This window comes from Lampetra planeri, chromosome 74, assembly GCF_965212315.1.
Source record: "Lampetra planeri chromosome 74, kcLamPlan1.2.h2, whole genome shotgun sequence".
In the NCBI taxonomy this organism is placed as follows: domain Eukaryota; kingdom Metazoa; phylum Chordata; class Hyperoartia; order Petromyzontiformes; family Petromyzontidae; genus Lampetra; species Lampetra planeri.
The window spans coordinates 2,803,327-2,875,415 of NC_136179.1; the positions used below are offsets into that span (position 1 = coordinate 2,803,327).

Below are 72,089 nucleotides of genomic sequence, written 5' to 3' on the forward strand. Positions count from 1 at the left end.
TTCTTCACCTGAGGACGGCTGCTTGCGTTGTGGCTGAATTTTAATTATGTTTTATGTTTATTATTTTATTACTTCCCTTCTACGTGACTTTACCGAAAGAACCAAGAAGATAAATCCCTGCAGTCACGAAAGCTTTGAATCGAAATTTAATACGATTCTTGCCCTGTACCCCCCACAGTTCACATATCCGACCCCTGGTTCGATTTAACAGATAATTTACATACATATGTATAGAGTGCGATTTAATACTTCTAATGAGATTAAAATATCGTACCTCCGTTTATGGTGGTATAAATTATTAAACCAGTTGATAGTTTATAGACGTTTAATGTTCAGTGTTATTGTTTATAGTGTTATCAGTTTACGTGTTTTTAAGTACAGGTGATCCCCGGTATACTTCGGTATTCTGGACCTGAACGTTGCAAAACAATTCCTAACGAAGACATTTCCCCACCAGAGCGCAAGCAGCTAATGAAAAGAACACCGGCGGGAGCACGTGTTTCCATGGTTGGTTAGGGAGAGGGCATTGTTGTATTGCCCACAGGTGCCATCGGATATGTCCGCCCATGGCCGGTTCCGGTCGAGGTCATCGAGGTGGGTGATGTAAAGACAGTGCGTCAACTAAGCGACAAGTGGTGACAACAGGATTGAGAGATTTCGAGAAGGGAAGGCGGGACCAAGTGTGGACGGAGGTTCATGCTGAGAATAAGAGAGGGGGAAAAACGAGGTTCGGGGCTGTGTTGGCCGGGATTCGGGTCGAGGCTGGTTGCCGTCTCGTCGTCATCGTTGCTATATTTTGACGCCTGGGTCCTAAGCCGCGTTAAAGGCTAAATAAAAGAACCCTCTGTAGTCTGAGTCTGGAGTCATTACAATTTTAAGGATTCATAATTGCACTGGCTTATATTGGGTTTGTTCGATTATTTATATATTCATACTGAATATTGCTATTTGATGCCATTGAGATGGAACATTTATCCAGCAGTGGACAGCTTAATCCTAATACCACCAAAGTGTTATTCAAATAATTGTAATCCCATCCTGATCCTGCACCTTCATGTTTCACATTTCCCACATCCTTGCGGCCGATAGCGTACTTTTGACTCAATTACACCGCTACTGTTACTACGCTCACATGGAGCAGAGGCGCTCCCCACAGCCCCACGCATACGGAGGAAAGAAGCCATTCAATTGCTCTGTGTGTGGGAAGTCTTTTTCATGGCCATCACATCTTCAGAGACACCAGAGAACACACGGGCGAGAAGACGTTCATGTGCTCTGTGTGTGGGAAGACATTTGCACACTCGTCACATCTTCAGAGTCACCAGAGAACACACACGGGCGAGAAGCTATTCCTGTGTTCTGTGTGTGGGAAGACATTTGCACGGTCATCAACTCTTCAAGATCATAAGAAAACACACACGCGTGAGAAGCCATTCCTGTGCCCTGTGTGTGGGAAGACATTTTCTAAGTCATCACATCTTCAGAGTCAACAGAGAACACACACGGGCGAGAAGCTATTCCTGTGTTCTGTGTGTGGGAAGACATTTGCACACTTGTCAACTCTTCAAAACCATCAGAGAACACACACGGGTGAGAAGCCATTCCTGTGCTCTGTGTGTGGGAAGACATTTGCAAAGTCATCACATCTTCAGAGACACCAGAAAATACACACGGGCCAGAAGCCATTCCTGTGCCCTGTGTGTGGGAAGACATTTGCACAGTCATCACATCTTCAGAGACACCAAAGAACACACACGGGCGAGAAGCCATTCCTGTGCACTGTGTGTGGAAAGTCATTTGCACGGTCATCAAAACGGAAGAGGCATCAGAAGGTCCACGATGATAGGAAGCTGAAATCAAAAGGTGAAATTCAAGGTGCTGCAATGATTCCTGAAGATAATTCCGCCTTCGATCCCATGAAGTTGGATCCCGAAAGATGGCTGGATGTCATGGAGTGGCTCGAGGATCAAACCGAGAGCTCGCGGTGAATGAAATATAATGTTGCATGAGGTTATACCTATTAAGCTGTCTTGAGTACTTTTGTGTGTAATTCTGACCCTTTATTTTACAGTTCGTTTGAGAGTTTCTTGACGTGCAGGTGGTGATTTTTGATGTTGTCGGATTACTTTGTGAAGTGGTGTGATGAGCAGTGGTTGTGAGATGGTTCAATTCCGGACAATATTGTAGTGTTTAAGTCTTCCTGTTGAGCTAAAGTTGGAATGCATCTGTAGTTAGATCTTTACTCAACATTTTAAACGGGGTTTTTTTCAAGTATAAAGCTTTTTTTGGATGGTAATAATCTACTTTAGGATGTACATTGATGACGCGTTCGTTGGATATATGGCCTTGACTTCAACATAGACGAGCAGTGAACAAACGTGGTGAACTAATTAGAGCATCATGGGTAATGATACTTTAACACTTTGGTATTCCTGGAACGGATATGGTTTGCATTGTACTGTAACTGTTTGAACATAGAACATAATACATATTCGGTTGGAGTTTTAACGTATAAATTATTTCAGATTAATAAAAACGTATTTTTAACAAATGTTTGTCCGTTTATTTATTTTACAATGTTCATTTTGATTTATTTCTTCCTACGTGACTTTGCCGAAAGCACCAAAGAGTATAGATATTCTAATTCTGTCCCTCCGTTTACGGTGTTATAAATTATATAAAAAAAAACTAGTTTATAGTCGTTTCATATTTAATGTTATCTTTAAGGTGTTACAGTTTACGTGTGTTAGAGAACACGGGTGCCCGCTCCGTCTGTCGCCGTGGAGACTTGTGCGGTGTGAGGGCTCACACCCACCGTAAACACCGGTTCCGCGGTCCCTTTAAACGAACGTTATCACCCGCTCGCGGCGGTCGCGCGTGTGCGAGCAAAGTCATTCGCCCTCCGACCCCTGACCCCCGTTCAGAGCGTGTGATCGCTGCGCGGGGCTGTGTGAGGGGAGGCGTCGCATTGGATTGGCGGAGAGGCAACGATGTGTTTACAGGCGTACGGAAGCCGGCGACGAGCCATGCCCCTCTCGCGAACTCGCGGAGGTGCGAACCAGGGAGGTGAACCGTCGGGCGACAGTCCTTACCCCGCGAGCGATGAGCCCAGCGGCGGCAGCATCTGTTCGCAGACCAGCGAGGGGTCGGGGAAGGGCGGGACCCCTGCAGTCGGCGCCCAGCAGGGAGAGACCTCGGGGGCCAGCGGCAAAGACAGGACCACGGTGTGAAGCTAAGAATTCGAACAAGATTCGAATATCACACTTCAATGTACGGTGTTCTAATCTGTAACACTAGTTTATGATGTTATTTTATAGCGTTATAATGTATCGCTCATAGCTTATATTGCTAGAGTTCACAATATTATAGTTTACTATAACACTAGTTTGTAGTGTTATTTTTGAACGGTAAGGCGCTGTGACTGGAGTTAGGCGATGTGACTGGGTGATCACACGGATTCCGAAACACAGCGGAGACGATACATTCCACCGATCTCCGTCCCCACATGGACAACCACATTCTCAGTTTTAAAAAATGAATAGAAATGTTTATATTTCTATTCATGTATTGTATGTATGTATTGTATGTATGTTATAATGTGTGATTGTTATACTCTTTAAATGTGTGTATATACTGTAAATAGCTATTAAATTCCATTACCACACATTCATCTAACAGTGGAGAGTGTGATTCTAATACGACTATAGTGGGATTCGAATAATTGTAATTCGATTAGAACAACCTACATTGAAGTGTGATATTCGAATCGCATTCAAATTATTCGAATCACTCCGTGGTCCTCTTCGAATCACACTCCGGTCGTAAGTATGTAACATGCATGCATGTAACATGTCTGTATGTAGTAAGTATATGTGCATTTTATATTCTTTGTTTCTTTCGGTTAAGTCACGTCTAAAGATAAAATAATAAATTAAAATAATAGCGACGTTTCGATTGCAACACAAGCAATCATCATCAGGCATAAAAGAAATAGCAACAAAAAACTAACTAGAAAACTATAGACAGACATACAAGCAGACAGATATCACAACGACACACAGAGAGAGGACACACATCGGCACAAAGAGAGGGGCCGCCCCTGTGACGGTCCCTTAAACATAGAGAGGGGGGGCGGGGACGGAGAGAGGGAGGGGGCAGAGAAAACCAGCACATCAATGAGTGTACGGCAACGCACCGCTGCTGCAAGCAAGATGACGACGCGGCACGGGCACGCAAGCCTGAAAACTAGGAGAAAGGCACACGAAAATTAAATAACCTAGCAAAATATCGAAATGTGATGTAATACAACACAGAGAGTCGGTTAACACACAATTAACGCATAGCCTGGTTGATTACGTATCCCAAAGATTGCTAAGTTAGAATTGTAAGTGTGAAAATTCCAAAGAGAGGACACAGGCAGAGAGAACACATAGCCAGAGAGAGAAAAGGATAAGCTTAAAACTTCCCCGTAGAAGTGGTTCAATCTTAATTTTGGAGCTTTCGTGACTGCAGGAATTATTCTTTGTTTCTATCGGTTAAGTCACGTCTGATGATGATTGCTTGTGTTGCAATCGAAACGTCGCTATTATTTTAATTTATTATTTTATCTTTAGACGTGACTTAACCGAAAGAAACAAAGAATAATTCCTGCAGTCACGAAAGCTCCAAAATTAAGATTGCATTTTATATGTCTGTTTGTAGTAAGTATATGTGCATGTAACATGTCTGTACGTAGTAATTATGCATGTAGTATGTATGCATGTAGTATGTATGCATGTAACATGTATGCATGTAACATGTATGCATGTAACATGTATGCATGTAACATGTATGCATGTAACATGTATGCATGTAATATGGACGTGCGAACCAAGGGTGGGATATGTGAAACGGAAGGTGCAGGATCAGGATGGGATTAAAATTATTTGAATAACACTTTGGTGGTATTAATATCAAGCTGTCCACTAATGGATGAATGTTCCATCTAAATGGAATCAAATAACAATATTCAGTATGAATATGTAAAATAATCGCACAAACCCAATATTAGCCCGTGAAATAATGAATCATTACAATTGCAATGACTCCGGACTCACACAGCAGAGGGTTATTTTATTTAGCCTTTAACGCGGTTTCAGACCCCAGGCGTCACGATATAGCAACGACGACGACGAGACAGCAACCAGCCAACACAGCCCGAAACCTCGTTCCTCCCCCTCTCTCATTCTCGGCGTGAACCTCCGCCTACACTTGGTCTCGCCTTCCCTTCTCGAACTCTCTCTATCTTGTTGTCACCACTTGTCCCTTAGTTGATGCACTGTCTTTACATCACCCACCTCTATGACCTCGGTATTTAAATATCATTAGAAGTATTACAATCGCACTCTACAGATATGTATGTAAATTATCTGTTCAATCGAACCGGGGGTCGGATATGTGAACTGTGGGGGGGGGGGGGGGGGTACAGGGCAAGAATCGCATTCAATTTTTAGAATAACAATATGGTCGTATTAGCATTTTAATGGACTTTAATATATGTTACGTGCAAATGCAAATCGTTAGTCGTAAATGCGAGGGAGGGGTTAAGAGGTGCACGTTTAATGCAGTGTTAACATTTATTTTAGCATCATATTTAAGGACACTGTTGTTGATAAGAATTCGTCTGGACATGGCACATGCCTTGTTCTACTCGATCAACCAAAATTAGTACAATGTGGGTCATACAGGAGTGTGATTTCATTCATGAGTAGTATTCACAGAGCCCCGATGACACTAACCTACCTAAAGTTATGGTTAAACAAAGTAATCTTGAGTTACTTAATTCTCAGCTCAGACATGATCATCGCAATAATTTCCAAAGACGTGTGTGGTCCTGCGAGAGCAGGTCCTGACTCCAAACAGCTGGGCAGCATAATCGGAAGTAGCTGCGTCGCCCTCGAAATGTGAGGTTGCTGCTGTTGTTGTCGCTGCTGTTGTTGCTGCTGTAGTTGCTTCTGTTGCTGTAATAAACGCAGGGATGTGGTGTTCCGTGATGGGATGACGCCTTTGATTAAAGCCTCTGATCAAACTCACCCGATTGACGCCCTTGATCGTCGCATTTGATCAACTCTGATATTGTATACTCTCACATGTTAAGCTCTATCATAGTGAAACATAATATTATAACCTATGAACTACAACCTATCCATTGTAACGCTGTAAAAGAATATTACCCATTGGGTTTCACTCCCTCGTCGAGAAGGCCGTTCTCTTCCTTTTCTAAAGTTACATGCTAATTTCTCTGCATTCACTTTAAATCGAGGACAAAGATTTTCCATTTATTCAAAATAAGCGCACAATTACACACTGAGATGCACTTACATATTCATGCATGAAGCACAATGGGCACATTACTCTTCGGTATGTTAATAGACATGCGGATTGTACCTTCCAAAATTAACAATCGAATGCAAATACCCTGAAAGACAAAGGATTGGATCCTAGGTGGGGAGTTATAAGGCGGCTCAGAAGCAGAGCTCAATGCAATTTCTAGAGGGAACTTGATGAGGTTGGACGCTCGACTCGTCGCTCTGCTGATCGCCCTTCAACCGCGAGACAACGCAGCCTGGCGAGCACAATTGCTGTGTCGACAGTTAGTCGACTTTGCGTCCGGAGAGTTCGTGGCGACATCTTCAGTCGGGATCCAGACATCGATATACCGTGAATCTCTAAGTAAGTGTCTATTTACGCGGATAAACTATTAAACGTGTTCATCGTCTAATTTACGGGATTTTTTTGCGTCTCGGTTAGACGCGAGAGTCGTTCTTGCTTTAGCAGTTAACAACATCCAAAACTCAACGCTAAACATCCTTTCGGCCGAAAGCGTACTTTTGACTCAATAACACCGCTGCTGTTACTACGTTCACATGGAGCAGAGACGCTCTCTACAGCCCCACGCACACGGAGGCAATAAGCCATTCAATTGCTCTGTGTGTGGGAAGACATTTGCACACTCATCACATTTACAGAGTCACCAGAGAACACACACGGGCGAGAAGCCATTCCTGTGCCCTGTGTGTGGGAAGACATTTGCACAATCATCACATTTACAGAGTCACCAGAGAACACACACGGGCGAGAAGCCATTCCTGTGCTCTGTGTGTGGGGAGGCATTTGCACGGGCATCAACTCGTCAAACTCACCAGAGAACACACACGGGCGAGAAGCCATTCCTGTGCCCTGTGTGTGGGAAGACATTTGCAGACTCATCAACTCTTCAAACTCATCAGAGAACACACACGGGCGAGAAGCCATTCCTGTGCCCTGTGTGTGGGAAGGCATTTGCACAGTCATCACATCTTCAGAGACACCAGAGAACACACACGGGCGAGAAGCCGTTCCTGTGCTCTGTGTGTGGGAAGGCATTTGCACGGGCATCAACTCGTCAAACTCACCAGAGAACACACACGGGCGAGAAGCCATTCCGGTGCCCTGTGTGTGGGAAGACATTTGCAGACTCATCAACTCTTCAAACTCATCAGAGAACACACACGGGCGAGAAGCCATTCCTGTGCCCTGTGTGTGGGAAGGCATTTGCACAGTCATCACATCTTCAGAGACACCAGAGAACACACACGGGCGAGAAGCCGTTCCTGTGCTCTGTGTGTGGGAAGGCATTTGCACGGACATCAACTCTTCAAACTCATCAGAGAACACACACGGGCGAGAAGCCATTCCGGTGCCCTGTGTGTGGGAAGACATTTGCAGACTCATCAACTCTTCAAACTCATCAGAGAACACACACGGGCGAGAAGCCATTCCGGTGCCCTGTGTGTGGGAAGACATTTGCAGACTCATCAACTCTTCAAACTCATCAGAGAACACACACGGGCGAGAAGCCATTCCGGTGCCCTGTGTGTGGGAAGACATTTGCAAAGTCATCACATCTTCAGAGACACCAGAGAACACACACGGGCGAGAAGCCGTTCCTGTGCTCTGTGTGTGGCAAGGCATTTGCACGGACATCAACCATGAACAGGCATCAGAAGGTCCACAATGATAGGAAACTGAAATCAAAAGCTGAAATTCAAGGTGCTGCAATGAGTCCTGAAGAAGTTTCCACCTTCGATCCCATGCAGTTGGATCCCGAGAGATGGCTGGATGTAATGGAGTGGCTCGACGATCAAACCGAGAGTCAGGGATGACTGAACAAATATTACGTCAGGTAATATTTGTTAGTTTTACAGTTTTTGTGAGAGTTTAATGACGTGCACAATGGTGGTTTGTAATGTTATCGGATTACTTGCCGAAGTGGCGTGATGAGCAGTGGTTGTGATATGATTCAATTCCGGACAATATTGTAGTGTTTAAGTCTTCCTGTTGAGCTAAAGTTGGAATGCATCTTTAGTTAGATCTTTTCTCAACATTTTAAACGGGTTTTTTCAAGCATATAGCTTTTTTTGGTTGGTATTATTCGACTTTAGATAACCGATTTAAGGATGTACATTGATGACGCGTTCGTTGGATATATGGCCTTGACTTCAACATAGACGCACAGTGAACAAATGTGGTGAACTAATAAGGAAATAATGGGGAATGATACTTTAACGCGATGGTATTCCTGGAACGGATATGGTTTGCATTGTATTGTAACTGTTTGAACATAGGACATAATACATTCGGTTCGAGTTTTGACTTAAAAATGATTGCAGATGAATAAAAACGTTTTTTTTAACAAATGTGTGTCCGTTTATTTATTCATATCAACAACGTGTTTTAAGCGAGTTTCAGGTTGAGGATCTTCGTCACACATCTGCCCTTAACCGGCAGCATCTTGGCTGTCTCCCCATTAACATGTGTTCCTGGAGGGGAAAGGGCCCCATTATAAATCGATTCACAACGTTACGGTCCCTAATCATCAAGTATACAGGGAATCCTGTACGCTATGACACGTGAACTGTAACACTATAAACGATAACACAAAACATGAAACTACTATAAACTAGTTTAATCATTTATAACAGCAAAAACAGAGGTACGGTATTATAATCTCATTGCAAGTATTAGAATTACAACGTGATCGTATTAGAATCACACTCTGCGCATATGTATGTATAATAGTTACGGTATGAGAATGTCATTAGAAGCATTTTAATCGCTCATATGTATGTAAAGTATACGTTCAATCGAATCGGGGGACGGATATGCGAACTGTGGGGGTTTGCAGGGTTAGAATCGCATTAAAATTATTCTAGTAACAATATGTTCGTATGCGCATTTTACTGTGCTTGAATATATGTTATGTGCAAATGCGAATCGTTAGTCATAAATGCTAGGCAGGGTTAAAAATGTGCATGTTTAATCCAGTGTTAACGTTAATCCAGTGTTAGCATTATATTTAAGGACAATATTGTTAATATCAATTCGTCTGGACATGGCACGTGCCTTGTTCGTCTCGATCAACCAAAATTAGTACAATGTCGGTCATAAAGGTGTGCGAGTTCATTCACAAGCAGTGTTCGCTGATCCCCGATGACACAGACCTACACACAAACAAAGTACTCTTTTTTCTTCTTGGTTCTTTCGGTAAAGTCACGTAGAAGGGAAGTAATAAAATAATAAAAATAAAACATAATAATTATTTTATTATGTTTTAACATAATAATTATTTTATTATGTTTTAACATAATAATTATTTTATTATGTTTTATTTTTTATTATTTTATTACTTCCCTTCTACGTGTCTTTAACGAAAGAACCAAGAAGATGAATCCCTGCAGTCACGAAAGCTTTAAATCGAAAAGTACTTTTTATTAAATTAATTATCACTATGGTCATATTAGAATCAGGATTGTGACTGCTAGATGAATGTTCCATCTCAATGACATCCAATAGCAATATACAATATCTGCATATGTTTCAATAAGCGCACAAACTCAATATAAGCCCGTGATCATTGCAATTGAAATGACTACGGACTCAGACTGCAGAGGGTTATTTTATTTAGCATTTAACGCGGCGTAGGACCCAGGCGTCACGATATAGCAATGACGACGACGAAACAGCAACCAGCCAACACAGCCCCGAACCTCGTTCCTCCCCCTCTCTCATTCTCGGCGTGAACCTCCGCCCACACTTGGTCTCGCCTTCCCTTCTCAAACTCTCTCTATCCTGTTGTCACCACTTGTCCCTTAGTTGACGCACTGTCTTTACATCTCCCACCTCTATGACCTCTACCTGACCCCGCCATGGGCGGAGCAACTTGGGGGATTATCCCGGTGGCACCTGCGGGCAATACAACCATGCCCTGTCCCCCACTGCCCATGGAAGCACGTGTTCCCGACGGCCCTTGTTCTTTTCATTAGCGGATTGCGCTCTGGTGGGGAAAGGTCCTCGTTATGAATCGTTTCGCAACATTCAGGTCCATAATAACGAACTTAAAAACATGTAAATTGATAACACTATAAACAATAACACTAAACATTAAACGACAAAAAATATATCAACTGGTTTTATAATTTATAGCGCCATTAACGGAGGTTCGGTATTTAAATATCATTAGAAGTATTACAATCGCACTCTACAGATATGTATGTAAATTATCTGTTCAATCGAACCGGGGGTCGGATATGTGAACTGTGAGGGGTACAGGACAAGAATATCATTCAAATTTTAGAATAACAATATGGTCGTAATAGCATTTTAATGGGCTTGAATGTATGTTATGTGCAAATGCAAATCGTTAGTCGTAGATGCGAGGGAGGGGTTAAGAGGTGCACGTTTAATGCAGTGTTAACATTTATTTTAGCATCATATTTAAGGACACTGTTGTTGATAAGAATTCTTCTGGACATGGCACGTGCCTTGTTCTACTCGATCAACCAAAATTAGTACAATGTCGGTCATACAGGAGTGTGATTTCATTCATGAGTAGTATTCACAGAGCCCCGATGACACTAACCTGCCTTAACAAAGTAATCTTGAGTGACTTAATTCTCAGCTCAGACATGATCATCGCAATCATTTCCAAAGACGTGTGGGGTCCTGCGAGAGCAGGTCCCGACTACTAACAGCTCGGCAGCAGAATCGGAAGTAGCTGCGTCGCCCTCGAAATGTGATGTTGCTGCTGTTGTTGTCGCTGCTGTTGTTGCTGCTGTAGTTGATTCTGTTGCTGTGATATACGCAGGGAGATGGTGTTCCGTGATGGGATGACGCTTTTGATTAAAGCCTCTGATCAAACTCACCCGATTGACGCCCTTGATCACATGTTAAGCTCTATCATAGTGAAACATAATATTATAACCTATGAACTACAACCTATCCATTGTAACGCTGTAAAATTAACCCGTAAAAACAAAGTTTTTCACTATAAATCCTTTATATGCGTGGCGGCTAGAGTCCTCTCTTCCTCTGGCTTAAGATGGCTGTCACCTATGGGTCAGATGATTGCCTGCCACCATTAAGCAATTGGTAATTAAATTTAATTTATTTTTCCTAAAAAGTGTACAATTTTGGAAAAAAAAATTAACGAAAATAAATTGTCACGCACAACGAGTCTGTGTGCAAAATGTCAGCTCGATTGGATCACGGGAAGTGGGTTAAAGATCGACTGAAAGATTTGCACGGTCGTAAGCGTGCAAGCAAGCAAGCAAGTGAACTTAATATAAAGGATTTAAAAAATTAACCCGTAAAAACAAAGTTTTTCACTATAAATCCTTTATATGCGTGGCGGCTAGAGTCCTCTCGTCCTCTGGCTTGAGATGGCTGTCACCTATGGGTCAGATGATTGCTTGCCACCATTAAGCAATTGGTAATGACATACAATTTTTTTTTCATAAAAAGTGTAACATTTTGGCACGGTCGTAAGCGCGCAAGCAAGCGCGCAAGCAAGCAAGTGAACTTAATATAAAGGATTTAAAAAGAATATTACCTATTGGGTTTCACTCCCTCGTCGAGAAGGCCGCTCTCTTCCTTTTCTAAAGTTACATGCTAATTTCTCTGCATTCACGTTAAATCGAGGACAAAGTTTTTATTCAAAATAAGCGCACAATTACACACTGAGATGCACTTACATATTCATGCATGAAGCACAATGGGCACATTACTCTTCGGTATGTTAATAGACATGCGGATTGTACCTTCCAAAATTGACAATCGAATGCAAATATCCTGAAAGACAAAGGATTGGATCCTAGGGGGGGAGTTATAAGGCGGCTCAGAAGCAGAGCTCAATGCCATTTCGAGAAGGAACTTGATGAGGTTGGACGTTCGACTCGTCGCTCTGCTGATCGCCCTTCAACCGCGAGACAACGAAGCCTGGCGAGCACAATTGCTGTGTCGACACATCTTCAGACGGGTTCCAGACATCGATTTACCGTGAATCTCCAAGTAAGTGTCTATTTTCGCGGATAAATTCTTAAACGTGTTCGTCGTCAAATTAGCGGGATTTGTTTTGCCTCTCGTTTAGACACGAGCGTCGTTCTTGTTTTAGCAGTTAACAAAATCCAAAACTCAACGCTAAACATCCTTGCGGCCGATAGCGTACTTTTGACTCGATAACACCGCTGCTGTTACTACGCTCACATGGAGCAGAGAGGCTCTCCACAGCCCCACGCACACGGAGGCAAGAAGCCATTCAATTGCTCTGTGTGTGGGAAGGCATTTTCAAGGCCATCACATCTTCAGAGACACCAGAGAACACACGGGCGAGAAGCCGTTCCTGTGCTCTGTGTGTGGGGAGGCATTTTCACGGGCATCAACTCGTCAAACTCACCAGAGAACACACACGGGCGAGAAGCCATTCCTGTGCTCTGTGTGTGGGGAGGCATTTGCACGGGCATCAACTCTTCAAACTCATCAGAGAACACACACGGGCGAGAAGCCATTCCTGTGCCCTGTGTGTGGGAAGACATTTGCAAAGTCATCACATCTTCAGAGTCATCAGAGAACACACACGGGTGAGAAGCCATTCCTGTGCCCTGTGTGTGGGAAGGCATTTGCACACTCGTCAACTCTTCAAGACCATCAGAGAACACACACGGGAGAGAAGCCATTCCTGTGCCCTGTGTGTGGGAAGGCATTTGCACAGTCATCACATCTTCAGAGTCATCAGAGAACACACACGGGCGAGAAGCCATGCCTATGCTCTGTGTGTGGGGAGGCATTTGCACGGGCATCAACTCTTCAAACTCATCAGAGAACACACACGGGTGAGAAGCCATTCCTGTGCCCTGTGTGTGGGGAGACATTTTCACACTCGTCATCTCTTAACAGGCATCAGAAGGTCCACAATGATAGGAAACTGAAATCAAAAGCTGAAATTCAAGGTGCTGCAATGAGTCCTGAAAAAGTTTCCACCTTCGATCCCATGCAGTTGGATCCCGAGAGATGGCTGGATGTAATGGAGTGGCTCGAGAGTCAACCAGAGAGCTCGGGGTGACTGAAAAAATATGATGTCATGTGGTTATACCTATTAAGCCGTATCGAGTACTTTTGTGTGTAATTTTGACCATTTTAGTTTTACAGTTTCGTGACGTGCACAGTGGTAGTTTGTAATGTTATCGGATTACTTGACGAAGTGGTGTGATGTGCACTGGTTGTGAGAGGGTTGAATTTTAGTCGTTAGGTGTTCCTGTTGAGCTAAAGTTGGAATGCGTCTGTAGGTACATCTTTACTCAACATTTTAAACGTTTTTTTCAGGTATATAGCTTTTTTTGATTGGTATTAATCGACTTTAGATATCTGATTCCAGGATGTACATTGACTCGTTCGTTGAATATATGGCCTTGACTTCAACATAGACGCACAGTGAACAAACGTGGTGAACTAATCAGGAAATCATGGGGAATGATACTTTAACGCTTTGGTATTCCTGGAACGGGTATGGTTTGCACTGTACTGACATAATAAACATTCGGTTCGAGTTTTGACGTAAAAATGATTGCAAGATGAATAAAAACGTATTTTTAACAAATGTTTGTCCCTTATTTATTTTACGATGTTCATAGCAAAAACATGTTAACAGAATTTCAGGTGGAAGATCTCCGTCACACAAGTGTGCCCTTAACCGGCAGCATCTTGTTACAAATGTTATCGCAGTAAACAATTCGGACCACAGCAGGACACTCAATCTCGAGCATTTGCGAAGCAACGATATGAGAGGGCTAAGACCCGCAAGTTTATTCGAGTGTTGACGTTATTTTAGCTATATAGTTAAGTACATGTATGTGATAAGAATTCGTCAAAATGGTAGGTTTCTTGTTCTCCTTAAATCAACCAAAATTATGACAAATGCCATAAAATGAGTGTGCGCTAATTCTTCAGTAGTATTCGCTAAACACAGATGGCACTAACCTAAGTAAACTTTAGTCTCTCAAATCTCAACTCAGATAGGATCATCTAAATTATTTCCATGAACGTGTGGGGTCCCACGAGAGCAGAGCCGGCTACAAACAGCCGGGCGGCAGTTGGAGCAGAAGCAGAAGTCGCTGCTTTGCCATCGAACGGTTTCATAGCTGCCGTAGTTGCTTCTGTTACTGTTATATACGCAGAATGTTGGTGCTTATATAAAAAAAAACTCTGATCAAACCTACCATTCAACGCTCTCGATCGACGCCTTTGATATACTCTTACATTGTTAACTCTCACACTGTGAACGTTAACAATTTGAACTCCAACAATATAATTTAAAAACATTAACATATACATTTGAAGAATATACAAATTACCGTAAACAAGTGTTAAAGTAAACTCAAAATTTGTGAAATCTAACAATATAACCTAACGCTATAAAATAACATTATTAACTAGTGTTATAGATTAGCAAACCGTACAATGAAGTGTTATATTTGAATCTCAATCGAATAATTAGAATCATTCCGTGGTCCTCTTCGAATTCTATGCTCGTAAGTATGTAACATGTATGTATGTAATATGGACGTGCCAACAAATGGTGGGATATGTGAAGCGGAAGGTGCAGGATCAGGATGGGATTAAAATTATTTGAATAACACTTTGGTGGTATTAGGATCAAGCTGCCCACTGCTGGATGAATGTTCCATCTCAATGGCATCAAATAGCAATATTCAGTATGAATGTATAAAATAATCGCACAAACCCAATATTAGACCGTGAAATAATGAATCGTTACAATTGTAATGACTCCGGACTGCAGAGGGTTCTTTTATGTAGCCTTTGACGCGGTTTCAGACCCCAGGCGTCACGATATAGCAACGACGACGACGAGACATCAACCAGCCAACACAGCCCCAAACCTCGTTCCTCCCCCTCTCTCATTCTCGGCGTGAACCTCCGCCCACACTTGGTCTCGCCTTCCCTACTCAAACTCTCTCTATCCTGTTGTCACCAATTGCCCCTTAGTTGACGCACTGTCTTTACATCACCCACCTCTATGACCTCTACATGACCCCGCAATGGGCGGAGCAACTTGGGGGGCATACCTGGTGGCACCTGTAGGCAATACAACCATGCACTGTCCCCCACTGCCCATGGAAGCACGTGTTCCCGCCGCCCCGAGTTCTTTTTATTAGCGGATTGCGCTCTGGTGGGGAAAGGTCCTCGTTATGAATCGTTTTGCAACGTTCAGGTCCAGAATACCGAAATATACCGGGAATCACCTGTACTAAAAAAACATGTAAATTGATAACACTATAAACAATAACACTAAACATTAAACGACAAAAAAAATATCAACTGGTTTTATAATTTATAGCACCATAAACGCAGGTACGGTATTTAAATCTCATTAGAAGTATTATAATGCCACTCGACACATGTATGTAAATTGTCCGTTCAATCGAACTGGCGGTCGGATATGCGAATTGTGGGGGGTACAGGGCAAGCATCGCATTCAAATTTTAGAATAACAATATGGTCGTATTAGCAAATTACTGTGCTTGAATGTATGTTATGTGCAAATGCTAATTGTTAGTCGTAAATGCGAGGGAGGGGTTAAGAGGTGCACGTTTAATCCAGTTATAACATTTACTTTAGCATACTATTTAATTACACTATTGTTGATAAGAATTCGTCAACAAAAATTAGTACAATGTGGGTCATACAGGAGTGTGATTTCATACATACGAGCAGCGTTCGCTTGCACGTTCACTCTACATAAATATGCGCAGTGTGATTCCAAAACGATCACATTGCGATTCTAATACTTCTAATTATATTCTAATATTGTATTAGAATATGTCTATTCTTTGGTTCTTTCGATTAGGTCACGTAGGTAGAAATAAAACAATAAATCACGACGTATCGGACGTAACACATCGCGGACAACGCGATTTTCATCTGAATGCGCTTGTGTTGCGTTCGAAACGTCGTGATTTATTTGGTTTTATTTCTACCTATGTGACTTTACCGAAAGAACCAAAGAGTATGGATTCCTGCAGTCACAGACATGTTACATGCATATATACTTACTTCATACAGACATGTTAAATACAGACATGATACATGCATACATACTTACTACATACAGACATGTTACGTACAGACATGTTACATGCACATATACTTACTACAAACAGACATGCTACATGCACATATACTTACTACATACAGAGATGTTACATGCATGCATGTTACGTATTTACGACCGTAGTCTGATTGGAAGAGTACCACGGAATGATTCGAATAATTTGAATGCGATTCGAATATCACACTTCAATGTAGGTTGTTCTAATCTATAACACTAGTTAATAATGCTATTGTATAGCCTTATAATGTATAGCTCATAGTCTATACTCTTAGTTCTTTCGGTAAAGTCACGTAGGTAAAAATGAAATTAAAATTAATAAAAATAAAACAATACAAATCACGACGTTTCGGAGGCAGCACAAGCTTCCGTCTTCAGGTGAAACCGTCACAGCAAAATATCTGTACCTTATATAGTGGTTAAGGGGGGAGGAGCCAGGAAGGGCAGCGGGGGAGGAGGAGTTGTGAAGTGGTCAATTACTGCTTTTGTTATACTGCTGGGTGGGTAAATGAATTAGATACGATTACGCCGCTCTTTGTTATGTTGTTTGTGCGCAAGTCACTGTGGGATGAATGGACTCGTGGTCACTGTTTATACCAGTGTTGGCTGTTAGAGTTTACTATAACACTAGTTTACAGTATTTTGTATATTCTTCAAATGTATATGTTAATGTTTAAGTTATATTGTTGGAATTCATAATCTTAACGTTCACAGTGTGAGAGTTTACAATGTAACAGTATATCAAAAGGCGTCGATCGATGGCTTCGATCTGGTAGGTTGCATCAGAGTTTTTCATCAAAGGCGTTATCCCATCACGGGACACCAACATGCTGCGTATATAACAGTAACAGAAGCAACTACAGCAGCTACAAAACCGTTCGATGGCAAAGCAGCGACTTCTGCTTCTGCTCAAACTGCCGCCCGGCTGTTTGCAGCCGACTCTGCTCTCGTGGGACTCCACACGTCTATGGAAACAATTGAGATGATCCTATCTGAGTTGAGATTTGAGCGACTAAAGTTTACTTTGTTTAAACATAACTTAGTGTAGGTTAGTGCCATCGGTGTTTAGCGAATACTACCGAAGAATTAGCTCACACTCATTTATGACATAATTTGTCATAATTTTGGTTGATTTAAGGAGATCAAGACACCTGCCATGTCTACGAATTCTTATCATATACATGTACTTAACTATATAGCTAAAATAACGTCAACACTCGAAATAGTTTACTGTGATAACATTTGGCTGTTCAAAGCAGTCTGCAACCTTGAATTGTGCAGCGTGGAATAATTGAGGACATCGCGTTTATCAGTTTACATGTTACAGAGTACAGGTGATCCCACGTATACTTCGGGTTTCGGGACCAGAACGTTGCAGACTACGTTGAACAGCCAAATGTTATCGCAGTAAATAATTCTCCAGTCACAGCGCCTTACCCAAACTACATCTCCCCAACAAGTCAGCCTTCCCGCTGCTGTGTATTGTGTTTATGGGATAACAGAGGTGTGTATTATCCCATACGCCTTGCCCAAAACGACTGATTGTCCGCTTAACACCCTAGCCCATAAACCACTTTTGGTGACAGTGTTGTGTGAGAGCAGCTATTAAAGTCGCTGCGTGAAACGAGGTGGTGGCTGGCCGAGCCATGCCTCGATGTTTGTCTCCTGAGTGATGACGGACACAAACCTGACCAAGCGGAGACCATGTTACAGATCGGATTTTGGTTACTGATGTTAGAGTGATTGTATTGCAAGTGTGGTCACTACGCGTCTGTACGTGCTCACTCCCGAAGCTCGGCGGTTTTTGGCAACGCCACGGGGCAGCATTCACTTTAAATCGAGGACAATGGAGGGCATGGGGAACGTGTTTTTCCACTTATTCAAAATAAGCGCACAATTACACACTGATATGCACTTACATATTCATGCATGAAGCACAATGGGCACATTACCCTTCGGTATGTTAATAGACATGCGGATTGTACCTTCCAAAATTAACAATCGAATGTAAATATCCTGAAAGACAAAGGATTGGATCCTCAGAGACACCAGAGAACACACACGGGCGAGAAGCCGTTCCTGTGCTCTGTGTGTGGGAAGGCATTTGCACGGACATCAACTCTTCAAACTCATCAGAGAACACACACGGGCGAGAAGCCATTCCTGTGCCCTGTGTGTGGGAAGACATTTGCAAAGTCATCACATCTTCAGAGTCATCAGAAAACACACACGGGTGAGAAGCCATTCATGTGTTCTGTGTGTGGGAAGGCATTTGCACACTCGGCAACTCTTCAAGACCATCAGAGAACACACACGGGAGAGAAGCCATTCCTGTGCCCTGTGTGTGGGAAGGCATTTGCACAGTCATCACATCTTCAGAGACACCAGAGAACACACACGGGCGAGAAGCCGTTCCTGTGCTCTGTGTGTGGCAAGGCATTTGCACGGACATCAACCATGAACAGGCATCAGAAGGTCCACAATGATAGGAAACTTAAATCAAAAGCTGAAATTCAAGGTGCTGCAATGAGTCCTGAAGAAGTTTCCACCTTCGATCCCATGCAGTTGGATCCCGAGAGATGGCTGGATGTAATAGAGTGGCTCGAGAGTCAACCAAAGAGCTCGGGGTGACTGAAAAAATATTATGTCATGTGGTTATACCTTTTAATGTTATCCGATTACTTGCCGAAGTGGTGTGATGAGCACTGGTTGTGAGAGGGTTCAATTGTAGTCGTTAAGTGTTCCTGTTGAGCTAAAGTTGGAATGCGTCTGTAGGTACATCTTTACTCAACATTTTAAACAGTTTTTTTTTCAAGTATATAGCTTTTTTTGATTGGTATTAATCGACTTTAGATAGCCGTTTCCAGGATGTACATTGATGACGCGTTCGTTGAATATATGGCCTTGACTTCAACATAGACGCACAGTGAACAAATGTGGTGAACTAATAAGGAAATCATGGGGAATGATACTTTAACGCTTTGGTATTCCTGGAACAGAAATGGTTTGCATGGTACAGGAAATGTGTGAACATAGGACATAATAAATATTCCCTTCGAGTTTTGACGTAAAAATGATTGCAGATGAATAAAAATGTATTTTTAACAAATGTTTGTCCGTTCTTTATTTTATAATGTTCCTAGAAAAAATATGTTAAGATAATTTCAGGTGGAGGATCTCCGTCACACAAGTGTGCCCTTAACCGGCAGAATCTTGGCTGTCTGCCCGATTAACACGTGTTCCTTGAGAAGTAAAGTCCCCGTAGTTAATCGTTCATCAACGTACCAGTCCCTAATCCCGAAGTATGTCGGGGATAAACTGTACTCATAACATGTAAACTGTAATACTATACACGATAACACTAAACATTAAACGATTATAAACTAGTGTTTAAAATTATAACCATATAAATGGAGGTAAGGTATTATAATATCATTAGAAGCATTAGAATCACAGTGTGATCGTATAAGAATCTCTAATATGTATGTATAGTGTACATGCAAGGATCGGATAAAATGTATTACAATTGCAACATGGTCATAATACAATCACAATTTTCACTGCTAGATGTCATCGAATAACAAAAGACGGAATATATTTATATAAATCCACGCTCAACCCCATTATAAACTCAATCGTTACAATTATTACAACAATCACAAATTGTGAAAAAGAGAAATTCCAGCAAGCAAAACACCACGCTCACGTGACGAATTCTTAAACAAACTGCAACACTCAAGTGACAGAACTCAACAAAAAAACGCCGCAATAAAAAGAACAACATCAATTAACAAATCCTAAAAACAGACAACACACGCACGTTAGTAGCTGTTAGAAGAAGACAACACCTAGCACCTTCAACTATACACATTATACAGCCCCAAAGAGCCAACTCTTAAATGGGGCGGTATATGACAACCTTCGCTGCTGTCGACGGGGCCAAGCAGCGAGTGTTTAACTCCATTGTTTCAGAATCCGTGTTATTACCCGGTCACAGTGCCTTACCCAAACTACATCTCCCGAACAAGGCAGCCTTCCCTATGCTGTGTATTTTAGCAGTATATTTACGGACGCACTTGAAGATAACAATTCGTCTAGAAAAGACAGGCGACTTGTTCTACCAACATGATTTAAATTTATATCCGAAATTAGTATGACTTCATTCATGAGTAGTATTCACTAAGCCCCGATTGCACTAACCTACACACAGTTATGATTAAACAAAGTAAACATTAGTCGCTCATCCCAGCTCAGACATGATCATAGCAATTATTTCCAAATCCGTGTCGGGTCCAACGAGAACAGGGCACACTAAACATTAAACGACAAAAAATATATCAACTGGATTTATAATTTAGTGCACCATAAACGGAGGTACGGTATTTAAATCGCATTAGAAGCATTAAAATCGCTCTCTACTCGTATATATGTAAAGTGTACGTGCAATCGGCCCGGGGGTTGGGTATGCGAACTGTGGGGTTGCAGGGTTAGAATCGCATTCAAATTCTTAGAATTACAATATGGACGCATTAGCTTTTACTGTGCTTGAATGTATGTTATGTGCAAATGCAAATCGTTAGTTGTAAATGCGAGGAAGGGGTTAAGAGGTGCACGTTTAATCCAGTGTTACATTTATTTTAGCATCATTTTTAAGGACACTGTTGTTGGACATGGCACGTGCCTTGTTCGACTCGATCAACGAAAATTAGTAGAATGTCGGTCATAAAGGTGTGCGAGTTCATTCATAAGCAGTGTTCGCTGATTACCGATGACACAGACCTACACACAAACAAAGTACTCTTTATTAAATTAATTATCAGCGCAGACATCTTCATCTCAATCATTTCCAAAGACGTGTGGGGTCCCGCGAGAGCAGGGCCTGGCAACAAATATCTGAGCAGCGGAAGCAGCAGAATCAGAAGTAGCTGCGTCGCCCTCGAAATGTGATGTTGCTGCTGCTGTATTTGCTTCTGCGCCGATCAAGATTGACGCTCTTGATCGTCGCATTTGATCAACTCTGACATTGTAAACTCTCACATGTTAAACTCTAACATAGTGAAATATAATATTATAACCTATGAACTACAACCTATCCATTGTTACGCTTTAAAATACGATTAACTGTTATAGTGCAGAACCACATATTTGGAGGTATGGGATTATAATCGCATACTAATAATTTGAATCGCACTGAGCTAATTAGAATCACACTGTGGTTGTACGTATTGTATGTTTATATGCCAACCGGGGGTAGGATATGCAGGATTAGAATCGAATTACAATTATTCGAATCCCACTCGTCGTATTAGAATCATACTTTCCACTGTTGGATGAATGTGTCGTATCAATGGAATCGAATAGCCATATAAGTATATACAGTATACACAAATAAAGAGTATAACAATCACACATTGTAACATAAATACAATAAACATTATTTAAAAAACGTATTTACAAATATATATTCCACTTTTTTAAAACTCAGAATGTCGTCGTTCATGTGGGGAGATGGAGCGCAGTGGATCGTATCGTCTAAGCTGCTTTTCGGAATCCGTGTGATAACCCAGTCACATCGCCTAACTCGAGTGACAGCACCTTACCCAAGCTACATCTCCCCAACAAGGCAGCCTTACCGATGCTGTGTATTGTGTTTGTGGGATAACAGAGGTGTGTATTTTCCCATGCGCCTTGCCCAAAACGACTGATTGTCCGCTTAACAGCCTAGCCTGTAAACCACCATTGGTGATAGTGTTGTTTGAGAGCAGCTATTAAAGTCGTTTTGGCAAACGAGGTGGTGGCTGGCCAAACCATGCCTCGCTGTTTGTCTCCGGAGTTATGACGGATACAAACCAGACCAAGCGGAGACCACGTACCAGATCGGATTTTGGTTACTGATGTTAGAGTGATTGTGTTGCAAGTGTGGTCACTACGCGTCTGTACGTGCTCACTTCCGAAGCTCGGCGATTTTTGGCAACGCCACTGGGCTGCATTCACTTTAAATCGAGGACAATGGAGGGCATGGGGAACGTGTTTTTCCATTTATTCAAAATAAGCGCATAATTACACACTGAGATGCACTTACATATTCATGCATGAAGCACAAAGGGCACATTACCCTTCGGTATGTTAATAGACATGCGGATTGTACCTTCCAAAATTAACAATCGAATGCAAATATCCTGAAAGACAAAGGATTGGATCCTAGGGGGGGAGTTATAAGGCGGCTCAGAAGCAGAGCTCAATGCCATTTCGAGAGGGAACTTGATGAGGTTGGACGCTCGACTCGTCGCTCTGCTGATCGCCCTTCAACCGCGAGACAACGCAGCCTGGCGAGCACAATTGCTGTGTCGACAGTTAGGCGACTTTGTGTCGGGAGAGTTCGTGGCGACATCTTCGGACGGGTTCCAGACATCGATATACCGTGAATCTCCAAGTAAGTGTCTATTTTCGCGGATGAACTCTTAAACGTTTTCGTAGTTAAATTAGCGGGATTTTTTTTCCTCTCGGTTAGACGCGAGTGTCGTTCTTGTTTTAGCAGTTAACAAAATCCAAAACTCAACGTTAAACATCCTTGCGGCCGATAGCGTACTTTTAACACCGCTGCTGTTACTACGCTCACATGGAGCAGAGAGGCTCTACACAGCCCCACGCACACGGGGGCAAGAAGCCATTCAATTGCTCTGTGTGTGAGAAGTCCTTTTCACGGTCATCACATCTTAAGAGACACCAGAGAACACACACGGGCGAGAAGCCATTGCTCTGCCCTGTGTGTGGGAAGGCATTTGCACACTCGTCAACTCTTCAAACTCATCAGAAAACACACACGGGCGAGAAGCCATTCCTGTGCCCTGTGTGTGGGAAGACATTTGCTCAGTCATCACATCTTCAGATTCATCAGAGAACACACACGGGCGAGAAGCCATTCTTGTGCTCTGTGTGTGGGAAGGCATTTGCACACTCGTCAACTCTTCAAGACCATCAGAGAACACACACGGGAGAGAAGCCATTCCTGTGCCCTGTGTGTGGGAAGGCATTTGCACAGTCATCACATCTTCAGAGTCATCAGAGAACACACACGGGCGAGAAGCCATGCCTATGCTCTGTGTGTGGGGAGGCATTTGCACGGGCATCAACTCTTCAAACTCATCAGAGAACACACACGGGTGAGAAGCCATTCCTGTGCCCTGTGTGTGGGGAGACATTTTCACACTCGTCATCTCTTAACAGGCATCAGAAGGTCCACAATGATAGGAAACTGAAATCAAAAGCTGAAATTCAAGGTGCTGCAATGAGTCCTGAAAAAGTTTCCACCTTCGATCCCATGCAGTTGGATCCCGAGAGATGGCTGGATGTAATGGAGTGGCTCGAGAGTCAACCAGAGAGCTCGGGGTGACTGAAAACATTATGTCATGTGGTTATACCTATTAAGCCGTATCGAGTACTTTTGTGTGTAATTTTGACCATTTTAGTTTTACAGTTTCGTGACGTGCACAGTGGTAGTTTGTAATGTTATCGGATTAATTGCCGAAGTGGTGTGATGTGCACTGGTTGTGAGAGGGTTGCATTTTAGTCGTTAGGTGTTCCTGTTGAGCTAAAGTTGGAATGCGTCTGTAGGTACATCTTTACTCAACATTTTAAACGTTTTTTTCAGGTATATAGCTTTTTTTGATTGGTATTAATCGACTTTAGTTATCTGATTCCAGGATGTACATTGACGCGTTTGTTGAATATATGGCCTTGACTTCAACATAGACGCACAGTGAACAAACGTGGTGAACTAATCAGGAAATCATGGGGAATGATACTTTAACGCTTTGGTATTCCTGGAACGGATATGGTTTGCACTGTACTGACATAATAAACATTCGGTTCGAGTTTTGACGTAAAATGATTGCAAGATGAATAAAAACGTATTTTTAACAAATGTTTGTCCCTTATTTATTTTACGATGTTCATAGCAAAAACATGTTAAGAGAATTTCAGGTGGAAGATCTCCGTCACACAAGTGTGCCCTTAACCGGCAGCATCTTGTTACAAATGTTATCGCAGTAAACAATTCGGAACACAGCAGGACACTCAATCTCGAGCATCTGCGAAGCAACGATATGAGAGGGCTAAGACCTGCAAGTTTATTCGAGTGTTGACGTTATTTTAGCTATATAGTTAAGTAGATGTATGTGATAAGAATTCGTCGACATGGCCTGTGTCTTGATCTCCTTAAATCAACCAAAATTATGACAAATTTTGTCATAAATGAGTGTGAGCTAATTCTTCGGTAGTATTCGCTAAACACCGATGGCACTAACCTACACTAAGTTATGTTTAAACAAAGTAAACTTTAGTCGCTCAAATCTCAACTCAGATAGGATCATCTCAATTATTTCCATGAACGTGTGGGGTCCCACGAGAGCAGAGCCGGCGTGCAAACAGCCGAGCAGCAGTTGGAGCAGAAGCAGAAGTCGCTGCTTTGCCATCGAACGGTTTCGAAGCTGCTGGAGTTGCTTCTGTTACTGTTATATAGGCAGCATGTTGGTGTCCCGTGATGGGATAACGCCTTTGATGACAAACTCTGATGCAATCTACCAGATCGAAGCCATCGAGCGACGCCTTTGATATACTGTTACATTGTAAACTATCACACTGTGAACTTTAACATTATGAATTCCAACAATATACATTAAACATTAACATATACATTTGAAGAATATGCAAAATACTGTAAACCAGTGTTATGGTAAACTTAAAATTTGTAAACTCTAACAATATAACCTATGAGCAATACATTACAACGCTATGAAATAACATTATTAACTAGTGTTATAGATTAGCAAACCGTACAATGAAGTGTTATATTTGATTCTCAATCGAATTATTAGAATCATTCCGTCGTCCTCTGTGAATCACACGATGCTCGTGAGCATGTAACATGTATGTATGTAACATGTATCTATGTAACATGTATGTAATATGGACGTGCCAACCAATGGTGGGATATGTGAAACATGAAGGTGCAGGATCAGGATGGGATTAACATTATTTGAATAACACTTTGGTGGTATTAGGATCAAGCTGTCCACTGCTGGATGAATGTTCCATCTCAATGGCATCAAATAGCAATATTCAGTATGAATATGTAAAATAATCGCACAAACCCAATATTAGTCCGTGAAATAATGAATCGTTACAATTGTAATGACTCCGGACTCAGACTGCAGAGGGTTCTTTTATTTAGCCTTTAACGCGGTTTCAGACCCCAGGCGTCACGATATAGCAACGACGACGACGAGACAGCAACCAGCCAACACAGCCCCAAACCTCGTTCCTCCCCCTCTCTCATTCTCGGCGTGAACCTCCGCCCACACTTGGTCTCGCCTTCCCTTCTCGAACTCTCTCTATCTTGTTGTCACCACTTGTCCCTTAGTTGACGCACTGTCTTTACACCACCCACCTCTATGACCTCTACCTGTCCCCGCCATGGGCGGAGCAACTTGGGGGACATACCCGGTGGCACCTGTGGGCAATACAACCATGCCCTGTCCCCCACCGCCCATGGAAGCACGTGCTCCCGACGGCCCGAGTTCTTTTCATTAGCGGCTTGCGCTCTGGTGGGGAAAGGTCCTCGTTATGAATCGTTTCGCAACGTTCAGGTCCAGAATACCGAAGTATACCGGGAATCACCTGCACTGCTCTTGTTTTCGTCGCATGGATGAAGGTGTTGCTGCTGCTGCAGTTGTTGCTGCAGTTGTTGCTGCAGTTGCTGCTGCAGTTGCTGCTGCAGCTGTTGCTGCAGCTGTTGCTGCTGCTGCAGCTGTTGCTGCTGCAGTTGTTGCTGTAGCTGCTGCTGTTGTTGCTGCTGATGTTCTTGCTATTGATGTTGCTGTTGTTGCTGTTGCTGCTGCTTCTGTTGTTGCTGCTGCTGCAGTTGCTGCTACTGCTGTTGTTGCTGCTTAAAATGCTTCAGTTCCAGTGGTGTTCCGTGATGGGATAACAAACTTTGATCAAATACTTTTATCAAACGAGTCATTACAATTGTAACAATTCATAATTGCAGGGGCTTATGTTGGGTTTGTGCGATTATTTTAAATATATAACTCCCCCCCTAAGATCTAATCCTTTGTCTTTCAGGATATTTGCATTCGATTTTTAATTTTGGAAGATGCAATCCGCATGTCTATTAACATACCGAAGGGTAATGTGCCCATTGTGCTTCATGCATGAATATGTAAGTGCATCTCAGTGGGTAAATGTGCGCTTATTTTGACTAAATCGGATTAGCGCTGGAAAAACACGTTCCCCATGCCCTCCATTGTCCTCGATTTAAAGTGAATGCAGCCCCGTGGCGTTGCCAAAAATCGCCGAGCTTCGGGAGTGAACACGTACAGACGCGTAGTGACCACACTTGCAATACAATCACTCTAACATCAGTAACCAAAATCCGATCTGGTACATGGTCTCCGCTTGGTCTGGTTGGTATCCGTCATAACTCTGGAGACAAACAGCGAAGCATGGTTTGGCCAGCCACCACCTCGTTTGCCAAAGCGACTTTAATAGCTGCTCTCAAACAACACTGTCACCAATAGTGGTTTATGGGCGAGGATATTAAGCGGACAATCAGTCTTTTTGGGCAAGGCCTATGGGAAAATACACACCTCTGTTATCCCATAAACATAATACACAGCATCGGTAAGGCTGCCTTGTTGGGGAGATGTAGTTTGGGTAAGGTGCTGTCACTGGAGTTGGGCGATGTGACTGGGTTATCACGCGGATTCGTTAAAGCAGCTTAGATGATACGATCCACTGCGCTCCACAACGATATTCTCAGTAAAAAATAATAATAAATAGAAATGTTTAAATACGTTTTTTAAATCATGTGTATTGTATATATGTTATAATGTGTGATTGTTATACTCTTTAAATGTGTGTATATACTGTAAATAGCTATTAAATTCAATTACCACACAGCAGCAGCAGCAACTGCAGCAGCAGCAACTGCAGCAGCAGCAACTGCAGCAGCAGCAACTGCAGCAGCAACAGCAACTGCAGCAGCAACAGCAACTGCAGCAGCAACAGCAACTGCAGCAGCAACTGCAACAGCAACTGCAGAAGCAACAGCAACTGCAGCAGCAACAGCAACTGCAGCAGCAACAGCAACTGCAGCAGCAACAGCAACTGCAGCAGCAACAGCAACTGCAGCAGCAACAGCAACTGCAGCAGCAGCAACTGCAGCAGCAGCAACTGCAGCAGCAGCAACTGCAGCAGCAGCAACTGCAGCAGCAGCAACTGCAGCAACACAAGTCTGACCTTAACCGGCAACGTCTTGGCTGTCTCCACCATCAACATGTGTTCCTAGATGGGAAAGGTCCCCGTTATAAATAGTTTAGCAACGTTCCGTTCCCTAATTCCGAAGTATACTGGAGATCACTTGTACTCTAAAACATGTAAACTGTAACGCTTTAAAGATAGCATTAAACATTAAACAAATATAATCTTAATTTAGGAGCTTTCGTGACTGCCGGAATTATTCTTTGGTTCTTAACCGAAAAGAACCAAAGAATAAACAAATATAAATTAGTTTTTTTTTATATAATTTATAAGACCGTAAACGGAGGGACAGTATTAGAATATCTATACTCGCGTAGGTATAAATAAAACAAAATAAATAACGACGTTTCGGACGCAACACAAGCGCCGGAAACGATGTCTGCAGCAGACATCGTGCTGCTCGCAGCAGACATCGCGGATATCGCGATTGTCACCTGAAGACGGGCGCTTGTGTTTCGTCCGAAACGTGATTTATTTTATTTCTACCTACGTGACTTTATCGAAAGAACCAACGAGAATTAATTCCTGCAGTCACGAAAGCTTCAAATCAATATTAGAATATCATTCGAAGTATTATAATCACAATGTGATCGTATTCGAATCACACTGCACATATGTATGCATATTACATTCATACTATGGTCGTATGTATGTAATATGTATGTCCGTTGGACATGCGAACCGGCGGTCGAATATGCGAACTGGGGGTTGCAGGAGAAGGATCGGATTAAAATGATTAGAATAACACTATGGTGGTATTAGAATTACACTGAGCTAGAAAGTATGTTATATGTAGATGCACATCGGGAGTCGTAAATGCAACCTGGAAGGTGCGCGGTTTTGATCGCATTACAATTATTATAATAACAACGTGGTCCTATTAGAATCACGCTATCGACTGCTGCTGATGTTCGGGTGGCGGCCTCCGATTCGGGCTCAGCTCTTTCTTTACTCGCCTGGTTGGTGCCGCGGGACGCAGCGTCTCATCCGACAGGCGTTGCAGCAGCTGGGTGATGGCATCCGTGAGTTTGTCAACTTTCTCTTCAAATTGAGGCCGTCTCCCTCGTGGTCTCCTCCCTCTGCGCGTGCTGTGGGTTGCTCATGGCCGAGTTGGAGCTGCATGTTGAATCGGGTGTAGACGTTATTTTAGCAATATATTTAAGTACAGTGTTGTGTTTAGAATGCGTCTAGACAAGGAAGGTGACTTGTCCTACACGGGCAGCCAAAATGATTACAATTTCTGTCATCAAACAGTGTGAGTTCATTCATAAGTAGTATTCGCTGAGCCATGATGACATTAACCTACATAGAGTTATGGTTAAACAAAGTAATATTTAGTCACTTAATTCTCAGTTCAGACATGATCATCGCAATCATTTCCAAAGACGTGTGCGGTCCCGCGAGAGCAGTGCCCGGCTACAAAATAGCCGGCAGCAGAAGCAGCAGAATCAGAAGTAGCAGCGTCCCCATCGAAATGTGATGTTGCTGCTGTTATTGCTGCTGTTGTTGCTTCTTCTGAAGTTATATACGCAGCGAGGTGGTGGTCCGTGATGGAATGACGCCTTTGATTAAAGACTTTGATCAATCGCACCCGATTGACGCCTTTGATCGTCGCATTTGATCAACTCTGACATTGTAAACTCTCACATGTTGAACTCAAACATTTAATATTATATATAATGCTCTCATGCCCTTTGGATTGCACCCGTTGGGTTGCACTCCCTCGTCGAGGAGGCCGCTCTCCTCATTTTTTACGGTTACATGCTTATTTCTTACATTAACATCATGCTAATCTCTCACACTGTGGTCGTACGTATGGTAAGTGAATATGCGAACCAGGGGTAGGATGTGCAGGATAAGAATCGAATTACAATTATTCGAATCCCGATAGTCGTATTAGAATCACACTGTCCACTGTTGAATGAATGTGTCGTATCAATGTAATAGATTAGCTATATACAGCATACACACATGCAAAGAATATAACAATCACACATTTTACATATAAACAATACACAAGATTTCAAAAACGTATTTTTAAAATACATGTTCATTTTTTTTTAACTGAGAATGTCGAGGTCCATGTGGGGAGATGGAGTGCAGTGGACTGTATCGTCTCCGCTGTGTTTCGGAATCCGTGTGATCACCCAGTCACATCGCCTAACTCCAGTCAAAGCACCTTACCCAAACTACATCTCCCCAACAAGGCAGCCTTCCCGATGCTGTGTATTGTGTTCATGGGATAACAGAGGTGTGTATTATCCCATACGCCTTGCCCAAAACGACTGATTGTCCGCTTAACAGCTTAGCCTGTAAACCACCATTGGTGATAGTGTTGTTTGAGAGCAGCTATTAAAGTCGTTTTGGCAAACGAGGTGGTGGCTGGCCAAACCATGCCTCGCTGTTTGTCTCCGGAGTGATGACGGATACAAACCAAACCAAGCGGAGACCACGTACCAGATCGGATTTTGGTTACTGATGTTAGAGTGATTGTGTTGCAAGTGTGGTCACTACGCGTCTGTACGTGCTCACTCCCGATTTTTGGCAACGCCACGGGGCTGCATTCACTTTATATCGAGGACAATGGAGGGCATGGGGAACGTGTTTTTTCAGCGCTAATTCCATTTATTCAAATTAAGCGCACAATTACACAATGAGATGCACTTACATATTCACGCATGAAGCACAAAGGGCACATTGCCCTTCGATATGTTAATAGACATGCGGATTGTACCTTCCAAAATTAACAATCGAATGCAAATATCCTGAAAGATAAAGGATTGGATCCTAGGGGGGGGAGTTATAAGGCGTGTTGACGTTATTTTAGCTATATAGTTAAGTACACTGTTTATGATAAGAATTCGTAGACATGGCAGGTGTCTTGTTCTTGTGGTGCCACAGCGACGGGGCCGCTCTGCCGAGCCAGGGAGCCGCCCGGCTTCCCCCACCGCACTGCCCCCATCACCCCCCCCCCACATAAGCACACACCCGCACGCATTTCCCCCCATAGAGCTGGAATGGAAGGTCACCTGATCGACCGGTTTTTATCCGAGAAACCCTTATCGGGGTTAACTCTCACGGTTTCCGGCGATCAGGGAATTGGATGACCTCCCCCGTGCTACGTGGCACCGCGGCGCTGCGGCCGGCCTTAATATGGTGTGGTCGCGGCGTGGGGCATTCGGCCACCGCGGTTGAGGCGCATTTCCCCCCCCCCCACACACGCGAGTATCGACGGGGCAGGCAGAGGGAATAAGCATTGTGATGGAGGAGCATCATTAGAAAACGCGCAGCGCATCTGAACTGCAATAATAGCGAAGGCGCACGGTGCGTGAGAAAAGGATTGATTGGAATTTGCGCCGTGCAGGTCGCTCATTGATTAGCGGAACAAAGGCACCGCGGAGCTGCCTGGCCCGGGCGAGGGGGGCGCGTGCCATTGTTTGGAGTTTACGCCGCGCGGACAAAGGATTAATTAGCATAGCGAAGGCGCACGGTGCGTGGGAAGGGGGTAGGGGCCAGAATCCGGGAATCAGGATAAATGGGGAGCGCAAAGGGGAAATCGCTCTCTTACTCCAGCGCCAGGCGACCGGACGCAGCTCCAGCCCGCGACCCGGACGTCCGTGCGACGCACCGAGGTACGCTGTTAGCACAAGGATCAGGTGGACCGCCGTGGACACTTAACAGTGAGTAGGTGAATTAGAATCATAGCAGATAAATCGGGACTAGGTATAGAGGTATCAGCGTAGGCCAGCCTCGTCGACTCACTGATTTAACATCAAATTACCAGGTAGCAGATAATAAATCATTAATAGCGAAGCGTGGTCTCGCGTGATCTTGTCGTGCAGCGTGAGCGTGTGGGGGCGCGGGTGCACAGTGGCTCGCCACGTGAGTGAGCGCTGCGCGGAGCTGAGCGCGTGGGGAAGCGTGTGTACGCAGTGGTTCTGTAGTGCTGCGGCTCGCCTCGGGGGAGCGCTGCGCAGAGCGGTGCGCGTGTGGGTGCGCGTGTGTTCACTACGTATATGATACAGGTGTGCGATCACAACGTGAGTGCTCCGTGGTGAGTGGGTGCCGCGGGGAGCTGTGTGCGGGAGTGCGCGTACATTCGCTACGTGTCGGATACGGGTGCGCATTGGTAACGTGGTTATTCGACGTGGAGGCGAGTGCCGTACAGGGCTGTAGACGAGCGCACGCTCGCAGCGTGCGAGAGCTGTACGTAGCGGCGTAAAGAGGGGGAGTATGGCGTTTGATTGATGATGCCGTGCGCACGTATGCTTGCAGCGTGGGAGCGCTGCATGAAGCCGTATGGGTAGGAGCGTCGCGTTCGAAGGCCGGCGAAACCCTAGCGGGTATTAGGGAGGTGGGGTAACATAAACGGAATAGGGGATGATGGCGGGAGAGACCCCGGGGGCCAACGGCCCCACAGGGTCCTGCGAGAGCAGGTCCCGACTACAAACATCTGGGCGGCAGAATCGGAAGTAGCTGCGTTGCCCTCGAAATGTGATGTTGCTGCTGTTGTTGTTGCTGCTGTTGTTGCTTCTGTTGCTGTGATATAGGCAGGGAAGTGGTGTTCCGTGATGGGATGACGCCTTTGATTAAAGCCTCCGATCAAACTCACCCGATTGATGCCCTTGATCGTCGCGTTTGATCAACTCTGATATTGTAGACTCTCACATGTTAAGCTCTAGGTCCACAATGATAGGAAACTGAAATCAAAAGCTGAAATTCAAGGTGCTGCAATGAGTCCTGAAAATAATTCTACCTTCGATCCCATGCAGTTGGATCCCGAGAGATGGCTGGATGTAATGGAGTGGCTCGAGAGTCAACCCGAGAGCTAGGGGTGACCTGAAGAAATATTATGTCATGTGGTTATACCTTTAAGCCCTATCGCGTACTTTTGTGTGTAATTTTGACCATTTTAGTTTAACAGGTTTTTGAGAGTTTAATGACGTGCACAGTGGTGGTTTGTAATATTATCGGATTACTTGCCGAAGTGGTGTGATGAGCACTGGTTGTGGGAGGGTTCAATTGTAGTCGTTAAGTGTTCCTGTTGAGCTTAAGTTGGAATGCGTCCGTAGTTAGATCTTTACTCAACATTTTAAACGTTTTTTCAAGTATATTGCTTTTTTATTGGTATTAATCGACTTTAGATAGCCGATGTCAGGATGTACATTGATGACGCGTTCTTTGGATATATGGCCTTGACTTCAACATAGACGCACAGTGAACAAATGTGGTGAACTAATAAAGTATCATTCCCCATGATTTCCTTAACGCTTTGGTATTCCTGGAACGGAAATGGTTTGCATTGTTCTGGACATAATAAATATTCCCTTCGAGTTTTGACGTAAAAATGATTGCAGATGAATTAAAAACGTATTTTTACGAATGTTTGTCCGGTCTTGATTTTATAATGTTCCTAGCAAAAACATGTGAAGATAATGTCAGGTGGAGGATCTCCGTCACACAAGTGTGCCCTTAACCGGCAGCATCTTGGCTGTCTACCCGATTAACACGCGTTCCTTGAGGGGAAAGGTCCCCGTAGTTAATCGTTCATCAACGTACCAGTCCCTAATCCCGAAGTATGTCGGGGATAAACTGTAATCTATAACATGTAAACTGTAATACTATAAACGATAACACTAAACATTAAACGATTATAAACTAGTGTTTAAAATTATAACCATATAAACGGAGGTAAGGTATTATAATATCATTAGAAGCATTAGATTCACAGTGTGGTCGTATAAGAATCTCTAATATGTATGTATAGTGTACGTGCAAGGATAAAAATTATTACAATTACAACATGGTCATATTACAATCACGGTTTTCACTGCTAGATGTCATCGAATAACAAAAGACGGAATATATTTATATAAATACACGCACAAACACATTATAAACTCAGGAGATTATGAATCGTTACAATTATTATAACATTCACATATTGTGAAAAAGATAAATTCACACAAGCAAAACACCACGCTCACCTGACGAATTCTTAAACAAACTGCAACACTCAAGTGACTGAACTCAACAAAAAAAACGCCACAATAAAAAGAACAACATCAATGGACAAATACTAAAAACAGACAACACACGCACGTTAGTAGCTGTTAGAAGAAGACAACACCTAGCACCTTCAACTATACACATTATACAGCGAACTCGTAAATGGGGCGGTATATGACAGCCTTCGCTGCTGTCGACGGGGCCAAGCAGCGAGTGTTTAACTCCATTGTTTCAGAATCCGTGTCATCACCCGGCCACATCAACTTAGCCAAACTACATCTCCCCAACAAGGCAGCCTACCCTATGCTGTGTATTTTAGCAATATATTTACGGACGCAATTGAAGATAACAATTCGTCTAGAAAAGGCAGGCGACTTGTTCTACCAACACTATTTCAAATTTCTATCCAAAAGAAGAATGAGTTCATTCATGAGTAGTATTCACTAAGCCCCGATGACATTAACCTACACACCGCTATGATTAAACTACGTTAAACTTTAGTCGCTCATTCCAGTTCGGACATGATAATAACAATTATTTCCAAATCCGTGTGGGGTCCCACGAGAACAGGGTACGTCCACAAACTCTCAAATTGTAAACTCACATTGTATACTTTAACATTATAAACTCTAACAACATAACCTTTAAACTATGGGCTACACATTGTAAAGCTTTAAAATAACACTACAAACTAGTGTTATAGTAAACTATAATGTTGTGAAATCTAACAATATAAGCTATGAGCGATACATTATAACGCTATAAAATAACATCATAAACTAGTGTTACGGATTAGAACACCGTACATTGAAGTGTGATAATCGAATCTCATTCGAATTCTTAGCTTCACACCGTGGTCCTCTAGGAATCACACTTTGCTCGTCAGTATGTAACATGTCTGTATGTAATATGGACGTGCAAACCAATGGTGGGAAATGTGAAACATGAAGGTGCAGGATCAGGATGGGATTACAATTATTTGAATAACACTTTGGTGGTATTAGGATTAAGCTGTCCACTGCTGGATGAATGCTCCATCTCAATGGCATCAAATAGCAATATTCAGTATAAATATATAAATAATCGAACAACCCCAATATAAGCCAGTGCAATTATGAATCCTTAAAATTGTAATGACTCAGACTACAGAGGGTTATTTTATTTAGCCTTCAACGCGGCTTAGGACACAGGCGTCAAAATATAGCAACGATGACGACGAGACGGCAACCAGCCTCGACCCGAATCCCGGCCAACACAGCCCCGAACCTCGTTTCTCCCCCTCTCTTATTCTCAGCATGAACCTCCGTCCACACTTGGTCCCGCCTTCCCTTCTCGAAATCTCTCTATCCTGTTGTCACCACTTGTCCCTTAGTTGACGCACTGTCTTTACATCACCCACCTCGATGACTTCGACCGGAACCGGCCATGGGCGGACATACCCGATGGCACCTGTGGGCAATACAACCATGCCCTCTCCCTGACCAACCATGGAAGCACGTGCTCCCGCCGGCCCGTGTTCTTTTCATAAGCTGCTTGCGCTCTGGTGGGGAAATGTCTTCGTTAGGAATTGTTTTGCAAAGTTCAGGTCCAGAATACCGAAGTATACCGGGGATCACCTGTACTTAAAAACACGTAAACTGATAACACTATAAACAATAACACTGAACATTAAACGTCTATAAACTATCAACTGGTTTAATAATTTATACCACCATAAACGGAGGTACGATATTTTAATCTCATTAGAAGTATTACATCGCACTCTATACATATGTATGTAAATTATCTGTTAAATCGAACCAGGGGTCGGATATGTGAACTGTGGGGGGTACAGGGCAAGAATCGCATTAAATTTCGATTTAAAGCTTTCGTGACTGCAGGGATTTATCTTCTTGGTTCTTTCGGTAAAGTCACGTAGAAGGGAAGTAATAAAATAATAAAAATAAAACATAATTAAAATTCAGCCACAACGCAAGCAGCCGTCCTCAGGTGAAGAACGAAACACCACCAAGCTTGGAGCGTATATTTAAGCTGGGTTGGAGGGGGGGAGGTTGGAAGAAGAGCGCCTTGACACAAAAATTTGCATATCAAGAGGATTTTAGCATATATATGGTAAATGCGTAGGAGGTGGGCGGGGGGTTTCAAAGTCATATTATGTCCGTGCATTATGCAGGACCAGCAGCATCATGCTACCCCCATCCCCTCCCTTTGATGCTGCTGGTCCTGCAAAAAGCACGGGCATAAGTAGTACTAATCACATACCTGCATTTCCCATATCTCCTCCCTTTGATGCTGATAATCCTGCATAATGCACGGGCATAAGTAGTACTAATCACATACCTGCATTTCCCATATCCCCTTCGTTTGGTGTTGCTAATCCTGCATAATGCACGGGCATAAGTAGTACTAATCACATACCTGCATTTACCATGAATATGCTAAATCCCTCTTGATATGCAAATTCCTTTGTCAAGGCGCTCTTCCCCCTCCAACCCAGCTTGAATATACGCTGCCAAGCCTGGTGGTGTTCATTCAGACGCTGTCTTTCTGACAGACCTGTTCTTCGCCTGAGGACAGCTGCTTGCGTTGTGGCCGAAACGTCGTGAGAATTATTTTATTATTTTCATTTTTATTCTTTTATTATTTCCATTCTACGTGACTTTTCCGAAAGAACCAAGAAGATGAATCCCTGCAGTCACGAAAGCTTTAAATAGAAATTTGGTGGAACATGTTTTTTGTCGTTCATTGTGAAATTTCGGTCACAGTTCCTATGATCACTGTTACATTGCTTATGGCTTTATTTTGGTGATTTCTAAAATATTTTTGGTTTAGCCATGTTTGTTGTAGTACGGAGTTAGAATGATGGCTTTAATCTAAGTTGTCTTGTGGTTGTTGTTGTTGTTTGACTGGCATCCCACTGGGATTTTTGCACAGCGTTGGTGTACGGTGCTTTTTTCTGGAAGACTTTGCAGTTTTTCCATGGATTTTTCTGTTGGCGCATAGTCACTTTGAGATGTTTTCTAGTTCATGTTTTTATTTTTTATTTGTTGCGGTTGCACCCGATTCAAGAGCCGAATGGCTCACAGGGCTATACCAAATACATGAAAATGAAATGAAACTGTTAAGGCTATATGGGGGATCTTTCTGTTTGTGTTAGGTGCTCGCTAACAGCACTTGCCCCTACAGTCTGTCCAGGCTATATGGGGGGTCTTTGTCTTAGGTGCTCACTAACAGCACTTGCCCCAACATTCTGTGCAGGCTATACGGGGGATCTTTGTGTTTGTGTTAGGTGCTCGCTAACAGCACTTGCCCTGACATTCTGTCCAGTCTACACGGGGGATGTTTGTCTTTGTGTGTTGGGAGCAAGTTTGAGTGGCGTGTAGCCGTGGGAGTTGAACGGGAGCCTGCTGCTACTGACAGTCGTTGACTCCGGTTGGACAGACGCTGATAGACAGACACACACAGACAAGACAGGTGGACAGACACAGACAAGAGGAACACAGAGACAGAGATACAGAGACGACATAGACACATGCAGAGAGAAACACACAGAGGCGAACAGAGACACAGACGGGCAGAGAGATGTTGAATCGAACTAACTGAACTCGCTCCATTGAAAGAGTTTCCTTGATAATTGCCCATCCCCAGAAGTCGTTCTAGTTTCTATTTATTTCATTGTGTGTGGTGTGAACGTGTAAGCAATGTGGGATATCGATGTACACGGATATGAACAAGATCAGCAGACAAGACGTCTTTCATCCTCTTTGGTTCTTTCAGTAAAGTCACGTAGGTAGAACAAATACAATAATAATAAATAAATCACGACGTTTCGATCGCAACACGAGCGATCGTCCTCAGGCGAAAACATCCAGACATTGACGCGGCAGATGTCACGTGAGCTACGGCACGTGACAAAGATGAGGTGAGCCCCCCCCCCCCCCTCCCGGGGCTCGCTCAGCTGAGCATTGTTTCAATGCGGTGGGCTCTGTAAAACGAAGGTACTTTGAAAACCCACTGGCTATACTCTTTTATATAAGTGTTGTGTCCTTAACTAACCACACGGGGACGTCTGGTTGAGGCAACACGTTTATTATAACTCTTTCGAAATCGGCTCTACACACGACTGAAACACGAAGGGGTACGACCCCTTCCACCCGATAGCCTACGGGAGTGACAGCCTCCCTTCTATCGCAGCCTGCACACTCCGGGCTCTGCCACCCACGGGTCCCTTAGCCCGGCGTTAAGGGAAGACTGGACGACCCGTCCCAGCCAGGGTACTGGAGCTCACCTCTGGTCCGCTACAACCCGGCTCTGGCGAGAGCTGGGGGAGGGTCCCAGAGTGTCTGAGCTCACCTCGGGTCCGCTACAACCCGGCTCTAACAAGAGCCTCGGTTGAGGGTCCCCGGGTGCTGTTCCAGTCTTCAGGTCTTCGGATGTCCTCAGGCTTGAGTTGGTGAACACTGCCCGGTCCGTCCAGAGGGCCGGCCTTTTATACCCAGGTCGGGATCACCCCTCCCCTCCTGACCCCCCCCCCCCCCCCCCCCCCCCGTCCCAGAACCTTCTGAAAGATTTCGATTTAAAGCTTTCGTGACTGCAGGGATTCATCTTCTTGGTTCTTTCGGTAAAGTCACGTAGAAGGGAAGTAATAAAATAATAAAAATAAAACATAATAAATGAAATAATTCTTACGACGTTTCGGCCACAACGCAAGCAGGACGGCTGCTTGCGTTGTGGCCGAAACGTCGTGAGAATTATTTCATTTTATTATGTTTTATTTTTATTATTTTATTACTTCCCTTCTACGTGACTTTACCGAAAGAACCAAGAAGATGACTTCTGAAAGATCTTAATGGGCCTTAGGGACGAGTGGGGGGTCAGGGGTGTTAGTCTCCGGTCACGGTGGGGGGCCGGGGGTTTAACCTTTGGTCGACCCCTACGCACCTCGCTCTCTCTCGCCTGCTCCCTGTTGACCAGTGCACGTGGTGGCAGGTCAGCTTATAGCGCCTTGTTATGGCGCTTACGCACAACTTCGTGACGAATGCTGCACGTTCCGTCGCTTTCATGCAGGGGGCGCTGCAAACCTACGTGCCCCCTGCATGAACAACGGAGGGGCAGGGACAGACGTTCGATCGCGTTGGAATCGATCTACAGACGGCGGTCTTATCGCGCGGCCAGCTCTGTGTCGCCTCATCTCGATCCCGCGATCCCAAACAGGTGAAAGTCCGCATCAAACTGAACCCCCAGCAAGGCCATCTACTTCACGACGAGAGAAAATTCACACTATATATCGTTTTCAATGAATAAGCTTTTAATGAAGTACATTTATGTAATTCAAAACATAATACAATTCAAAGTTGTTTCATTTTCAAACTTCCAAACGGAGCATCGAGAGCTTGCGTGGATGCGTCGCTCGTGTGCAATTTTTTTCGTCACTTTAAATCAGCAAGGACAATTTCTCGTCCTAATTCGACAAAATGTATTACAACACATAATACAAAATTATAATTCGTGTTGTAGAGAATGTTCCTCCTTTTCGTATAACTTTTAATTGGTATGCCTTGTAACTGATTAATGATCCGAGCGTGCTCACTATTTAAAAGACAATGAGTTGCTCCAGAGGCAGACGCTTCCTGAAAACACAAAAGTACCCTTTGACCTGTATCACAAGAACAATGAGTCTCACCCGAGTGATCTGTACAGGTTACTTGCAAAACACAAACTTTGTCCTAACATGACTTATTCAATGTTTGACCCTTATAGACAAAATGTTACATGTGCGCACACCATCAGACAAGTAATCATTCTGAATTATTGACAATCATTTTAACTAATACTATTGCGCCATTCAAAACGAATGCTGGTGTCTGGGTCAAAATTGAGCAAATTCCAAACATTACCTACAAACTCCACAACCAAGGTGCCACATCAACCATCGCCCTCTACTGACAGACTCTTGTCTACATGCAGGCCGGTGCAGGGCCACCACCTTGTGCCACACAGGGCAGCTGCTACTTGGAGGTGCTCTTCGAGTGTTTGAAACGAGATACGATACAAAACTCCGAGTTGCCGAGGCGATTAAGTAAGCACCATATAAATGCAATTCATAACAGTGAATGCTTGGGAGCTTATTGGCTCTCGCTCCTGGTTAGAAATCTACCCAACACACAGGTCCACAAAGACTGGCCGCTCTTACCCTGCAGGTTGAACCTAGGAACCGAGTGTTCAACTTCACATTCTTGTCATTAAAGGCCTGTGACAAAGGTGTGTCTATTGGAGCGACATCGTCTCAAGCTTACACATCTCCCGGGTCTCCATTTGACTTTCTACTGTCTCGGAGGAAGTCAACCCACACCTCCACTTCCACAAACTGCTGGGAGTTGCCTCGCTCTGCCTCACAGTGAGAATTCTCCTCCTGCTTCACGATGCCTCCATCGATGTGAATGTCCGATTTTGGAGTTGAATCTTCATCTTCACATTTTACCTTTACTTCTTCGCTCTTCACCATCACTTCACATTTCACCTTCACATCTTCATGTTTCACCTCGATACCTTTCAAAGTATCCAAGCTGGGATTTTCATCCGGTTCTTGTTTCATGAGGGATGGACTCATTGCAGCACTTTGACTTTCACAAGCTGATTTCAGACTCCACACCTTGTGGATCTTGTGATGGTTGTGTGTTCTCTGGTGTCTTTGAAGATTTGGTAAAAGTGTAAACGCCTTCCCACAAACACCACACTTGAAGGGTTTCTCCCCCGTGTGGGTTCTCTGGTGTTCTACAAGAGCAGATGACTGTGCAAACGCCTTCCCACACACACCGCACTTGAATGGTTTATCTCCCGTGTGTGTTCTCTGGTGTTTAACAAGAGCAGATGACTGTGCAAACGCCTTCCCACACACACTGCACTTGAAGGGTTTCTCTCCCGTGTGTGTTCTCTGGTGTTTTACAAGAGCAGATGACTGTGCAAACGCCTTCCCACACACACTGCACTTGAAGGGTTTCTCTCCCGTGTGTGTTCTCTGGTGTTCTGCAAGAGTAGATGAATGTGCAAACGCCTTCCCACACACACCGCACTTGAAGGGTTTATCTCCCGTGTGGGTTCTCTGGTGTATTACAAGAGCAGATGACTGTGCAAACGCATTCCCACACACACTGCACTTGAAGGGTTTCTCTCCCGTGTGTGTTGTCTGGTGTGCTTCACGAGTAGATGACCGTGCAAACGCCTTCTTACACACTCTGCACTTGAAGGGTTTCTCTCCCGTGTGTGTTCTCTTGTGTATAACAAGAGTAGATGACTTTGCAAACGCCTTCCCACACACACTGCACTTGAAGGGTTTATCTCCCGTGTGGGTTATCTGGTGTATTACAAGAGAAGATGACTGTGCAAACGCCTTCTCACACACACTGCACTTGAAGGGTTTATCTCCCGTGTGTGTTCTCTGGTGTATTACAAGAGTAGATGACTGTGCAAATGCCTTCCTACACACACTGCACTTGAAGGGTTTATCTCCCGTGTGGGTTCTCTGGTGTTTTACAAGAGCAGATGACTGTGCAAACGCCTTCCCACACACACTGCACTTGAAGGGTTTCTCTCCCGTGTGTGTTCTCTGGTGTTCTACAAGAGTATATGAAAGTGCAAACGCCTTCCCACACACACCGCACTTGAAGGGTTTTTCTCCTGTGTGTGTTCTCTGGTGTTTTACAAGAGTAGATGAATGTGCAAACGCCTTCCCACACACACTGCACTTGAAGGGTTTTTCTCCTATGTGAGTTCCCTGGTGCTGTGTCAAATGTCCATCCGTGCTGCATGCACACCGGTCGCATTGTTGCCTTGTTGTACCGAGCTGTGCCGAGTGCCTTCGCTCCATCAGACCAATCCTGCAAAGGAAGCAACAGCTGCAGACAGAAAAAGAATATCCACGCCATCTACACGTCAGTATCGAGGCACAGAAGAATACAAATACACAGTCACACGTGACTTACACGTCTATACTTATTCATATATTCATGATACAGTGAAACCTTGGATTGCGAGTTAACTTGGTCTGCGAGTGTTTTGCAAGACGAGCAAATTTTTTCAATAAATATTAATTTGATAAATGAGCGATGTCTTGCAATACGAGTACTGTAGTACGTACTAGGCTTCGGCATGGTAAGGTAATTTACCCTTTTTACCGGGTAAAAGGGTAAAGGTGTCGACATGCCAAGGGGTAAGGTAAAGGGTAGGGTAAAGGTATCTCAAGGAATTACCCAGTAGGGTAAAGGTAGCGTGAAGTATTACCCGGTAAATATTGTATCGTTGTTTACCGCTAAAAGCTCCGTGGCGCAGTCCGTGGCCTCCATTTAGTAAGTACTATTTTTAAAAAAACTTATTTTTTAAACACGTTGTTATGAAATGTACGAGTAATGGCAGAACTCCACGACTCCAGGAAGTGGCCCCGAAGCTTGCCACAACGTAAGGGACCGTGGCCAATTACAGCCAATGTCAGTTGACTGTGGACAATTAGACCCAAGCCGAAACATAACATATAAAAAGAATGTTTAAAATATATATTTTTTATGATAGAATATAGTATTGTCATCAGTATGACATAAGTATACCAAGTTTGCAGTCCATATCCCATTGGGAAGTGGGTTAAAATTGAGTTACAAGATTTGAGGATACGACAACGACAAGCGTGTAAAATTGGAATCATCGAGAGTATTCTATATGATTAAAGCGCTATACCTAGCATTTACCGTTATAAACCTTGTTGATGTGTAGTACCCCAGTAATTACCCTGTAATCGGGTAATTTGTATGGGGTAAGGGTAAAAGGTAGGGTAAAGGTAGGCTCATTGTTTTTACCTTTTACCTTACCTTGCCGAGGCCTAGTACGTACGGTATATGCTTTGTCTGCCGAGCGTCACGTGATCACAACTGAGCCGATGGTTCTACTCTCTCTCACTGCGGGATTGTGGGCAATCATCTCCCATGCTCGGTCTCAGTCGGCGTGCCTCACTCGTATAGTCAACATCCGTGCGAGCGTACAATATACTGTTTACTATACGTGTGTGTGCGTAAAGAATGCTTTGTGTCCAAGTGTAGTGACTGTTCATTAGTAACTGGACTGCAAGTGAAAGTCGTCCTACACAATAACCCTCCTCCTCCTCTCCTCTCTCTCGTCTCCCTCACACCAGCCACGATTAAATGAAATTAATAAATTTGATTACTTTATATTACATTTTAATAATATAAATCTAAAAAGGTATTTTGTATAAAAAAAAAATATATGAATACAGTATTTTTGGCTTGTGGAACGAATCATCTGCGTTTTCCATTATTTCTTATGGGGAAATTCGCTTTGATATACGAGTGCTTTGGATTACGAGTATGTTGCCAGAACGAGTTATGCTCGCAATCTAAGGCTTTACTGTATAGTGAAAAAGTTTCCCAAATTCATCAGCTATTATGGCACACAATGAGGGCAAATGGTCACAAATTTCGGCTGTCTGGCTACAAAAGGAATATTTATAAAAGCTCAATTCAGTTAACATAGAAAAAGGTGTTGAAAATAATACTATTTGTGTTATGCAGAAATGTATAAATTGATGTTCAATCGCATATTAGATGTGTGAAGCCAGCCAGGCTCACGATGTCCTTGAATGCTGGGATGAACAGATCTGACTTCAGCTGCATGTGTGTGCTGTGTTAACTTCTTGACTGTTTCCATTCTTACAAAGAGTTCCAGAGGAAAACAAAAAATAAACTACTGCTTTGATATAACCTCCGTGTTCCATAGCGTTAATAGACTTTACTGAAAACAAACTTTACACTGTCACACACTGGCATGGTTAACAGGTGGTGGTGTGTCCAGACCCACGCCTGGCCACCTTCATCCGCTCAGTATTAATTCTTCCTGACTCCACCAAGTAATTCATTGAGGATCAATCAACATCGCCGAGGCCGAGTGTCTCTCTCTCTCCCTGTAGTGTGATGTTAACTACCTTTCCTGGCATACAGGAAGTTGTGGGTTCGATCCCGACCCTGATGCTGGCTGTATATTTGGAGTTTGCGTGCCCCTCTCTCTCTCTCTCCCCGTGGTCGCGTTGATTTCCCTCCAGATCCCCCGGTTGTTCCCCTCTACATGCAGAGAGTGAACATCGCCACGCGTCCAGAGTGAACATCGCCACGCGTCCAGAGTGAACACCGCCACGCGTCTAGAGTGAACACCGCCACGCGTCTAGAGTGAACACCGCCACGCGTCTAGAGTGAACACCGCCACGCGTCTAGAGTGAACACCGCCACGCGTCTAGAGTGAACACCGCCACGCGTCTAGAGTGAACACCGCCACGCGTCTAGAGTGAACACCGCCACGCGTCCAGAGTGAACACCGCCACGCGTCCAGAGTGAACACCGCCACGCGTCTAGAGTGAACACTGCCACGCGTCTAGAGTGAACACAGCCACGCTGTTGACGAGCCTCACCTTGTTGTTGTAGTGGGAAGGTCGCTTCTGAAAACAAGAGCGGTATAGCAGCTGTGTTAATATTTAAAGTAAAACAAAGTTACAAAGTGGCGATCCGGGTCAAGACAAATTCAACTTTAACGAGAGAATTGAAGCAAACGCGATCAGGCGAGGGCAGGAGGCAAGGCCCCACGTTGTAAAGTTCCAACCTGGACATCGCTTCCATGCTCGCTGATACTCAATTGACATCCCTACGAGAGAGCGCGAGGCTCTACCTCAATAAACAACAACCACCACAACAACCACCACCGCAACCACCACCGCAACCGCCACCACCGCAACCGCCACCACCGCAACCGCCACCACCGCAACCGCCACCACCGCAACCGCCACCACCGCAACCGCCACCACCGCAACAGCCACCACCGCAACCACCACCACCACCGCAACCACCACCACCACCGCAACCACCACCACCACCGCAACCACCACCACCACCGCAACCACCACCACCACCGCAACCACGACCACCGCAACCACCACCACCGCAACCACCACCACCGCAACCACCACCACCACACCACAACCACCACACCACAACCACCACCGCAACCACCACCACCGCAACCACCACCACCGCAACAACCACCACCACCACCACCACCACAACCACCAAAACAACAACCACCACCACAACCGCGATGAGAATTTCTCACCTCGGATTTCAGTGCACGGGCGGATCGACAACTTCCTGGTCCCTCGCGACGTCACGCGGCAGCAGGTGACATGACGTCACTTGCGGGGTACGATGATACTCCCCTCCCACAATGAGCGGCTCTCAAATCGCGACGACTTTCACGAACACATTATGTTAATAAGCCGCCAGTCACCGGGCGTGGCTTTGCCCAAATAAGGATTGGCACTGGAACAGATATCGGCAGCGGCCGAACGGAGGTGACGTCACGCTCAAGAGCTTGGCGGTCGGGAGTGGGTGACATGACGTCACTAGCAAGGCACACCGCCCCCTGGCGTTTGACGCCGATGAGGTCACGCTGAGCGTTGACGTCAGAGAGTGGGGTTGGAGTTCAAGTTTGTTGACAAGGGGAGCGGCAGTGTCGTGGTGAGCGCTGCGCTCCGCACCGACCAGCCGAGTTCCATTCCCGCTCGTGGCCAACACCGCCAGTGACGACTTTCTGAACCGGTCCTGAGCCTCCCCTACGTCGACTCAGCCTCAAACGAGTACCCGGTGCGGTGTGTCAACATCGCCACTTGGGAGACAAAGGCGGCCGGGCGTGGTGCTGGACACCCACCCCCTCGTGTGCCGTCCCAATCTTAATAGGTGCTCGCTAACAGCACTTGCCCCAACATTCTGTTAAGGCTATACGGGGGATCTTTGTCTTTGTATTAGGTGCTCGCTAACAGCACTTGCCCCAACATTCTATCCAGTCTACACGGGGGATCTTTGTCTTTATGTTGGGAGCAAGTTTGAGTCGCGTGTAGCCGTGGGAGTTGAACGGGCGCCTGCTGCTACTGACAGTCGTTGACTCCGGTGGGACAGACGCTGATAGACAGTCACACACAGACACAGACAAGACAGGCGGACAGACACAGACAAGAGGAACACAGAGACAGATAGACAGAGAGACAGGCAGAGAGAGACACAGAGGCGAACAGACACATACTGACACAGAGATGTTGAATCGAACACACTGAACTCGCTCCATTGAAAGAGTTTCCTCGATCTTTGCCCATTCCCGGAAGTCGTTCTAGTTTCTATTTATTTTATTGTGTGTGGTGTGTACGTGTAAGCAATGTGGGATATCGATGAACACGGACATGAACAACATCAGCAGACAAGATATCTTTCATACTCTTTGGTGCTTTCAATAAAGTCACGTAGGTAGAACAAATAAAATAATAATAAATAAATCACTACGCTTCGATCGCAACACGAGCGGTCGTCTTCAGGCGAAAACATCCAGACATGAGGACTGCCTGGATGAAAACCAGCATGGAAGGGGCCCAGTGTGGGGCCGGCTATGCTAATGACACAGTCCCGTGTGTGTGTGATGTGAGGTCTCATGGCAGCAGTCATTCTCCGCTGTAGTCCTGGCATCTGCTGCTCAGCTTCATTCCCCAGCTGTGGTCCCAGTGGCACCGTCTCTCTGGGGAACCGTGTGGTGTGTGTAGCGAGTATCACGGGGTGGGTAGTGTGGTGATAGCGGTCACGGTTGGCACCGATGCACGACCACCGCCACCACCCCTACTGGGCGGTGGACCTGCCACCACAAAGCAGCACGCGGCGGAGGAGTGAGGCGATCGCTCTCGCCACTCGAGCGAGGCCCCCTCGCTTCCTCTTCTTTTCGTGCATCTCCACCTGCACCTCTTCCGTTTTCTCCTCCGTCTCATCCTCCTCCATCCCCTCTTCTTCATCCTCCGCCACCATCTTCTCCTCTACCTCCTCCTCTTCCTGCGCCACCTCCATCTTCTCCATCTTCTTCTCCTCCGCTAGCACCATCTCTTCTTCCTTCATCTCCTCAACTTCCGGCACCACCATCTCCACCACCGTCTTCTCTTCCTCCTCTACCACCATTGTTTCCCCTTTGTCCGTCGTCCCCATGTCCTCCACCACGACCATCTGTTCATCCTTTGTTGTCTCCTTGTCCTCCATCTCTGTATTGTCTTTCTCCTCTCCCTCCGTGTTCTCCATTGTCACCATCACAATCTCGTCCTCCTTTGCCTTCTCTTCCTCCGATTTCTCCTCCTCTGTCTCTACCTCATCCTCCATCATCTCCTTCACTTCTTCCTTCGTCTTCTCCACAACCTCTGTCTTCACTTCAAAGGCCTGGACGAGTGAGGAGGAGGGCTGAGCTGGCTCAGATCTGTGAAGAGACAACACGACACTGTTCCACCTTCCTGCTACGGGAGACATCGCCATCTCCCCATCGTCCGTGGGTGGAATGTGTGGCGGATTAATTCGAGCTGAATAGAAACAGCAATAACGACATGGCTAGTGAGTGTGCTTAGTATTGGTGCTGTCATTCTCATGGCGCTAGGCTATCCTTGAGATAGGTGCAGCTGTGTCTCACACAGGCTGCTGTAGCTTCACAGTAGTGGGTGGCGTTGCTGTGCAAATTTAGCTGAATAATTTGAAGTGACATTTTTTGGTTCTTTCGGTAAAGTCACGTCGGTATAAAATAAATTAAATCACAACGTTTAGATTGCAACACAAGCAATCATCATCAGGTGGGAAAACCACAGCAAGAAACTTTCTTGCAATAACGACATGGCCATCGAAACGTCGTGATTAAATTTTATTTATTCTATTTCATACCTACGTGAATTTACCGAAATAACCAAAGAGTATGAATCCCTGTAGTCACGAAAACTTCAAATCTAGATTGACATTTTTATATATGTACATTCTAATTGACCCCTTGCACATAATGTCCTAAGCATTTCAAATGGCATCGATAGAGATCCTGAACGTCCACTGTGACGTAATGGGTGTGTATCTGTGTGGTCAATGCAGCAGCAATAATAGCCAAGGCGGGAAGCAAGATCTGAACTGTAAGCGGTGAAGAATGAGTGCACGACCATTTGGCTGCTTCAACACATCCATTGCATGCGATGAGCCTCTCGCATCTCTCATCTCATCGCGTTTTAAATTGGACACCCCTCTCAGTGGTAGCTGTTGCTGTGCATTACAAAGCGACTTGGCAGCTGGCCTGGCAACAGGCGATAGACAGCGAAAATCTCACGGTGGATGGAGGGTTACATGTTGAAGATATGCCCACTTCGTTATGTGGTCTAACCCAGAAACCAGTTATGAAAAATAAATCTGTCCACAGTATAGCGGAATGTACACGTGGGGTTTGCAGTGTCTTGTGAATTTTGAGAGCGCGACAGGGCTTGAGCACCTGTGCGTCACAGCAACATTGACCTGGGTTTGATTTCCACGTTTGGCCACATTCTCCGTGTGGATTATGCAGCCCCCTGTTCTGGGAAGGTTCTGCAGCCTTCTCCCTGTTACTGAACCCACACAAGCAATGCAAATCGTTCAATTTGGATCGCAAACAGTAGCAACTTTCTTGCAAAATGCGAGCAAACTTGGCAGGATCCTCCTGAAAAAAGTCTTGAGACCGAGTAAGGCTGATGCTGCGTGAGAAGCATGGCAATAAATAACAAAAATAAATACACAGGGCGCACACGCAGAGTGGTTTACCGTGGCTCAGCGACTCCGGAGTTTGCTTTATCTTCTTGGAAGCCCTCTTCTCCAAAGCTCGGAGCAATTGGGCTCAACACAGGATTGGAGGACGTGGCAGCGGTGGTAGAGGTGGCGGTGGTGGCGGCGGCGATGGCGGCGGTGGTGGAGGTGGTGTCCGTGGTAGTGGTGCTGCTGCTGGTGGTAGCGGTCTGGAGCCATTGTCGCTCGATCTTGGCGAGGCGCTGCTCTTCCTCGAGGCGCTTTTGCTCCACAAGACGCTTCTCCTCCATCAAGTGCTCCTCCTCCTCCTCCTCTTGACGCTTCACCTCAACGAGGCGCTTCTCCTGCATGAGACGTTTCTCCTCGAGGAGCTTCACCTTGCGAAAGCTCCTCTCCTCAAGTCGCTTATTTTTCTTCTCGAGACGCTTCAGGTCTATGAGACGCTTCACCTCAAAGAGGCGATTCTCCTCCATGAGGTGCTTCTCTTCCTTGACCCGCTTCACATCTATGAGGCGCTTCTCTTCCTCCAGATGCTTCTCCTTGAGACGCTTCACCTCGCGAAGGCGATTTTCCTCCATGAAGCGCGTTTCTTCAAGGAGGCGCTTTTCCATGACGCGTTTCACGTCGTTGAGGATATTGTTTCGAAGGCACTTCTGCTCCGTTTGGTGCTTCAACTTGGCGAGGTGCTTCACCTCATTGGGGCGCTTCTCTTCCATTGTGCATTTCTCCTTCGCAAGGCGCTTGTCCTCCTGGAGACGCTTCACTCCGCTGAAGTTCTTCACCTCCCCAATGCTCCTCTGTTCACGCGAAGATAAGCACATGACCATTCAGACATGCGCACTCAGGACAAAATCCATTCTCGCAGGCACACAAACATGGACGAACACATAGACAAACAAAAATGCATACAGACACATCTATGTACGGATGCAATAATGCACATTAACTCATGCAAACATGCTAGCACACGTATGAATATACACCATCACCTAATGTTATCAAAATACATGTTACATCCTCATATTCTCACAAATTCAATACACGCACTTAATGCAGTGATAGTCTACAACGATTTCATGGCGATTGTTGCAACAATCATCAAGGGCAATAGTTTCCACAGAATGTTCTATTGTAAAGATCTGGATGCCCATGATCTGGACAAATTTTATTGCAGCACCCATAATGGGCAGCTGGAATGGCAACTTCCAATCAGCTCACAGACATAATTCATGAGATTGCCTGATATCACCCTGTCTTCATTGGTAATGAATGGCGACTTCATTTGCCTGCACGAGTGGGATATGGCATGACGTGATGATGGAGAGATGGAGTGATGGTGTTGGGAGATGGTGTTGTGATATAGAGAGGTGAAATTGTGGAATGTTCTGGAGAGATGGTGTCGTGATGGTATTGACGCATTGAGGGTCTGTGACGATTGTATTGAGTTGGTGGTGGTGTGATGAGAAAGGTGACGTGAAGAGATAATGTGAGTTGTAGTGATGTTTTGGTGCAATGGTGTGGTAAAATGGTGTGAGAATGTGGTGTTTGACCCCCATAGACCCTATACACACCTTTGGGGAGGGATGCTCGTAGCTTTGGCCTGGGAAAGGGTCCACTTCATCCATAATGTCCCCCCACGTGGTCGACTGGCGCCATGACTCCCGGGCTACGGAAATAAAAATTAATTAAAAGGACGAGTAATGTATTGGAGAACGAAGCACGTGGATATTCACACAACTAATTATGAGATTCTTGTAATTACCTCTTAACACATAACATGACCTGCTGTTGAGAAACATTAGTCACATGGCAGTAAAACTTTACAAGTAATATTTTTGTAAGCATGTTGAGATCATCAATTTCATAAAGTTGAGACCCTCATTTAAACCAATATGGCTGAAACTCGGTTCTAAATCCATGCTGTGTGCACACTTGACCTTTACCTCTTCCCATCACCGCCACGTCTACTAAAATAAATTAATCAGGGAGCTGCCTCCTCTGCATAAAAACCACGCACTGCAGGTATTTTGGACTTACCATCATAGTCCTCCAAGATCTCAGTCCACTTGCGTTGTCTGTCCATGTTGTTGGGAAGAAGTCGTTTCTGTTTGATGTTGGAGGGCCTGGAGAGGTTGTAAAAACGCTAAGATTTAGCAGCCTTTTGAATAACTCATCCTCTCAATTATTACATATTGACCACTCGCTGTACTAATCAAATCACTTTCGTGCCGTTTGCTTTACAAGTCCACTCACTCGCTTGTTTACCCACTCACGCGTGCGTCAGATCACTCACTCATCCACAGACAGACATATAAGCAGACAGATATCACCAAGATACACAGAGAGGGCAACACAGGTACAGAGAGGGGTGATCGTCTCTGTGGGGTGGCCTTAAATAGACAGAGGGTGGCGGAGGCAGAATTTTCACACTTAAATTCTAACTTAGCAATCTTTGAAATACGTAATCGACCAGGCTATGCGTTAATTGTCTATTGACCGACTCTCTGTGTCGTTTTACATAACATTTCGATACTTTGCTAGGTTGTTTAATTTAGTGTGTTCTTTCTCCCTCTAAGCCTGCGTACTTTACTACGCGTCTCTTCGTACTCATTGACATGTAAATGTTTTCTCTAACCCCTCCCTCTCTCTGCCTCCGCCCCCCTCTGTCTATTTAAGGCCACCCCACAGAGACGATCACCCCTCTCTGTACCTGTGTTGTTCTCTCTATGTATCTTGGTGATATATGTCTGCTTATATGTCTGTCTGTGGTTTTCTGGTTAGATTTTGTGTCGCTATTTCATTATACCTGATGATGATTGCTTGTGTTGCAATCGAAACGTTGTATGCTATTATTTAATTTATTATTTTATCTTTATACGTGACTTTACCGAAAGAACCAAAGAATAATTCCTGCAGTCACGAAAGCTCCAAAAACCAGACAAGCATGTTGATGCACAGCCCATTTGTATAAATCGACTGCTTGATAAAGGCCCCCCTATGTCTTGTAGGTCATTGGGGTCAAATGACCATACTTAAATAATTATGACCCGAGAATGACGTCGTTGGTCACGTGATGTCAGAGATACCGCCCATGTGGCTGTGACGTCACAGATAAGAGACGTCTATGGCAGCAGCTAGGGTCTGAACTAAAGGCAGACTCCTCCCCCGTGTTGGATAACATTCAATACATGTAATGCAGGGCACAATTTTGCAGGCAATCAGAACACAATCATTATAGACATGTTAATCATATTATATAGGATTTGAACAGGTTAGTTATGAACGTACTTAAATGTTGACTTGCTTTGGGTCTAAACAATGACAGTAACAGCAACATGTCAGAGCATGCCAAGTAACCTAACTAATAGTCCTAATTTGGTTGCAGAAAATCCAAATACCAACATATACAAAAATAATGAAGCTTTAGTTTGTAGTCAAAACGTGCAATAAAAATAAACAACACACATCGTCAACAGGGACGCTCACCTCGTTGAGGATTCGCTCTGCAAAGGCTTCTTCTGCTGCTGCTCACTCGTGCGCATTCCTCTCGACTGCGGGTGGAGGCGTGGCTATGACGTAACAGAGGTGACGTCACTACAGCGAGGCTCCGCCCCCACGCGCTTGGCGGGCGCACCACGTGGTGCAGTGCAGGTGGTGTGCGTCACCAGAAACAGCAGAGTCCTCTTTTCGACATTAAACATTTGCCCCCTCGCTTTGTGCTGTCTTTGATGTCGCCGTTACTGCGGCGAGGACTGAAGCGATGCCTGGCCATCAGGCCTGGCATATACCTAGGCCTCAGGCTTCATATTTGTTCGTAGCTATTTTTTGTTTAATTGGAATTATTAACTTGCATTTCATTCATTACATTTCAAGCGTACACTGTAAAAAATGTGACACATTGTTACTTAAAAAAATTATGGCAACAAAGTGACACGTAATATAATTGAGTAGATTTTAAGCACTACAACTTTGAATAAAAAGTGTTGAATAAATTAACTAAAAAATAATAATAAAAAATAAGTACATGGTAATAAAAGCAACAGTTAAAATGTGTTGGGTTTAGTAATATGATTCCAAATGATGAGTTATATAGCCTAAAAAAAATTGTGTAAATCCAAATAGATTTTACAAGGAAAAGTGATTTATATTTACTTAATATCTGAGCAATGGTAATTTAGATTTACTAAATATCTGGTGGAATCTGATTAATATTTATTAATGATCTGGGTGAAATTGATTTACATTTACTAATTGTCTGGGTGAAATTGATATAAGCTTACTAAATATCTGGATCAAAATGATTTGGATTTACTAAATAAAATACTTATATTGAATGTCTGTTGCCATAACTTTTCTATTTCTAATCCACCCAATATCATGCCTTCGTGGTGCCACAATTCACTTACGTTAAGTCAACCGATCAAGACTTCCTGCAAAGTCTGGAGAATAGGCACATATTGAAAGGTCTTGTTCTTTTCAGTATCAATAATATATTCAATGCTATCAACACACTGGAAATGCACCTTAAAATACTTTCTTCTCTTTAAAGCCGTACCAAGTGGACCACCTGCTCCAAGTGCTGTACTAATGGGATGGAAGTTGCACAACTGCTGACAATTCAGTTACGATGGCCTGGTCAACAATGCATTTATTCACCTTCAATGTTGAATCTAGTATGTTCCTAACAACTGCAACTGATACTGAAGATGAAATGAACTGAAGGTCTTCAACCAAGGCATCAATGCACTTCACTGAGGCATTATAGATGGTTTCTAGCTTCAGCAGAAGTAAGCCAATTCTTTGAAGAACTAAGTATGATGCACTTTCCTGATCACAATCTAAACTAGTGCCCTCACCATCATTGGCCTCTGGTAAATCAGAATGGTCAACAGTCTGATTATGGCGACTCTCATACACATCTTTCTTAAAATCACTCAAAGAATAGGATTTGTGTCTTTTGCTTTTGTGTTTTAGAAATGTATTGTATATATTTGTCTGAAAGCTGCATCCTTCAAATACACAAAAGACAGTTTCGTGGCTCTTCAGATGATTTCCAATATGCTGAAAGTAGTCCTTCTCTATAGAACAACAAGAATTGCAAACTAAACACTTAAAAGCAGAGATGTTTCCTGACCGTAGACTTTCTTCATCTGAATGGTATCTGGACAAATGTGTGCGAAGGGCACTCTGCGTTTTAAATGTGCAAGGGCAACTGTCATATAGGCATGGCTGGGATTGGCCACGACCAAATATTGCGTGTTGTCTGTAATGCTTTAGTAGATTTCCCTTTGTGGCAGACAAAGACTTGCAGATCTTACACTTCCATTCCATAAGCAAAAACCTGAGGCAGAAAAAGGTCCATGTATCAGATGCAAGGCCACCAGGTCTCTAATCACATGAGGACAATAGAATCGCATTTACAAGATAATTTTTTATTATTTTTAATATTCAAATTTTCATGCTCAAATTTAGCACATCAACTTATTGTCACTCACATCATCTAGCTAGCTAGCAACTACACAACAAGCTAGCCACAACGTAAAGGTGACGCTAACTGACTGGTGGCAAGCTAGCTAACGTTAGCATACTGTACGTACATCAACACCAAGATAGAATATACTGGAGGTGTAACGGCAGGTACAGGATTTTGGTTCGGTACACGCTGTGATCCGAATGAATATAGTCTAGTTTTAATCACGCACGTTACTTTTTCGTGTGCGGAACAAAAATTATAGTCTCGTGCTTTTAGTCGAATCAGACTGACTTCCAAAGGCCTGACGTTGTGCTAGTTAATTCTGATATACGTTACAGCCAGTTAAATTGGCATGCTGCTAACATGCAGTAACATAAAACAATGTTCAACTGCTACCACACCTTTGTTAAAACATTGTTCGCTAAAATAATAAAACATGTCTTACCTTTGGGAGAACGGCGGTCCCTGAAACGTGTCTGTTGAAGAAGATGGTTGACATGCACGTGGCGCGAAAAAATGCCTCGAGTTTGGGCGGGAGTGTAACGTCATTAAATTCAAAAACCTCCGGTTAGTAAAATTAATCAATTTTTGGCATTTTTGACTTTCCTGATAAAATACAATTAAATTCTACTCAGTTATTGATGGCTGATTTTATTTGAACAAAACTGAGTAAAATACAATTAATAACTAATAGAAAGGTGTTGAATTCAGCTCAGTGTGATTCTAAACTACACATAGTCATTATTTTTATGTATAGGCTACTCCTATATATTTACTAAACATTAATTAACCCCAGTCTCGGTTTTTACAGTGTATAAACACCATCCCATTGGTTTATTTACTTTTAAATTCAGGTTTTTATTATAGTTATTGATCTGTAGTTATATTTAAGTGAGTGAGGTGGTTGTACTAAGTGTGAATTTGAGTTCCATGTAAATTGTTATTGTGTAAAGGATTTGTCTGTGTGCACCTATCATGGCAGTGGTTATTTGGGCTTTTTATAATTAAGTTGTTAATGAGATTGTTTATTTGTGTGTGTCTGTTATCTATGTCTGTGTCAGGTTACATATCTATGTTTGTAGCTGTGTGTGTTTGTTAATTTATGATGGGTGGCGATGATGATGTTTCTTGATAATGGATGGTGGTGATGATAATGATGGGTGGTGATTATGAAGGGTGGTAATGATGATGGTTGGTGATGATAATGTGTAGTGATTATGATGGTGGTAGTGATGATGATGGGTGGTGGTAATGATTGGGGAGGTTATGATGATGGGTGGTGATGGTTATGGGTGGTGATGATGATGGGTTGTTGTGATAATGGATGATTGGTGGTGGTTATGATGAATGTTGGTTGTGATGGTTGGGTGGTGGTGGAGACGATGGTTGGTGATGGTGAGTTGATAGTGATATTGATGATAATGGGTGTTGATACTGATGATTTGTGTTGATGATTATGGGTGGTGATGAGTAAATGAGCAACCACCCGACACATAACAGCAACAGAAGTAACTAAAGCAGCACCAATAACAGCAGCGATAACAGCAGCAGCAACAACACATTTTGAGGGCGACACAACTACTTCTGATTCTGCGGTTTCTGCTGCTCGACTATTTGTAGCCCAGCCCTGCTCTCGCGGGACCGACCCACACGTCTTCGGAAATTATTGCGATGATCAGGTCTGAGCTGAAAATTAAGTGACTAAACGTTACTTTGTTTAACCATAACCGTGTGTAGGTTAGTATCTGGGGGCTCAGCGAATACTACTCATGAAATAACTCGTACTCCTTTATGACAGACTTTGTACTAATTTTGGTTGATCGAGACGAACACTGGATTAAACATGCACCTCTTAACCCTTGCCTCGCATTTACGACTAATAATTTGCATTTACACAAAACATACAGTCAAGCACAGTAAAATGCTAATACGACAATATTGTTATTCTAGGAATTTGAATTCGATTCTAACCCTGCACCCCCACAGTTAGCATATCCAACCCCCGGGTCGATTGAACGTCAGCTTTCTTTTATATGAGCAGATTGAGATTTTAATACTTTTAATGAGATTCGAATACCGTATCCATAAATCGCCTAAATATGAAAATGTGTCGTTAAACCCGCCACCACCCACACACCCAATTAGTAAGGTTTGTCACGTAAACCGGACATGCTAATTCGTTACTAGTCCAGCACAATGGTGTGTTGGAGAGCCAAGCCACAACATTTACAATCTGAGAACGACTTTTCGTCAGTAATTACAACTAGTTTCATTAGGCGACGGCCAGTTTTTGTGGAGACGTCCTCCTGTTTCGTTCCGTAAATAGAGAGGTAGATGTGATGACAAAACGTGTGTGCTCTTCTTGCACGAAGTGGGGGAGGGCGGGGTGTTAATGGATACACATATATATATGTACATATATATATATATGGCTATGGGTACCCATTGCCGTATGGGTAATGTATATGGTAATCAACGTACATTAGGCATGCGAATTAAGTGAACCCATTGACCTTGTACTTCCTGTCGATTGTGTGTACTAAAATAGCCGTGCCAACGGTAATCCTAATTGAAGAATAGTGACCTGAATAGACATGCTTTAGTAACGAATTGTCATGTTCTGTTTAAGTGACAAACCTTACTATTTTCATGTGGCGGGTTTAACAAAATATATTTTTTACTTACGCAATTTAACCCAAAAACCTGTTCGATTTAACATATACTATACATATTTATGAGCAGAGTGCTATTCTAATACTTATAATGAGATTTTAATACCGTACCTCCGTTAATGGTGTAATAAATTATTAAACCAGTTTATAGTAGTTTAATGTTTAGTGCTATCGTTTATAATGTCACAGTTGACATGTTATAGAGTACAGGTGATCTCCAGTATACTTCGGGATTAGGGACCAGAATGCTGCGAAACGATTTATAACGGGGCCATTCGCGTCTAGGAACATGTTAATGGGGAGACAGCCAAGATGCTGCTCGTTAAGGGCAGACTTGTGTGACGGTGATTAGCGAATACTACCGAATAATTAGCTCACACTCATTTATGACAAGATTTGTCGTAATTTTGGTTGATTACGGAGAACAAGACACCTGCTATGTTGACGAATTCTTAGTACATATAGTGTACTTACCTATATTGCTAAAATATCGTTAACACTAGTGTAATAAACCTCCTTGAGACGGCTTCCGGAATCAGTCCTTTTTATTTTCAACTTCCACAGTTACACTTTACACACACTCCCCGTTGCTGGCAGACAACGGAGAGAGGGCAGACTTCTCGCCAAGTCCCCACCGCGCACGTGGCACCCAGAGCCCCGATCGCGCAGCCGATCGGCTGCGCGAGTTACTGCGGGAGTATGCCGACGTATTCCGTGAACACGACTCGGACGTGGGTCGGACCGATCTTGTTAAGCACCAAATTGACACCGGTGCAGCCCGACCCATCAAACTCCCTGCGTACCGAGTGGGCGCACCCGAACGCGCCCAAGTCAAAGAGGCAGTTGGGGGCATGCTTCGCGATAACATAATTCAGCCCTCGGCGAGCCCCTGGTCAGCCCCAGTGGTACTAGTAACGAAAAAGGATGGATCAACCCGGTTCTGCGTCGATTACCGTAAACTAAATGCAGTCACGCTCGGTGATGCCTTCCCCATACCCCGCATCGACGACACCTTCGACAGTCTCGCAGGAGCGCGGTATTTTTCCACCCTCGATCTGGCGTCCGGTTACTGGCAGGTGGAGATGACGGAGGAGGATCGGCCAAAAACAGCATTTACCACCCCGATGGGCCTGTTTGAGTTTCGAGTGTTGCCGTTCGGACTCACTAACGCGCCCGCGACGTTCCAGCGGTTGATGGAGTTGGTGATGCGGGGCTTGCAGTGGGAACAGTGCCTGATTTACTTGGACGATGTGATCGTGTTCAGTAGATCTTTGTCTGAGCATTGGTCCAGGCTACGAGAGGTGTTCCAGCGACTGCGAGCGGCTCATCTCAAGCTCAAGCCCCGTAAGTGTTACATTGCACAACGCGAGGTGGGGTACCTCGGGCATCGCGTCAGCGAGGCAGGCGTGCGCACCGATCCGGAGAAGGTACGCGCCGTAGTGGAGTGGCCACGGCCAAGGAATCTGACGGAGATCAGATCATTTTTGGGGCTCGCCACCTATTATCGTCGATTTGTAAAGGGATTCAGCGAGATTGCACGCCCTCTCACCCAACTCACATCCCCTAAGCACCCCTATCAGTGGACGGGGGCCTGCCAGACGGCCTTCACCACTCTCAAAGATCACCTCACCCACGCCCCCACCCTCGCTTTCCCCGATTTTACCACCGATTTTATTTTGGACACCGACGCCTGCAGCAGCGGGCTGGGCGCGGTGTTGTCACAGGTACAGGATGGGACGGAACGAGTCATCGCGTACGCCAGCCGGACCTTGAGTGGGGCCGAGCTGAACTATTGCGTGACCCGCCAAGAGTTGTACGCCGTGATTTTCGCATGTAAGCAGTTCCGGCCGTATTTGTACGGCAGGAAATGTCGCGTACGCACTGACCATTATGCTCTGCAGTTCCTTCTTACATTCAAGGAGCCGCGGGGGCAGATGGCCCGGTGGTTGGCGCAGTTGCAGGAGTACAACCTGCAAATCGAGTATCGGGCTGGCCGGACGCATGCAAACGCGGACGCCTTGTCGAGGCGACCCACGGTGGACGCCGAGACAAGGGCGGAGGAGGCCTGCCCGTGCTTCACGGGGGGACGCTGCCGGCAGGCAACGGACCCCCGAGCGGCCGCGGTCACTGACCCCCCCCCAGCGAGAGAGAGTGCAGTGTGCGCCACAGAGGCCCTCACAGGTGGCACCGAGGATCCCGTCGACCGCACGGCAAGCGCGGGACCCGCGGCTCGGGACCCGATCGGACGGATCCAGGAGGACGTCGGCTGCGCCTTCCCGGGCCTGAACGACGAGCAGCTGAGACAGACCCAGCAGCGAGATCCCGATCTGGCGGCAGTGGAGGCGGCACTGCGGGAGGAAAAGAGCGCCCTACCAGGACCCTGGAGCGGTTTGTATGCCCGGTTGTGTGTGCAGAACGGAGTGGTACGGGAGTTAACCGAGGCCGGCCAGCCGGGGTGCATCTGTGTTCCTGCCCAGGTGCGACCCCAGCTGCTTCGGCTGGTGCATGACCACCCACTCGGGGGCCACGATGGGGAACGACGCACTCGAGAGACCCTGCGTCGCCAGTATCTCTGGCCCAAATTGGCACAAGACGTGGCGGCCTGGGTACAGGGCTGCCGCGCCTGTCAGCAGTGCGGGCCGAAACCGGCACGATACCAGGTACCCCTAAGGCCGTTCCGCGTCAGCCGCACGAATCAGCTGGTCGGGATTGACCTACAGGGGCCATTCCCGCGATCCCATCGAGGCAACCGATATATCCTAGTCGCAGTAGAGTATTTCACCCGCTACCCCGTGGCAGTGGCCATCCCTGATAAAACGGCCTTGGTGGTGGCCCGGGCATTCGTGGAACACTACGTACTTAAGCACGGGATCCCAGAACGAGTCCTCACCGACCAGGGTAGCGAGTTCGAGGCCGAGTTGTTCCAGGCACTGTGCCGAGAGTTCGGAATCCAGAAGGACCGAACCACAGCGTACCACCCCCAAGCGAACGGTATGGTGGAGCGCATGAATCAGACCCTAGCGGGGAAACTCAAACGTATGGCGGCCGCAAATCAACGGGATTGGGGCGAACACCTCCCCTACGCCCTTTTCGCCTACGCCACCACCGTACACACGTCGACGGGACAAACCCCGTTTTTAATGATGTTCGGCCGTGAGTCTCGTTTACCCGCAGATCTGCTATTCGGCGTCCCTTCCCCCCAGCCGGAGGAGGGAAGCCGCCCTGTGGAACACCTGTTGGAGACCCTGCGAGAAGCCCGAGGCCGAGCATACCCGCAAGGGGAAGCCGCGCATCGGCGGCAGGAACAGGGCACCCGACCCCGCATGGAACCCCCCTTATTCCTGACAGGCGCTAAGGTGTGGCTACACACCCCTCGCGTCGGGGCCGGGCAGGTGGGGAAACTGACGACCTACTGGCGGGGACCCTGGACCGTGGTGCGACAGATCTCCCCCTGGACGGTACTAATTTATGGCGGGGAGAGGGATCGAGAGACGGTGGTCAACGTCCGCCGCTTAAAACCGTGGAAAGCGGCCCCGGCGAGAGAGAACCCCGTCACTCGAAGGCCCCGTAATCCCGGAGTACCCGCACCCCTCGTGTTGGGGGGCCTCGCACCCTACATGGGCCCCGCCGGGCCCCCGAGACGCCCCGACCCCGCCAGGGGACGGCGCGGACGACGGCCCCTAAACCCCTCCGCTTCTGAGTTTGTACCCCAGCCCGCAGGTACCGAGGTACAGGGAGAGCCGCTGGAGTGGAGGAGGAGGCCGCCGCAGGAGCTGCAGAGGACGGAGCCACCCACCCCGAGACCAGCCACGAGGGCCGACGGACCCCCCGGACCCCGCAGCGTTTCCTCGTGGGCGCGGCTCAAGCAAGGTGCTCCAGTCAACCCGGGACGGGGACCAGCACCTCGGGGGGCTATGTCATGCCGCCGCCACGAAGCCGTTCAGCAGGCGCCCCATCTAAGACCTCGCCACCACCAAGCGACGGAGCCGACCCCGCGTCCCCCTCACCTCACCTCGCACGAACACACCCGCACGCATTCCCCCCCCCCCCCCCCCCCATAGAGCTCCGTGAGGAGGTCACCTGGCCGACCGGTTTTTATCCGAGAAGCCCTTATCGGGATTAAACTTTCACGGTTTCCGGCGACCAGGGAATTGGACGACCTCCCCCGACGCTACTTTGCACCGCGGCGCTGCGACCGGCCCTAAGGTTGCAAGGTCGCAGCGAGGGGCCACTCGGCCACCGCGGGGGAAACGCATCTCACACACCCCACACACGCAAGTATCGACGGGGCAGGCAGAGGGAATAAGCATTGTGATGGAGGAGCATCATCACGCAGGCACCATTGTTAGGGGAGTTAAAGGATAAGGCTGTTAGTATGAGTAATCGGGAGAGCGGGGTCACGCGGGGAGCCGTGCACAAATTCCCACGGCGCACCTTTGTGACGGACGCCGCCGCATAAACTGCGATAATGGGGGGGGGCTGCGTGAGAAAGGGATTGATTGGAATTTGCGCCGCGCAGGTTGAGCATTAATTAGCATATCAAAAGCGGATTGATTGGAATTTGCGCCGCGCAGGTTGAGCATTAAGTAGCATATCAAAAGCGCCCGGAACGGCGGTGCGCATGCGAGAGGGTCGCGAGCCTATTGTCCAGAGTCACATTCCCTTTGAGGTAGGGAGGATAAATGGGGAGCGCAAAGCGGAAATCGCTCTCTTGCTCCGAGAAGCCAACGTCCAGGACTGCCCCAGCTCTGCCCTCCGGACGTCCGTGCGACGTGTCGAGGCAAGCAGCGAGGAAAACCCACGGAACGTCGAGTGCCTCAAACCGTGAGTAAGGAGGTAAAAGTGTTTCGTGAACGATAAATAGGGAATAGGTTCCGGGTTAGTAGAGTAGGCAGCCTCGTCGATTCATACTGACTCAACAACCAGTCCCACGTAGCAGATAATAAATCATTAATAGCGAAGCGTGGTCTCGCGTGATCTTGTCGTGCAGTGTGAGCGTGTGGGCTGCGCGTGGGTACGCAGTGATTCTGTAGCGCTGCGGCTCGCCTCGGGGGAGCGCTGCGCAGAGCGGTGCGAGAGTGGGTGTCGCGTGTGTTCACTCCGTGTGTGATACAGGTGCGCGATCATAACGTGAGTGGAGTTGGAGTGCGCGGAGCGGCGTGTGTGTGGGAGTGCGCATACGTTTGTTACGTGTCGGATACGGATGCGCATTGGTAACGTGCCGCACAGGGCTATACTGCGAGCACGGCGTTTGATTGGTGATGATGTGCGCACGTATGCTCGCAGCGTGGGAGCGCGGCGTGAGGCTGTAACAGTAGGGGCGTCGCGTTCGAATGCCGGCGAAACCGTAGCGGGTAATAGGGAGGTGGGGTAACGCAAACTAAAGAGGGGATGGAGGCGGGAGGGACCTCGGGGGCTAGCGACCCCCACATAGCCTTTAACGCGGTTTTAGACCCCAGGCGTCACGATATAGCAACGACGACGACGAGACAGCAACCAGCCAACACAGCCCCAAACCTCGTTCCTCCCCCTCTCTCATTCTCGGCGTGAACCTCCGCCCACACTTGGTCCCGCCTTCCCTTCTCGACTCTATCATGTTGTCACCACTTGTCCCTTAGTTGATGCACTGTCTTTACATCACCCACCTCTATGACCTCTACCTGACCCCGCCATGGGCGGAGCAACTTGGGGGACATACCCGGTGGCACCTGTAGGCAATACAACCATGCCCTGTCCCCCACTGCCCATTGAAGCACGTGTTCCCGCCGGCCCGTGTTTTTTCATTAGCGGATTGCGCTCTGGCGGGGAAAGTTCCTCGTTATGAATCGTTTTGCAACGTTCAGGTCCAGAATACCGGACATCACCTGTACTTAAAAACATGTAAACTGATAACACTATAAACAATAACACTAAACATTAAACGACTGTAAACTATCAACTGGTTTTATAATTTAAACCACCATAAACGGAGGTACGGTATTTAAATCTCATTAGAAGTATGAAAATCGCACTCTATGTATGTAAATTATCTGTTCAATCGAATCGAGGGTAGGATATGGGAGTACAGTGCAAGAATCGCATTCAAATTTTAGAATAACAATATGGTCGTATTAGCATTTTACTGTGCTTGAATGTATGTTATGTGCAAATGCAAATCGTTAGTCGTAAATGCGATGGAGGGGTTAAGAGGTGCACGTTTAATCCAGTGTTAACATTTATTTTAGCATCATATTTAAGGACACTCTTGTTGATGAGAATTCGTCTGGAAATGGCACGTGCCTTGTTCTACTCGATCAACCAAAATTATACAATGTCGGTCATAAAGGAGTGTGAGTTTATTCATGAGCAGTATTCGCTGAGCCCCGATGACACTAACCTACACACAGTTATGGTGAAACAAAGTAAACTTTATTCGCTCAAACCTCAGCTCAGACATGATCATAGCAATCATTTACAAAGACGTGTGGGGTCTTGTGAGAGCAGGACCTGACCACAAACAGCCGGGCAGCAGAAACAGAATTAGAAGAAGCTGCATTGCCCTCGAAATGTGATGTTGCTGCTATCGTTGTTGCTGCTGTAGTTGCTTCTTTTGCTGTTATATACGCAGGGAGGTGGTGTTCCGTGATGGGATAATGCCTTTGATCAAACGCACCCAATTGACGCCCTTGATCGTCGCATTTGATCAACTCTGACATTGTAAATTCTCACATGTGAAACTCTGAAATATAATATTATTTCTCATGCTCTCATGTCGTTTGGATTACACTCTCATACTCACAAGCCCTTGGGATTGTTGTTGATGTAAAGACAGTGCATCTACTAAGGGACAAGCGGTGACAATAGGATATAAAGAGTTCAAGAAGGGAAGGTGGGACAAAGGATGCGAGTAGATTCACACCGAGAATAAGAAAGGGGGAGGAACGAGGTCCGGGGCTGTTTTGGTGGAATATCGGGTCCTGGCTGGTTGCTGTCTCGTCATTGTCGTTGCTAGATCGTGATTCCGGTGTCGTCAGCAGTGTTACAGGCTACATAAAATTACCCTCTACAGTCTACAGAGTCTGGAGTCATCACAATTTTTACGATTTATAATCTCACGAGCTCATAGTGGGTTTGCTCAATTATTTATATATTTCCATACTTGTATATTGCTATTCGATGCCATTGAGATGGAACATTCATCAATCAGTGGGCAACTTGATTCTAATACGACCATGGTGTGATTCTAATAATTTTGATTCTATTCTAAACCTGACACCTCGCAGGCCACATTTTGGTACGACAAAAATGTAATCAGATCCTGTTCTTGCACCTTCCGTTTCAAAGATCCCACACTTGGTTCGCACGTCCATATTACATACATATTACATACAGACATGTTACATAAAGACATGTAACGTACTTACGAGCATAGTCTGATTCGAAGAGGACCACGGAGTAATTATAATAATTCGAATGCGATTCCAATATCACACTGTATGGTGTTCCAATCTATAACACTAGCTTATTATGTTATTTTTTGCGTTATAATGTCGAGCTCATAGGTTTTATTGTTAGAGTTCACAACATTAGATTTTACTATAAAAGTAGTTTACAGTGTTATTGTTATAGCGTTACAATGTATAGCTACAACAGTTATATTGTTAGAGTTTATAATGTTAGAGCTTACAGTGTGAGTTTATAATGTGAGTTTTTGGCCGTGCCCTGTCCTCGTGGGACCCCACACGGATTTGGAAATAATTGCAATGACCATGAATGAGCTGAGATTTGAGCGACTAATGTTTACTTTGTTTCAACATAACTGAGTGCAGGTTAGTGCCATCTGGGCTTAGCGAATACTACTCATGAATGAACTCATACTCCTTTATGAAAGACATTGTAATCATGCCTTTTCGTGACGAATTGTTACCTCAACAGAAGCAACTACCGTAGCAGCAACAACAGCATCGACAACAGCAGCATCAACATCACGTTTCGAGGGCGACGCTGCTACTTCTGATTCTGCTGCCTGGCGATTTGTAGCCGGGCCCTGCTCTCGCGGGACCGCACACGTCTTTGGAAATGATTGCGATGATCATGTCTGTGTTTCTAATACGATCACATTGTGATTCCAAATATTGTAATTATATTATAACATTAATTTGAAGCGTTCATGACTGCAGGAATCCATACTCTTTGGTTCTTTCGATAAAGTCACGTAGGTATAATTAAAACAAAATAAATCACGACGTTTCGGGCACATCACAAGCGCCTTCAGGTGAAAATCGCGATATCCCCGATGTCTGCTGCGAGCAGCACGATGTCTGCTGCAGACATCGTTTCGGGCGCTTGTGTTGCGTCCGAAACGTCGTTATTTATTTTGTTTTATTTCTACCTACGTGACTTTACCGAAAGAACCAAAGAGTATAAATATTCTAATACTGTCCGTTTATGGTGTTATAAATTACATAAAAGAAGTTTCTACTTTTCTAATGTTGAGTGTAATCTTTTTAGAGTGTTACAGTTGACATGTTTTAGAGTACAAGTAATCTCCGGTATACTTCGTAATTAGGGACCGGAAGGTTGCTAAACTATTGAAACGGGGACCTTTCCCCTCTAGGACCACATGTTGATGGGGGAGACAGCCAAGATGATGCCGGTTAAGGTCAGACTTGTGTGCAAGGGTATTTACGTAAAAACTCGTATCGAGTGTTTATTATGTCCTATTTTCAAACAGTTACAGTAAAATGTGTTCACTGTGCGTCTGTGGTGAAGTCCAAGCTATAAATCCAACAAACGCATCATCAATGTACATCCTGAAATCGGTTATCTAAAGTAGATTATAACCAACCAAAAAAGCGATATAAAGGAAAAAATAAGTCAAATATATCGAGTAAAGTTGTAACTACAGACTCATTCCAACAGGAACACTTGACCACGACAAGATTGTTAGGAATTGAACGGTCTCACAAACACTGCTCATCGCACCACTTCAGCAAGTAATCCGATATCACAAACCACCAACTGCACGTGACGAAATATTCTAACACACTGCAAAACTCGAGTATCGAAATAACTGATTGTTATTCTAGGAATTTTAATGCGATTCTTACCCTGCACCTCCCACAATTCGCATATCCGATCCCCGGTTCGATTGAACGAACACTTTACATACATATGAGCAAAGTGCGAATATAATACTTCTAATGAGATGTGAATACCGTATCCATAAATTGCCTAAATATGAAAATGCGTCGTTAAACCCGCCACCACCCAACACACCTAATTAGTAAGGGTTGTCACGTCCAGCACAATGGTGTGTTTGAGAGCCAAGCCACAACATATACAATCTGAGTACGACGTTTCGCCAGTAATTACAACAATCTTCATTAGGCGATGGCCAGTTTTGTGGAGACGTCCTCCCGTTTCGTTCCGTAAATAGAGAGGTAGATGTGATGACAAACGTGTGTGCTCTTCTTGCGCGAAGTGGGGAAGGGGGGGTGTTAATGGATACATATTATTATATGGCTATGGGTACCCATTGCCGTTTGGGTTATTTATATGGTAATCAACGTACATTAGGCATGCGAATTAAGTGAACCCATTGATCTTGTACTTCCTGTCGATTGTGTGTACTAATATAGCCTGCTAACGGTAATCATAATTGAAGAATAGTGACCGGAATAGACATGCTTTAGTAACGAATTGTCATGTTCTGTTTAAGTGACAAACATTACTATTTTGATGTATCGGATTGAGGCGGGTTTAACAAAATATATTTTTTACTTACGCAATTTAACCCCAAAAACCTGTTCGATTGAACATACACTATACATATTTATGAGCAGAGTGCTATTCAAATACTTCTAATGAGATTTTAATACCGTACCTCCGTTAATGGTGTAATACATTATTAAACCAGTTTATAGTAGTTTAATGTTTAGTGTTATCGTTTATAATGGTACAGTTGACATGTTATATAGTACAGTGGATCTCCAGTATACTTCTGGATTAGGGAACAGAATGCTGCGAAACGATTTATAACGGGGGCCATTCGCCTCTAGGAACATGTTTATGGGGAGACAGCCAAGATGCTGCTCGTTAAGGGCAGACTTGTGTGACGGAGATTAGCGACTACTACTGAATAATTAGCTCACACTCATTTATGATAGAATTTGTCATAATTTTGGTTGATTACGGAGAACAAGACACCTGCTATGTTGACGAATTCTTAGTACATATACTGTACTTACCCATATTGCTAAAATATCGTTAACACTAGTGTAATAAACCTCCTTGAGACGGCTTCCGGAATCAGTCCTTTTTATTTTCAACTTCCACAGTTACACTTTACACACACTCCCCGTTGCTGGCAGACAACGGAGAGAGGGCAGACTTCTCGCCAAGTCCCCACCGCGCACGTGGCACCCAGAGCCCGTACGCGCGTGACTCTTGCTCTTGTCGTCCCCAAGTCTGCTCACGACTGTCTTCTCTCCCTCTCTCTTAATCCCTTCGTCACGTGGTACCCCCCAGCCAATCATCTATAGACAGCGTTGACCGTTCCCGATGGTTCCCTGTCAATCCCGGGACCACGCCTCTGATCCGGCTCCCCATTAGCTGAGGCCCCGATTGGCCAGGCCAATCACCCCTGCTAACACGCCGCGATCACGCGGATGCCATGCTCCCTGGCTCATCCCTTATTGGCTACAAAGCAGGACCGGCAAGCCAATCCCCACGTGAACCCTCTATGGCTGTTATTACACTAGAATAAGCTTGCAGTTCTTAGCCATCTCATCTCGTTGCTTCAAAGATGCTCGAAGTTGAGTGTCCTGATGTGGTCTGAAGCATTTACTGTGATTACATTGAAGCATTCAAAGCGGTCCACAACCCTGAATTGTGCAGCTTGGAATAATGGAGGAATTCGCATGAATTTTTTTTGTTTTTTTGAACCTGAGGCCATAATTAGGAGGTACATCACAAGCGAAAGCGATAGTATTTGCCAAGAATATCTTCATTAGTCGAGAACGAAAGTAGGAAGTTCAAATGGTGTCATATACCGCCTAATTTTCGAGTTGGATCTTTGGGGCTGTATAATGTGTAAAGTTGAAGGTGCTAGGTGTTGTCTTCTTCTAACAGCTACTAACGTGCGTGTGGTCTGTTTTTAGGATTTGTCCATTGCTGTTGTTAGCTTTGTCGTGCGCATTTCTTGTTGAGTTCTGCCACTTTAGTGTTGCAGTTTGTTAAATAATTCGCCACGTGAGCGTGATGTTTTGCTTAGTGGGAAATTCGCTTTGTTACAATTTGTGATTGTTATAATAATTGTAACGATTCATAAGCTCATGAGCTTATAATGTGTTTGTGCGTTAATTTATGAATAGAAAACTGTCTATTGTTCTTCGATACCATTGAGATGTAACATTCATCCAGCAGTGAAAATCGTGATTCTATAACGACCGTAGTGTAATTGAAATTATTTTAATCCGATCCTTGCACGTATACTATACATACATATGAGCAAAGTGCTATTCTAATAAGACCACACTGTGATTCTACTGCTTATAATGAGATTCTAATACCTTACCTCCGTTTAAATCGTTCTAAATTAAAACACTAGTTTATAGTCGTTTTATGTTTAGTATTATCGTTTATAGTATTACAGTTTACATGTTATAGAGTACAGTTTATCCCCGGCACACTTCGGGATTAAGGACTGGTACGTTCAGAAACGATTAACTACGGGGACCTTTCCCCTCAAGGAACACGTGTTCATCGGGTAGACAGCCAAGATGCTGCCGGGTAAGGGCACACTTGTGTGACGGAGATCCTCCACCTGAAACTCTCTTAACATGTTTTTGCTAGGAACATTATAAAATAAAGACCGGACAAACATTTGTTAAAGATACGTTTTTATACATCTGCAATAATTTCACGTCAAAACTCGAAGGGAATATTTATTACATGTTCAGTACAATGCAAACCATTTCCGTTCCAGGAAGACCAAAGCGTTAAAGTTTCATTCCCCATGATTTCCTTATTAGTTCACCAGGTTTGTTCACTGTGCGTCTATGTTGATGTCAAGGCCATATATCCAACGAACGAGTCATCAATGTACATCCTGACATAGGCTATCTAAAGTCCATTAATACCAATAAAAAAGCCATATACTTGAAAAAAACTTTAAAATGTTGAGTAAAGATGTACCTCCAGACGCATTCCAACTTTAGCTCAACAGGAACACTTAACGACAACAATTGAACCCTCTCACAACCAGTGCTCATTACACCACTTCGGCAAGTAATCCGATAACATTACAAACCACCACTGTGCACGTCATTAAACTCACAAAAACTGTAAAACTAAAATGGCTAAAATTACACACAAAAGTACTCGATACGGCTTAATAGGTATATACACATGACTTAATATTTTTTCAGTCACCCCGAGCTCTCTGGTTGACTCTCGAGCCACTCCATTACATCCAGCCATCTCTCGGGATCCAACTGCATGGGATCGAAGGTGGAAACTTCTTTAGGACTCATTGCAGCACCTTGAATTTCAGCTTTTGATTTCAGTTTCCTATCATTGTGGACCTTCTGATGCCTGTTCATGTTTGATGCGTGTGCAAATGTCTTCCCACACACAGGGCACAGGAATGGCTTCTCTCCCGTGTGTGTTCTCTGATGGTCTTGAAGAGTTGACGAGTGTGCAAATGCCTTCCCACACACAGGAATGGCTTCTCGCCCGTGTGTGTTCTCTGATGAGTTTGAAGAGTTGATGAGTCTGCAAATGTCTTCTCACACACAGGGCACAGGAATGGCTTCTCGCCCGTGTGTGTTCTCTGATGACTCTGAAGATGTGATGACTGTGCAAATGTCTTCCCACACACAGGGCACAGGAATGCCTTCTCGCCCGTATGTGTTCTCTGGTGTCTCTGAAGATTTGATGAGTGTGCAAATGGCTTTCCACACACAGGGCACGGGAACGGCTTCTGGCCCGTGTGTGTTCTCTGATGACTCTGAAGATGTGATGGCCGTGAAAATGTCTTCCCACACACAGAGCAATGGAATGGCTTCTTGCCTCCGTGTGCGTGTGGCTGTGGAGAGCGTTTCTGCTCCATGTGAGCGTAGTAACAGCAGCGGTGTTATCGAGTCAAATGCCGCAATGATGTTTAGCGTTGAGTTTTGGATTTTGTTAACTGATGAAACAAGAACGACACTCGCGTCTAACCGAGACGCAAAAAAATCCCGTAATTTTGACGACGAACACGTTTAAGATTTTTTCCGCATAAATAGACACTTACTTGTAGATTCACGGCATATCGGTGTCTGGAACCCGTCTGAAGATGTCGCCACGAACTCTCCCGACGCAAAGTCGCCTAACTGTCGACACAGCAATTGTGCTCGCCAGGCTGCGTTGTCTCGCGGTTGAAGGGCGATCAGCAGAGCGACGAGTCGAGCGTCCAACCTCATCAAGTTTCCTCTCGAAATGGCACTGAGCTCTGCTTCTGAGCCGCCTTATAACTCACCCCCTAGGATCCAATCCTTTGTTTTTCAGGATATTTGCATTCGATTGTTAATTTTGGAAGGCACAATCCGCATGTCTATTAACATACCGAAGGGTAATGTGCCCATTGTGCTTCATGCATGAATATGTAAGTGCATCTCAGTGTGTAATTGTGCGCTTATTTTGAATAAATGAAAAAACATTGTTCTCGATTTAAAGTGAATGCAGAGAAATTAGCACATAACTTTAGAAAAGGAAGAGAGCGGCCTTCTCGACGAGGGAGTGAAACCCAATGAGTAATATTCTTTTACAGCGTTACAATGGATAGGTTGTAGTTCATAGGTTATAATATTATGTTTCACTATGAGTTGATCAAATGCGACGATCAAGGGCATCAATCGGGTGAGTTTGATCAGAGGCTTTAATCAAAGGCGTCATCCCTTCACGGCACACTACCTCCCTGCGTATATCACAGCAACAGAAGCAACTACAGCAGCAACAACAGCAGCGACAACAACAGCAGCAACATGACATTTCGAGGGCGACGCAGCTACTTACGATTCTGCTGCCCAGCTGTTTGTAGTCGGGACCTGCTCTCGCAGGACCCCACACGTCTTTGGAAATGATTGCGATGATCATGTCTGAGCTGAGAATTAAGTCACTCAAGATTACTTTTTTTAACCATAACTTTAGGTAGGTTAGTGTCCTCGGGTCTCTGTGAATACTACTCTTGAATGAAATCATACTCCCGACATTATACTAATTTTGGTTGATCGAGTAGAACAAGGCACGTGCCATGTCCAGACGAATTCTTATCAACAACAGTGTCCTTAACACTTGATTAAACGTGCACCTCTTAACCCCTCCCTCGCATTTACGACTAACGATTGCATTTGCACATAACATACATTCAAGCCCATTAAAATGCTAATACGACCATATTGTTATTCTAAAATTTGCATGCGATTCTTGCCCTGTATCTCCACAGTTCACATATCCGACCTCCGGTTCGATTGAACAGATAATTTACATACATATGTGTAGATTGCGATTTAATACTTCTAATGAGATTTTAATACCGTACCTCCGTTTATGGTGCTATAAATTATAAAACCAGTTGATAATTTGTGTTGTCGTTTAATGTTTAGTGTTATTGTCTATATTCTTAGGTTGTTTCGGTAAAGTCACGTAGGTAAAACATCAAAATTAATAAATATAATAAAATAAAATAAAAGTCACGACGTTTCGGAGGCAACACAAGTCTCCGTCATCAGGTGGGACCGTCACAGCCAGATTAGCTGCATCAAGTGAGGCAATGATTCAAGATGCAATCCCTTAAAAGCAAGTTGAGGGGGGAGGAGAGGGGGGCTCATCAGAATGTGGTAGCCAATGAATGGAACGTCGAGCACATCCTTTTGGCCCCTCCCCCTCCCGATGCGTTGTGCCTGGCGCCCCGTGCTGTCTTTGAGCCCCGCCCCCCTCCCTCCCGATACGTTCCATTCATTGGCTACCGCATTCTGATGAGCCCCCCTCTCTTCCCCCCTCAACTTGCTTTTAAGGGATTGCATCTTGAATCATTGCCTCACTTGATGCAGCTAATCTGGCTGTGACGGTCCCACCTGATGACGGAGACTTGTGTTGCCTCCGAAACGTCGTGACTTTTATTTTATTTTATTATATTTATTAATTTTGATGTTTTACCTACGTGACTTTACAGAAAAACCTAAGAATATGAATCCTTGCAGTCCCGAAAGCTTCAAATTTAAAATTATTGTCTATAGTTTTATCAATTTACATGTTTTTAAAGTACAGGTGATTCCCGGTATACTTCGGTATTCTGGACCTGAATGTTGCGAAACGATTCATAATGGGGACCTTTCTCCACCGGAGCGCACGGGCTAATATTGGGTTTGTGCGATTATTTTACATATCCATACTGAATATTGCTATTTGATGCCATTGAGATGGAACATTTATCCAATAGTGGACAGCTTGATCCTAAT

General features: G+C 44.8%; 3 protein-coding genes across 3 annotated transcripts; 2 read left to right on the forward strand and 1 right to left on the reverse strand.

The window, feature by feature from the left end:
- Nucleotides 1-1,238: 1,238 nt before the first annotated feature.
- Nucleotides 1,239-2,411, forward strand: LOC144737800 (uncharacterized). Its single transcript, XM_078620670.1, has one exon. It carries the CDS (start codon nucleotides 1,269-1,271, stop codon nucleotides 1,986-1,988), a length of 720 nt encoding a protein of 239 aa, XP_078476796.1. The 5' UTR covers nucleotides 1,239-1,268; the 3' UTR covers nucleotides 1,989-2,411.
- Nucleotides 2,412-6,896: 4,485 nt separating this feature from the next.
- Nucleotides 6,897-35,339, forward strand: LOC144737821 (uncharacterized). Its single transcript, XM_078620695.1, has 3 exons — nucleotides 6,897-7,988; nucleotides 12,803-13,327; nucleotides 35,184-35,339. Exons 1-3 carry the CDS (start codon nucleotides 6,906-6,908, stop codon nucleotides 35,337-35,339), a joined length of 1,764 nt encoding a protein of 587 aa, XP_078476821.1. The 5' UTR covers nucleotides 6,897-6,905.
- A 4,487-nt stretch (nucleotides 35,340-39,826) lies between these two features.
- On the reverse strand, nucleotides 39,827-43,940 carry LOC144737796 (uncharacterized). Its single transcript, XM_078620665.1, has one exon. It carries the CDS (start codon nucleotides 41,676-41,678, stop codon nucleotides 40,104-40,106), a length of 1,575 nt encoding a protein of 524 aa, XP_078476791.1. The 5' UTR covers nucleotides 41,679-43,940; the 3' UTR covers nucleotides 39,827-40,103.
- Between the last annotated feature and the right edge of the window lie 28,149 nt (nucleotides 43,941-72,089).

Coding starts and splice junctions, on each gene's coding strand:
- LOC144737800 (XM_078620670.1), top strand. CDS start 1,269: ATGTGCTCTGTGTGTGGGAAGACATTTGCACACTCGTCACATCTTCAG.
- LOC144737821 (XM_078620695.1), top strand. CDS start 6,906: ATGGAGCAGAGACGCTCTCTACAGCCCCACGCACACGGAGGCAATAAG. Junction 7,989..12,802: donor TGTGCTCTGTGTGTGGCAAG/GCATTTGCACGG, acceptor GTGTGTGGGGAG/GCATTTGCACGGGCATCAAC. Junction 13,328..35,183: donor CTGCAATGAGTCCTGAAAAA/GTTTCCACCTTC, acceptor CTTGTCCCTTAG/TTGACGCACTGTCTTTACAT.
- LOC144737796 (XM_078620665.1), bottom strand. CDS start 41,678: ATGGAGCGAAGGCACTCGGCACAGCTCGGTACAACAAGGCAACAATGC.